At 44.7% G+C, this 72,089-nt stretch overlaps 1 protein-coding gene across 1 annotated transcript; it reads left to right on the forward strand.

The window, feature by feature from the left end:
* Positions 1-1,092: 1,092 nt before the first annotated feature.
* Positions 1,093-50,701, forward strand: ampd1 (adenosine monophosphate deaminase 1 (isoform M)). Its single transcript, XM_068007286.1, has 15 exons — positions 1,093-1,237; positions 5,153-5,327; positions 8,676-8,841; positions 20,253-20,418; positions 23,566-23,785; positions 25,545-25,674; positions 28,430-28,624; positions 29,978-30,109; positions 35,245-35,408; positions 36,374-36,500; positions 38,009-38,172; positions 40,582-40,702; positions 44,602-44,775; positions 46,906-47,016; positions 49,740-50,701. The coding sequence occupies exons 1-15, from the start codon at positions 1,216-1,218 to the stop codon at positions 49,896-49,898; spliced, it is 2,226 nt and encodes a 741-aa protein (XP_067863387.1). The 5' UTR covers positions 1,093-1,215; the 3' UTR covers positions 49,899-50,701.
* The last annotated feature ends 21,388 nt before the right edge of the window (positions 50,702-72,089 follow it).

Here is a 72,089-nt window from a genome sequence, read left to right on the forward strand (position 1 = left end):
TTGCAAATTTTTCCTTTTCAAGTATTTATCCAATTCCCTTTTGAAAGTTACCATTGAATCTGTGTCCACCACCCTTTCAGACAATGTATTCCAGAGCATAACAACTTAGGCTTGGAATCACTCCAAGCTTTCTGCTATTATTTATAATATTGATTGTGCTATGAGTGTGGGGTTTTCTTTCCCCCCACTATTCCACCCCTCCTCCCCCCCCCCCACTCTCTTGGCTCATGCTGGGTGGCAGCAACCATCTGGTACATCACCTAAGGAACCATTATTGACACACAAGGCTAGACAATGAGTGCCAGAAAGTTATTCAACTGTCAGGAGGCATCACAGCTGAGTTCTATTCTTACCTTGCTCGGTACCCCACACATACACTTTTCAATGGGATCAAGGGCCAGCAATAGGGATCCCGGTCTGATTATGGGGGAAAGGGTATTTCTTTTCTGTTGATAGTGAATGTCACTGTGAACCTTAATTGTCTGTACGCCTCCATCCTCCCATAAATGTATAAAGATGTCTACACAAGATAGAAAAAACATGTTCCAAAGTATTTCATATGTCCAATGAATTACTTTTGAAGTACAATCACTGTTGTTATGTAGGCAAACCAATTTGCACATGGCAAAATTCCACAAAGGCAAATAAGATGGATGATAAGTCAATCTGTTTTGGTGGTGTTGGTTGAAAGAGGAATGTTGGTCATGACATTGGGAGAGATCCCTGCACTTCTTTGTGAATCTTGTTATGGGATCTTTTTATGTCCAGATGAACAGGTAGATAGAGCTTCAGTTTAACTTCTCATCTGAAAGGCAGCACCTCCAACAACGCAGCACTTCCCGAGTATTACATTGTAGATGATGTGCTCAAGTCCTGATTGTGGTGGATTAGATGAAATTCTTTATCCAGTGCATCTTTATATAATGGATATATGCTACTCTAAGAAAATCCAATAAAAGTTTTGTTTTAGATTCAGGATGGTAACCCAGTAACTGCACAGCAATATCTATCACACAGCATTCACACACTAGAACACTCCTCCATAAATAGCAATGTATATAAATACTCCCAGCCTTTTATAGCAGAGGGCCAAGCAAGATAAAGCAGTGATTAAAGAGCAGACCAACCACAGTGCAAGAGCCTCAGATCGATACTCAAACACCCACTGCTGTGTGCCACCTCAGGCGGGGAAATCACTGGTAACTACAAGCCAAGATGTCTAAAGTCAAGATGCCAGGTACAAAACATTTCCTAGTACTGCAAACTAATCTACACAACAGTCTGGTGTGAGAAAATATTTGAGGTGGGGAAGAGTCGAGCTGAGTGGTTTTTAGCCGCATGGAGGGAACAGTTTATACCTTTAACGTGATGTGTTACATTAGGAATCCAGTTTGGCTGCTGCAATAGTTGTGTGCTCCAAGTCCTCTCTCTCTCATTGAATTGATCACAAGTGGGTGTTTGCAGAAAATTAAAACTGGTCCCTTCTTTTTAAAATCCTTCTGCTGGACAGATTTAATTGCCATTGTGAGATATGACCAACTCATTCACGTTATCTCTCAATAGCTGAGATCCCTGTCAGGAACAAGGAAGATATTATAGGTGTACTCTAAGGAATGTCCATTTTTTTCTAGCTATCTATATTGTATTGAAATGTAATTACAGTTTCCTGGGGATGTGTTATGAGGCAGTGATTCAATTTGGAACTTTAGAATATAGCAAAACAATGAGCGGATTACCGGAACAGGGCAGAGGGACTTTGACCATTGCATGATACTGGACAGTGCACCATTCATGTGCTTAAGTATGGGTTCTATAGCCCGAAAGTGAGAGTTGGTTTATTTTTGGACAAACTGACTTTCCAAAGTCTTGCACTTTATTGATTTCATGGATCCTGCGGATGGAAAGAAAACATGGTTCACATTAATTGAAGGGACTTCTGGTCTTAATGGAGTCCAGAGAGCAGAGGATCCCTGGGAGTAAAACTTGATGTTGGACAGAATGGTAGAATAGACTGGAGCAATAGGGGGAAATTCTGCAGCAAGATCATCTAGATTAGAGTTGGAAAATGAGTCAATAAAGGGCAACTTTCAGTAGGAGAGTTAACAACTGAGGATGGAAGAGGGTGGAAAGGAAGATTCACAGAAGCTATAAGAGAGAATTTTGGCAGGGGATTGGAAAGAATGGTTGCCGGAGGGACAGCAGTTAATGTTTCTTTTCAATAAAGTTATGTTTAGCTGCTCTAATGGTGGATTTATTAACGGGACACCACAGACTGATCAAGAACATTAGGGAGAAGTTTCAGGGGAACCAGCAGAATGACGGATGTAATTGAACCAAGATGGAGAAGCAGATCTGACAAAAGGGCAAGAGTGAGACGTGAAACTTTCCATGCCAGCTGGAGTAACATCATTACCTCACTGGCACTGCCAGAGACCAGAACAGTAAAGGAAGCAGCTAGACCAGGGAATATCAGCAAAGAACCCTAAAGACTGTCCAACTAGTTCAATTTACAGTGTCAAACGAGATGGGTCTTGTCTACGGATACTAACGTTTAGATATAGGGATTTTTTTTTAACAAGTAGCTTTGGAATTATTATTCCTTTCAGTGCCATCTCCGAAAGGAATGTCGCACAAGAAAAGCTACAGGTTGAAACTGGGGCCATCTGATCTGCCAACACATTGAAAAGTGGTTGTGTGTTCCCTTTGTCCTAGCGCAGACAATGTGAGGAACAGCCCTGTTCTTAATAAAACATTCCAACTTTAGTGCATTTTTTTTATTCGTTCATGGGATGTGGGCATCGCTGGCAAGGCCAGCGTTGATTGCCCATCCCTAATTGCCTTTGAGAAGGTGGTGGTGAGCCGCCTTCTTGAACCGCTGCAATCCGTGTGGTGAAGGTTCTCCCACTGTGCTGATAGGTAGGGAGTTCCAGGGTTTTGACCCAGAGACAATGAAGGAACGGCAATATATTTCCAAGGCCTCGAATTGTTAGGCTGTCAGTTTTCGGTCAGCTTTACAGTTTAAGCACAGTTATTTTAATACGGATCCATTACCTACTTGAATAAGAAGGAAGTTCATTGGCCCTGAAAGCATTTAAGAGTCTTGTCTTCAACTGTGGTTTTAATATAATTTTATGAATGATAGTCACTTGAACAAGTGTGGATTCAAAATGGAAAGCCAGCACGGATTTGTTAAAGGCAAATCGTGTTTAACTAACTTGATTGAGTTTTTTGATGAGGTAACAGAGAGGGTTGATGAGGGCAATATGGTTGATGTTGTGTATATGGACTTACAAAACGCGTTGATAAAGTGCCACATAATAGGCTTGTCAGCAAAATTGAAGCCCATGGAAAAAAGGGGGCAGTGGCAGCATGGATGGAAAACTGGCTAAGTGACCGGAAACAGAGAGTAGTGGTGAATGGTTGTTTTTCGGACTGGAGAAAGGTATATAGTGGTGTTCCCCAGGGGTCGGTACTAGGACCACTGCATTTTTTGATAATTATTAATGACTTGGACTTGAGTTTACAGGGCACAATTTCAAAATTTGCAGATGACACAAAGCTTGGAAGTGTAGTAAACAGCGAGGAGGATAGTAATAGATGTCAAGAGGACATAGACAGGCTGGTGGAATGGGCGGACACATGACAGATGAAATTTAACGCAGAGAAATGTGAAGTGATACATTTTGGCGGGAAGAATAAGGAGAGGCAATATAAACTAAATGGTACAATTCTAAAGAATGCCAGAACAGAGAGATATGTACATAAATCTTTGAAGATGGCAGGACAGGTTGAGAAAGCAGTTAAAAAAGTATACGAGATCCTGGGCTTTATAAATAGAGGCATAGAGTACAAAAGCAAGAAAGTTATGTTGAACCTTTATAAAACACTTGGCTTCAACTGGAGTATTGTGTCCAATTCTGGACACCATGCTTTAGGAAGGATGTGAAGGCCTTAGAGAGGGTACAGAAAAGATTTACTAGAATGGTTTCAGGGCTGGGGAGCTTCAGACTGGAGAAGCTGGGGTTGTTCTCCTTAAAGCAAAGAAAGTTGAGAGGAGATTTGATAGAGGTGTTCAAAATCATGAAGGGTTTAGATAAAGTAAATAAAGAGAAACTGTTCCCATTGGCAGAAGCGTCGAAAACCAGAGGACACAGATTTAAGGTGATTGGCAAAAAAAACCAAAGACTACATGAGGAAAAACTTTTTTACGCAGCAAGTAGTTATGATCTGGAATGTGCTGCCTGAAAGAGTGATGGAAGCAAATTCAATCGTGGCTTTCAAAAAGGAATTGGATAAAAACTTGAAAGGGAAAAAATTTGCAGGGCTACGGGGAAAGAGCGGGGAATGGGACTAACTGGATTGCTCTTACAAAGAGCCGGCACGGGCTCGATGGGCCGAATGGCCTCCTTCAGTGTAACCATTCTATGATTCTTTGATTCTATATTTCTTATCGAACAAGCCTGATGAGTTATTTGACAGATTGGCGTCATATAGTGGCTGGCATTTCTAACTGCATAGTGCAACACTTGCCAACCCAATGCTATCTCCACTGACACCTCAACTGCCACAGCACATTGATTTCAAAATGCTTGTCCTTGTTTACAAATCCCTTCTACTTCTGCAACCTCCTCCAGTCCTACATCCCGGTCTCTACCATCTTCACTTCTGAATCTGGACTAGTTTCCCCCCTCCCCAATGAATCATCGCTGGCGTAGCCTTTATCTACTATGGATCTACATTCTGGAATTCTCTCCTTAAAGTCCCCCCACCCCCCGCCTTGCTGTATCGGTCCCCAATTTCAAAAGCTTCCACAAGACCTATTGTTTTCACCACGCCTTTGGTCACCTCCCCTAATTCCTCTCCCTACTCCACCTCCCTGTTAAGTATCTTGAGATGTTTTGCTACATTAAAACTTCTATATTAATTGTTAAAATATACTTTAAAAGTGTTGCAGTTCTGTAAGAAAGTCTTGCCCTTTGTTTAAAAGTTGTCCCAGTCCAGTTGTAGTGGGTGTGGTCCCACAGCACAGAAATGCCCCTAATTTAACACTTGGACCGTATGGTCAAAATGTGGGTTTCTGCTGCTATTATTTTAATGTTGATTGACTAACCCTTCTCATTATTTTAAGTAACCACCTGACTGTCCTTTTTAGTATTAGATGAAAATGCACGGATCTTGGCTGAGAAAGTCTTCGCCCATGATGCTAAAGATGAAGACTCAAGAGACGAGATCTCGCCATTCGACATGGCAGAAGATTGTCCAATTGGGCAAATGGAGATGCAACACAATCTAATTGACAGAAAATCGAAGGAATCCAATGAGAAAAGGTACCGAAACACAAGAGTTGAATTAGGACAATTCTCTGCGGTTTGTGGAGTTGCTGCAATAGTACTAGGGGCGGGGAGCGTGCGGGGAATTCATGGGATATGAGGGGCTTTGCCCAACATCAGAGCTGCTAGACCAAAGTGGTACAGTGAAATATAAGTTGCCGAAGTGGGAGATAAAATTTGACGTCCAGTGGGAGAAAATTACCTGTATTCACATTTTTGATTATTCTGTTGATTTCATGTGATCGTTTTATGTGTTTGATTATTAATCATTTGTTAATTAATCATTTGTTTCTTCCACTCTCCCCAGCGAGAGATTAAATTAGAGTCAAAAAGTGCAATCAAGACAACTGAGATGAGAATCATTGAATTATAGAATGATTCAGAAGGAGGCCATTCAGCCCATCGTGATTGTGCCGGCTCTAATCCAATTAGTTGCATTTCCATGCCTTTTCCCCAAAGTCCTGCAAATTTTTCCTCTTCAAGTATTTATCCAATTCTTTTTGAAAGTTATTATTGAATCTGCTTCCACCACACTTTCAGGCAGGGAATTCCAGATCATAACAAATCGCAGCGTAAAAAAATTTCTCCTAATTTTGCCTCTGGTTCTTTTGCCAATTACCTTAAATCTGTGACCTTTGTTCACCGACCCTCCTGCCACTGAAAACAGTTTCTTCTTACTTACTCTATCAAAACTCTTCATGATTATGAACCTTTATTAAATCTCCCCTTAATCTTCTCTGCTCTAAGGAGAACCAGCCCAGCTTCTCCAGTCTCTCCACTTAACTGAAGTCCCACATCCCTGGTACGATTCTAGTAAATCTCCTCTGCACCCTCTCTTAGGCCATGACATCCTTCCTAAAATGTGGTGCCCAGAATTGAACACAATACTCCAGCTGGGGCTGAACAAGTGATTTATAAAGGCTTAGCATAACTTCCTTGCTTTTGTACTCTATGCATCTGTTTATAAAGCCAAGGGTCCCATATGCTTTTTTAACAGTCTTCTCAACTTGTCCTGCCACCTTCAAAGGTCTCTCTGTTCCTGCGCCCCCTTTAAAATTGTACCATTTAGATTCTAGCTATTTACCTTCCAACATGGCCCTTGAGCTGAATGCTAGTAGTCCATGAGGTAGTCCTTTGATTTTCCCTCCTTCTTTGTAGAATAGTGCTGCTCAGCCCCACTTTTTGATGATATGGTTGGGAGTCACAGGTCACTGGTGCCTTCCTACTGAGCAGCACAATGCATTAGAAGATGAAGAAGAAAGATCTTTCATTTATACAGTACCTTTCACATCCTCAGGGCACCCTAAAAAACTTTCAGAGCCAATGAATAACTTTTGAAATAGAGTCACTGCTGTTGTGTAGGGAAATGTGGCAACCAATTTGTGCACAGCAAGTACCCATGAGCAGCAAATGAGATAAACAACCAGTTTACCTGTTTTGGTGGTGTTAGTTGAGGGATAAGTTTGCAGGACAACAGGAGAGCTCCCCTGGTTTTCTTTGAATAATGCCACGTGATCTGTGACGAGCACCTGAACACCAAAGTGTCATTTCATTATGCACCTGAACACCAATGTGTCATGTCATTGTGCACCTGAACACCAATGTGTCATATCATTGTGCACCTGAACACCAATGTGTCATGTCATTGTGCACCTGAACACCAATGTGTCATATCATTGTGCACCTGAACACCAATGTGTCATATCATTGTGCACCTGAACACCAATGTGTCATTTCATTGTGCACCTGAACACCAATGTGTCATATCATTGTGCACTTGAACACCAATGTGTCATGTCATTGTGCACCTGAACACCAATGTATCATATCATTGTGTACCTGAACACCAATGTGTCATATCATTGTGTACCTGAACACCAATGTGTCATTTCATTGTGCACCTGAACACCAATGTGTCATATCATTGTGCACTTGAACACCAGTGTGTCATATCATTGTGCACTTGAACACCAATGTGTCATGTCATTGTGCACCTGAACACCAATGTGTCATATCATTGTGCACCTGAACACCAATGTGTCATGTCATTGTGCACCTGAACACCAATGTGTCATGTCATTGTGCACCTGAACACCAATGTATCATATCATTGTGTACCTGAACACCAATGTGTCATATCATTGTGTACCTGAACACCAATGTGTCATTTCATTGTGCACCTGAACACCAATGTGTCATATCATTGTGCACTTGAACACCAGTGTGTCATATCATTGTGCACTTGAACACCAATGTGTCATGTCATTGTGCACCTGAACACCAATGTATCATATCATTGTGTACCTGAACACCAATGTATCATATCATTGTGTACCTGAACACCAATGTGTCATATAATTGTGCACCTGAACACCAATGTGTCATATCATTGTGCACCTGAACACTAGTGTGTCATATCATTGTGCACTTGAACACCAATGTGTCATGCCATTGTGCACCTGAACACCAATGTATCATATCATTGTGTACCTGAACACCAATGCGTCATATCATTGTGCACCTGAACACCAATGTATCATATCATTGTGTACCTGAACACCAATGCGTCATATCATTGTGTACCTGAACACCAATGTGTCATGTCATTGTATACCTGAACACCAATGTGTCATGTCATTGTGTACCTGAACACCAATGTGTCATATCATTGTGTACCTGAACACCAATGTGTCATATCATTGTGTACCTGAACACCAATGTGTCATATCATTGTGTACCTGAACACCAATGTGTCATATCATTGCACTTCCCATCGACTGTTCAGAAATAACTAGGATCATAATTGTCTGGATTTCACTGTTTGGAGCTAACCTGAAGCAAGATTACCATCAGGTGCTTCCCTCCCCTCCCCAAACCAAAGTCACCATCTCACGCTGGGGTGAAGTTCCACAAGTGCCAGTAGCCCTATGGTAACTTGCTCAAGACACCATTCTTCATGTCTGAGCCTACCCAGACTATTCAATCATGAGAGCACCACTGCCAAGACCAACTCTGTCTTCACCTGAGGTCCGTCCCACACTTTCCAGCAGAGATGACCGGATGGCGTCTATGACCCACGGTGTAGGGCAAGTGAGCCCAATTGTAATGGCCCCACTGATACCTCAGCTCTGATCAGCAGCCTGAACAGATGACAGGGTTTGACGTTAAGCATCCCTGATCTCATGGCTCAGTACTATAGCAGGCAGTGCATGTACCAAATGAGCCATCAATGGCATGTTCTTGTGGCAAAGGAGTTGCTGATGGTGGCACCCTGTTTCAAAACCAAGTTTTAATTTTTGTTTTAATTAACATTGGTACGAATTCTGAACTGTGTTCTCATGTCAGGATGAAGATGTTAATGAGAGCAAAGTCCATCGCTTTATCAGTGCCGGCTATCGAGGAGCCTGAAGTGGTATGTCACACAGACTCCGCCAAACAGATGACGCAACCGTTGTACACAGATGTACCTGAGTTCCAGAGAGTGGCTATCACTGGAGACTATGCGTCAGGGGTAAGGTTAACGCTACTGCATTGAATGGAGATTTGGACCTAGTGCCATCCCTTCCCTACTATGGTCCTTAGCAGGGGAATCTCTACCATCTCAGTCATAGAATGGGCAGGACTGGGCAAGCTGAGACATTGACAGAGTGAGTGAGGGAATCACAGCAGTTTGGAGGGGCAGGAGAGGGGTTCTTGGAGGCATGGAGAGGACCAGAGTGAAATTTAAGAGGGAGACAAGAGCCAAACATGGGGTTTTGGAAAGATAAGGAAGGCAAAGTGAAGTTTCCCAGATGCTTGAATATATAAAATCAGTTTGTGGACAACACAATCCCTTTAAAATCACAAACTACACTGAGAGGAAGTCAAATCGAACTTCCAAACATACAAAAAGGTGAGAAAAGACCATAGGACCCGTCCCATCTACGCAACCGAGATTCTAACTGTTCATTTTCCAACATGGGCCTCGACCTGAATGCGAGAGAGGAAAGGAAGGTTGGAGATGGAGCGATAGTTTGCAAGGACAGAGCGGCTGAAGGTGGATTTTTTGTGGGGGGGCTGATGACTGTTTTGAAAGGGAGGGGGACAGTACCTGAGGAGAGGGAACTGTTTAGTGTCAGCCAGGAAGGGAAGATGGGTGGTCAGTACCTCAACAAAAACAACAACTTACATTTATATAGCACCTTTAAAGTAGAAAAATGTCACAAGGCGCTTCACAGGAGCGATTATCAAACAAAATTTGACACTGAGCCACAGAAGGAGATATTGGGATAGGTGAAGAAAGGTGGTCAAAGGTATAGGTTTTAGGGAGTGTCTTAAAGAAGGAGAGAGAAGTAGAGAGGCAGACAGATTTATGGAGGGAATTCCATAACCTTAGGCCTATGCAGCAGAAGGCATGGCTGCCAATGGTGGAGTGAAGAAAATTGGGGATCATAGTAGGTACAGCACAGGGGGAGGCCATTCAGTCCATCGTGCCTGTGCCGGATCTTTGAAAGAGCTATCCAATTATTCCCATTCCCCTGCTCTTCCCCGTAGCCTTGTAATTTTTTTTCCCTTCAAGTATTTATCCAATTTCCTTTTGAAAGTTACTATTGAATCTGCTTCCACCACCCTTTCAGGTAGTGCATTCCAGATCATTACAACTCGCTGCGTAAAAAAATGTTTCTTTATGTCGCCTCTGGCTCTTTTGCCGATCACCTTAAATCTGTGACCTCTGGTGACCGACCTTTCTGCCACTGGAAACAGTTTCTCCTGATTTACTCTGTCAAAACCATTCATGATTTTGATAAAATCTCCCCTTAACCTTCTCTGGTCTAAAGAGAACAACCCCAGCTTCTCCAGTCTGTCCACATAACTGAAGTCCCTCATCCCTGGCACCATTCTAGTAAATCCCTTCTGCACCCTCTCTAAGGCCCTGACATCCTTCCTAAAGTGCGGCATCCAGAATCGAACACAATACTCCAGCTGAGGCCTAACCAGTGTTTTATAAAGGTTTACCATAATTTCCTTGCTTTTGCACTCTATGCCTCTATTAATAAAACCCAGGATCCCATATACTTTTTTAAATGCCTTCTCAACTTATCCTGCCACTTTCAAAGATTTGTGTATACACCCCCAGATCTCTCTGTTCCTGCACCACCTTTAAAATTGTACCATTTAGTTTATATTGTCTCTCCTCATTCTTCCTACCAAAATGCATCACTTCACACTTCTCTGCGTTAAATTTCATCTGCTATGTATCTGCCCATTTCACCAGTCTGTCTATGTCCTCCTGAAGTCTGTTACTATCCTCCACATTGTTTACTACATTTCTGAGTTTCATGTCATCTGCAAACTTTGAAATTATACCCTCTATACACAAGTCCAGGTCATTAATATATATCATAAAGAGCAGTGGTCCTAATACCGACCCCTGGGGAACACCACTCACTGTATACTTCCCTCCAGTCTGAAAAACAACCGTTCACCACTACTCTCTGCCCCTGAGCCAATTTTGTATCCATGCTGCCACTGTCCCTTTAATCCCATGGGCTTTAATTTTGCTAACAAGTCTATTATGTGGTACTTTACCAAATGCCTTTTGAAAGTTCATATACTCAACATCAACTGCACTACCCTCATCAACCCTCTCCGTTACTTCATCAAAGAACTCAATCAAGTTAATCAAACATGATTTTCCTTTGACAAATCCGTGCTGACTTTCATTTGTTAGCCTATACTTTTCCAAGTGCCAATTAATTTTGTCCCAGATTATTGTCTCTAAAAGTTTCCTTTTCACCGACATGAGGCTAACTGGCCTGTAATTGCCGGGTTTATTCCTCTCCCCTTTTTTGAACAGGGATGTAATATTTGCAATCCTCCAGTCTTCCAGCACCATCCCCATATCTAAGAGGATTGGAAGATTGTGGCCAGTACCTCCGCAATTTCCACCTTACTTCTCTCAGCAACCTAGGATGCATCCCATCTGGACCGGGTGACTTTTCAACACTTTTTTTTATTTGTTCATGGGATGTGGGCATCGCTGGCAAGGCCAGCATTTATTGCCCATCCCTAATTGCCCTTGAGAAGGTGGTGGTGAGCCGCCTTCTTGAACCGCTGCAGTCCGTGTGGTGAAGGTTCTCCCACAGTGCTGTTAGGAAGGGAGTTCCAGGATTCTCACCCAGCGACGATGAAGGAACGGCGATATATTTCCAAGTCGGGATGGTGTGTGACTTGGAGGGGAACGTGCAGGTCGTGTTGTTCCCATGTGCCTGCTGCTCTTGTCCTTCTAGGTGGTAGAGGTTGTGGGTTTGGGGGGTGCTGTCGAAGAAGCCTTGGCGAGTTGCTGCTGTGCATCCTGTGGATGGTACACACTGCAGCCACAGTGCGGCGTTGATGAAGGGAATGAATGTTTAGGGTGGTGGATGGGGTGCCAATCAAGTGGGCTGCTTTGTCCTGGATGGTGTCGAGCTTCTTGAGTGTTGTCGGAGCTGCACTCATCCAGGCAAGTGGAGAGTATTCCATCACAATCCCTGACTTGTGTCTTGTAGATGGTGGAAAGGCTTTGGGGAGTCAGGAGGTGAGTCACTCGCCGCAGAATACCCAGCCTCTGACCTGCTCTTGTAGCCACAGTATTTATTTGGCTGGTCCAGTTAAGTTTCTGGTCAATGGTGACCCCCAGGATGTTGATGGTGAGGGATTCGGCGATGGTAATGCCGTTGAATGTCAAGGGGAGGTGGTTAGACTCTCTTTTGTTGGAGATGGTCATTGCCTGGCATTTGTTTGGCGCAAATGTTACTTGCCACTTATGAGCCCAAGCCTGGATGTTGTCCAGGTCTTGCTGCATGCGGGCTCGGACTGCTTCATTATCTGAGGGGTTGCGAATGGAACTGAACACTGCAGTCATCAGCGAACATCCCCATTTCTGACCTTATGATGGAGGGAAGGTCATTGATAAAGCAGCTTAAGATGGCTGGGCCTAAGACACTGCCCTGAGGAACTCCTGCAGCAATGTCCTGGGGCTGAGATGATTGGCCTCCAACAACCACTACCATCTTCCTTTGTGCTAGGTATGACTCCAGCCACTGGAGAGTTTTCCCCCTGATTCCCATTGACTTCAATTTTACTAGGGCTCCTTGGTGCCACACTCGGTCAAATGCTGCCTTGATGTCAAGGGCAGTCACTCTCACCTCACCTCTGGAATTCAGCTCTTTTGTCCACGTTTGGACCAAGGCTGTAATGAGGTCTGGAGCCGAGTGGCCCTGGCGGAACCCAAACTGAGCATCGGTGAGCAGGTTATTGGTGAGTAAGTGCTGCTTGATAGCACTGTCGACAACACCTTCCATCACTTTGCTGATGATTGAGAGTAGATTAATGGGGCGGTAATTGGCCGGATTGGATTTGTCCTGCTTTTTGTGGACAGGACATACCTGGGTAATTTTCCACATTGTCGGGTAAATGCCAGTGTTGTAGCTGTACTGGAACATCTTGGCTGGAGGCTGAGCTAGTTCTGGAGCACAAGGCTTCAGCACTATGGCCGGGATGTTGTCGGGGCCCATAGCCTTTGCTGTATCCAGTGCACTCAGCCGTTTCTTGATATCACGTGGCGTGAATCAAATTGGCTGAAGACTGGCTTCTGTGATGGTGGGGATATCGGGAGGAGGCTGAGATGGATCATCTACTCGGCACTTCTGGCTGAAGATGGTTGCAAACGCTTCAGCCTTGTCTTTTGCACTCACGTGCTGGACTCCACCATCATTGAGGATGGGGATGTTTCCAGAGCCTTCTCCTCCTGTTAGTTGTTTAATTGTCCACCACCATTCACGACTGGATGTGCCAGTACTGCAGAGCTTTGATCTGATCCGTTGGTTGTGGAATCACTTAGCTCTGTCTATAGCATGTTGCTTCCGCTGTTTAGCATGCATGTAGTCCTGTGTTGTAGCTTCACCAGGTTGGCACCTCATTTTTAAGTACGCCAGGTGCTGCTCCTGGCATGCTCTTCTACACTCCTCATTGAACCAGGGTTGATCCCCTGGCTTGTTGGTAACGGTAGAGTGAGGAATATGCCAGGCCATGAGGTTACAGGTTGTGCTAGAATACAATTCTGCTGCTGCTGATGGCCCACAGCGCCTCATGAGTACTCATACTTTGAGTACTACCAATCTTTCAAGTACCTCCTCTATTATTATCCTATCCAAAATCACTACTATCTCTTCCTTTTCTGCTACAATGGCAGCATCCTCTTCTCTAGTGAAGACAGATGTGAAGTATTCATTTAGTGCCTCAGCTATGCCCTCTGCCTCCACAAGAAGATCTCCTTTTTTGTCCCTTCCTTTGACCATCCTTTTATTATTTATATGTTTATAAAAGACTTTTGGGTTCCCTTTTATGTTAGCCGCTAATCTATTCTCAGACCCCCTCTTTGCCCCTCTTATTCCCTTTTTTAGATCTCCTCTCTACTTTCTGGATTCAGCCTGGTCTCTACTGTATTATGAACCTTACATTCGTCATAAGCCTCCTCTTTCTGTTTCATTTTAATTCATATATCTTTAGTCATCCAAGAAGCTCTAGCTTTGGATACCCTTCCTTTTCCCCCTCGTAGGAATGTGTCTACTCTGTACCTGACCCAACTCCTCCTTGACGGCCTCCCATTGTTCAATTAATGTTTTGCCTAACAATTTTTTATTCCAACTCCTGATCCCTTTTTAAGTCACTGAAATTTCCCTCCTCCAGTTAAACATTTACGCACATGCACTCCACGTCGAGTCTCCCACGGCACCGTGCATTTGCTCCTGACTGCACTCCCCCAAGGTGTCAACACCCTCACTGGTATTCAACACTGATTATTGGTTTGTGAGTGCCACACTCCCAAGAGGCCAGAATTGGAGGAGCGCAGAGATCTCGATGGGCTGTAGGGCTGGTGGAGATTACAGAGATAGGGAGGGGGCGAGGCCATGGAGGGATTTGAAAACAAGGATGAGAATTTTTAAATCGTGGCGTTGCCGGACCGAGAGCAAATGTAGGTCAGCGAGCACAGGGGTGATGGATGGACGGAGTTTGGTGCGAGTTAGGATACGGGCAGCAGAGTTTTGGATGAGTTCAAGTTTATGAAAGGTGCAAGGTGGGAGACCGGCCAGGAGAGCTTTGGAATAGTTGAGTCGTTCAATGTGAATGGGGCTGAGAGAGCAGGAGGTGGGCCTCATGGACATTAATTGTATAAGAAAAACATTTCTGCACTTTTTTTGAAACAATTCTCAAAATCTGCAGATCAATAAAATTTGTTTTAAAGTTGTAGTGTAGCGGTTATGTTACTGGAGTAGTAATCCAGAGCCTTGGACTAATAATCCAGAGAACCTGAGTTCAAATCCCACCATGGCAGTTTGAGAATTTGAATTCAATTTAAAAAAATCTGGAATAAAAAGGTGGTATCATTAAAAGTGACCATGAAGCTGTCAGATTGTCATAAAAACCCAACTGGTTCACCAATGTCCTTTAGGGAAGGAAACCTACCATTCTTACCCAGTCTGGCCTATATGTGACTCCAGACCCACGCCATTCTTAACTGCCCTCTGAAGTGGCCCAGCAAGCCACTCAGTTGTATCAAACCACCACAAAGAATAAGAAGAATAAAACCAGACGTACCACTCGGCTACGACCTAGGCATCGAATTCGAACATGCCTAAGGCATGCTCTGCTCAGATGACCCTGCAAAGCCCCCCTCACTAACATCTGGGGCCTGGTGCCAAAGTTGGGAGAGCTGTCCTACAGACTAGTCAAGCAACAGCCTGACATAGTCATACTCTCAGAATCATACCTAGCAGCCAATGTCCCAGACTCTTCCATCACCATCCCTGGGTATGTTCTGTCCCACCGGCAGGACAGACCCACCATAGGTGGGGGCAGAGTGGTACACAGGTGGGTGGGAGTGGCTCTGGGGGTTCTCAATATTGACTCATGACCCCCATGAAGTCTCATGGCTTCAGGTAAAAATTGGGCAAGGAAACCTCCTGCTGATTACCATGTAATGCCCTCCCTCAGCTCATGAATCAGCATTCCTCCATGTTGAACATCATGTGGGGAAGCACTGAGGGGAGCAAGACCACAGAATGCACTCTGGGTGGAGATCTCAATGTCCATCACCAATAGTGACTTGGTAGTACCATCACTGACTGAACTGGCTGAGTCCTGAGGGACATAGCTGCCAGACTGGGCCAACAACAGGTGGTGAGAGAACCAACACGAGGAAATAGCGTACTTGACCTCATCCTCTCCAATCTACCTTACGCTGATGTGTTTGTTCATGACAGTACTGGTTGCAGTGACCAGCGCACAGTCCTTGTGGAGACCAAGCCCCGTCTTCACACTGAGGACACCTTATATCGTGTTTTGTGGCACTACCACTGTGCTAAGTGGTAGAGTAAGAACAGATCTAGTAGCTCAAATCTGGGCATCCATGAGACACTGAGCCATCAGCAGCAGCAGAATCGTATTCCACCGTAATCTGTAACCTCATGGCCCAGCATTTCCCTCACTCCTCCATTACCATCAAGCCAGGTGCCAACCCTGGTTCAATGAGGATTGTAGAAAAGCATGTCAGCAGCAGCACCAGGCATACCTGAAAATGAGGTGCCAACCTGGTGAAGCTGTAACATAGGACTACATGCATGCTAAACAGCGGAACCAGCACGCTATAGACAGAGCTAAGCAATCCAACTATCAATGGATCAGGTGAAAGTACTGCAGTCATGCTACATCCAGTGGTGACAATTAAACAACTAAAAGGAGGAAGAACATTCCCATTTTCAATGATGGTGGAGCCCAACATGTGAATGCAAAAGACAAGGCTGAAAGGTTTGCAACCATCTTCAGCCAGAAGTGCCGAGTGGATGATCCTTCTCGGCCTCCTCCCGATATCCCCACCATCACAGATTCCAGTCTTCAGCCAATTCGATTCACTCCATGTGACATCAAGAAATGGCTGAGTGCACTTGACACAGCAAAGGCTATGGGCCCCGACAACATCCCGACTGTAGTGTTGAAGACCTTTACTCCAGAACTAGCTGCGCCTCTAGCCAAGCTGTTCCGGGTCAGCTACAACACTGGCATTTACCCGACAATGTGGAAAATTGCCCAGGTATGTCCTGTCCACAAAAAGCAGGACAAATCCAACCCAACCAATTACCGCCTCATCAGTCTACTCTCAATCATCAGTAAAGTGATGGAAGGAGTCATCGACAGAACTATCAAGAGGCACTTACTCACCAATAACCTGCTCACCAATGCTCAGTTTGGACCACTCAGCTCCAGACCTAATTACAGTCTTGGTCCAAACATGGTCACGGACTGAATTCCAGAGATGAGGTGAGAGTGACATCCCTCATCTCTGGGGTGCAGTAACAAGGAGCCCTAGTAAAACTGAAGTCAATGGGGATCAGGGGGGAATCTATCCAGTGCCTGGAATCATACCTGGCACAAAGGAAGATGTTTGTGGTTGTTGGAGGCCAATCATCTCAGCCTCAGGACATCGCTGCAAGAGTTCCTCAGGGCAGTGTCTTCGACCCAACCATCTTCAGCTGCTTCATCAATAACCATCCCACCATCATAAGGTCAGAAGTGGGGATGTTCACTGATTATTGCACAGTTTTCACACAAAGGGTGGTAGAAGTGTGGATACCTCTCCCACAAAAAACAATAGATGTTAGCTCAATTAATAATTTTAAATCTGAGATCAATAGATTTTTGCTAGCTAAGGGTATTAATATATATGGAGCCAAGGCGGGTAAATGGAATTAGGATACAGATTAGCCATGATCTCATTGAATGGCGGAACAGACTCGAGGGGCTGAATAGCCTACCCCTATGTTCCTAAGATGGGTTTTCAGGAGGCTTTTAAAGGTGGACAAAAAAGTAAAGAGGGAGCGGGGTTTAGGGAGGGAGTTCCAGAGAGTCTGGCCAAGACAGCTGAAGGGTCAGTTTACTAGAGATGGAGCAAAGGCAGAAGAGAAGAGGATTTAAGGTCATGGGAGAGGATGTTAGGGGCAGCAGGAGGGTGCAGAGGAAGGGTGGATTGAGGCCATGGAGGGATTTGTTAGATGAGGATGAAGATTTTAAATTTGATTCTTTGGAGGACAGGAAGCCAATGTAGGACAGGGGTGATGGCATGTGGAACCATGCAGGACAGGGTGGGACAGGGTGGGTCAGGATGGAACAGGGTGGGTCAGCATGTGGGTGGGAGCGGTTTGGACAAGTTGGGGTTGGAGAGTGGAGGTCAGGAGAGGGGTAAGGTAGGAATTAAGTCGAGACACGACGAAAGTTTGGATAAGGATTTCTACGGGAATAAGGGGAAGGTAGGGGCGGGGATTGGTGATGTTGTGAAAATACATGTAAATAATAGATAGGGTACAGGGTCAGTGGCAGTAACAAGCGGATAGGAGAGGAGAGTCAGTGACAAGGGAGCAGTATTTTCAGTGGGAGCCGAAAACATTGGCTTTTGTCTTCCTAATATTCAACTGGAGGAAATTCTGGCTCTTAATGTCAGCCGAGCAGTTTGTCAGCACAGAAATGATTTTGGGGTCGAGGGGAGTGATAGAGAGGTAAAGCTGAATTTCATTCACTGATACCTGGAAACTGACACAAGGATGTCACTGAGGGACAGAAGGTAGATAAGGAAGAGGAGGGGACTGAGAGTGTATCTTTGATTACTGAAATAACGCTACCAGGTTAGGCCGGCCATGGCATATAACGGTCAAATCCCGTTCGCACTAAAGCTCCCGCTGTAAGTGGTTGGGACTGTACCCCATTACAATTTCTCCAACCACCATGGGACATCTGTCACGGTCAGTCATAGTCACCCCCTGCTGTCATGTAATCTACATACACACCTTCAGCACCTATTCCTGATCATTCAACGTTGTTTCTTGCACTTAAAAAATTGAATTATGAAATAACCCGAATGAAACGACTTTGAATTAAAAGCATTCTACTCAGAAATTGTACTGTCTTCTAATATAGATTTACTTTAGGAAACAATGTATTAAATGGGGCCTTTTCTGCAAGGAAAGTATGCAAGAGCAGTCTGGTCTGACTCTCCCTCCCTGTGAGCAGCAGAGATGGAATGCAAATTCATTCTTTCTTCTTTGGGAACCAAAGACTCAGATCGTCAGGAATGCAACTTAATCACAGGGAATCTGGTAAAACCATTGAACGTGAAAATAGCATTAAAACGACAACAACTTGCATTTATATAGCGCCTTTAATGTAGTAAAACGCCCCAAGGCGCTTCACAGGAGCCTTATCAGACATAAATTGACACCGAGCCAGAGAAGGAGATATTAGAACAGGGGAACAAAAGTTTGATCAAAGAGGTAGGTTTTAAGGAGCATCTTAAAGTAGGAGAGAGAGGTAGAGAGGCAAAGAGACTTAGGGAGGGAATTCCAGAGCTTAGGGCTTAGACAGGTGAAGGCACAGCTGCCAGTGGTGGGGTAAAGGAAGTGGGGAATGCATAAGAGGGCAGAGTTGGAGGAACGCAGAGTTCGAGGAGTGTTGTAGGGCTGGAGGAGGTTACAGAGATAGGGAGAAGTGAGGCCATGGAGGGATTTGATAATTGAAGATGAGAATTTTAAAATTGAAGCATGAGCCAATGTAGGTCAGCGAGCAGAGGGGTGATGGGTGAATGGCCTAAACCGTACCATATGAAAGGTAGCCCCAATGCATTAACCTTTCAGATTGTTGATGATATGCTGTGTATTTCCAGGTTTTGTTGAAGAGGTACACTGTAACCCAACTGAACACCGCACAACGGCTCTGAAAGATTCAGAGCTTAACAGTTAATAGGAAACCGCTCTCTGAATAAAGACACCAGAGAGTAGGCCCAAAGGGATGGTCTCATTCTACAGAATTTCACAAGCGCTGCAGGTGACACTGCCAGTTCAAAACATTGTAAACCGCAGCACAATAGCTGGAATCTCTTGGGTCCCTTGAGTCAAGTCCAAAGGAAACAAAAATCAAAACTAATTAAATCTATTCACTCACTGATCAATGCAAGCTACAGGTACACTGAATGATACTGTAAGTTTATAAAAGAGACAGCTAGTGCCAAAACACAACATGATTAAAGTAACCTGAGTGGATGAATGCAACATCCATGTTCCTAAATACAAAGAACCCAACAACAAAAGTGAACCTGCGCACACGCATTGTGTGCTACCACTCCCAGTTGGCTGGTTAATCATAGAATCATAGAATAATACAGCACAGAAGGTTGCCATTCGACCCATTGTGCCTATGCTGGCTCTTTGAAAGAGCTACCCAATTAGTCCCGCTCCCCTGCTCTTTCCCCATAGCCCTGCAAATTTTTTCCTTTTCAAGTATTTATCCAATTCCCTTTTGAAAGTTATTATTGAATCTCCTTCCACCACCTTTTCAGGCAGTGAATTCCAGATCAGAACAACTCACTGCATAAAAAAATTCTCCTCATCTCCCCCCTGGTTCTTTTGCCATTTATCTTAAATCTGTATCCTCTGCTTACCCACCATCCTGCTAATGGAAGCCATTTATCCATATCTATTCTATCAAAACCCTACATAATTTTGACAACCTCTATTAAACCTCCCCTTAACCTTCTCTGCTCTAAGGAGAACAATCCCAGTTTCTCTAGTCTCTCCAAATAACTGAAGTCGCTCATCCATTCTAATAAATCTCCTCTGCACCCTCTCCAAGGGTTTTATAAAGGGCATGTGATTCACTCCATTAGATTACCGCCCAGGCAGTGAAGATGAAAATCTAGTCCCAGATTATTGTCCACTTTTCTGAGCATTGTATTCGCACAAAGCTTGGATTCAAATGGGGACCAGACTGGGTTGATTTGGGATGCAATTGGAGAAATTCAGGAACAGTAGGGGACTCTGAGCTCACGGTGAGTTTAATTGGTTTTCTGTTTATGAACAGGTAACCGTGGAAGATTTTGAACTCGCCTGCAAGGGCCTCTATAGAGCTTTGACCATTCGGGAGAAATACATGCGGCTGTCATTTCAGAGATACTTCAGAACCACTGCACATTTCCTGCGAAACTTGGGGGGTGAGCAATGGAAAGAGGAGGATGAGACGCACCCAGGTAAGGATATAGGAATGAGAAAAGGACACTCATGATACCTTGTTCACTCCACCAGTCAGGTCCAGTTTCAGATCCTGATCTAACCACTTTCATCTTATCTCTAAGCCAAACCCCAGCCTTGCACTGTCCAGAATAGGATCTAATTGCTTTCCTCTTGATCATCCGAGTCAGTATTTGCTGCATTCTTAAACAGTGAAACCTAGATGAAGGACCGCTCCGAGGTTGAAAAAAGTGGGAGGAAAGGTGAGATCGTCGAGTGATTGGGAGGGCACCACAAGCCTCCAGATAGCAGGGGGAAGGGATGACTGAGGAAGGTAAGATGTTCCACAGTTTCAAGACTCTGGGAAAGAAATGGCTAGTGTTAGAGAGCATTCTATTTGATAAATAGTCTAAGTATGGAGTAATGATTCCTTAAGTGTTCCTAGTAATTTGTTGCTATTTATCTAAATTAAGTATTACCAAATGTAATGCGGGGGCGGAGCCAATAACTGAGGAGTATGGAGAAGTTCAATCAACCAAAGATTTACTTCAGAGGAGCTGGTGAATCAGTGGCATTTAATGTATGTGATATCTAGAATTCTGCAAGAAGTCCTTGCATGTCATAGCTCCTTTGGCTAATAGCCCTACCCTCTTGTTTTGCCATGATGGTTTTGCCTAAAATATCTCTCTCCATGTACTGATTCCCTTCATTAGGTTACAAATTTGGATCATGCACTTCCCCAGATTCTTTTCCAATCAGAATAGATTTACTTTCCTCAACCTCTCTTCACCGCTCGTGATCTAATCCACTTTGTTGCCCTTATCTCAATTCTTTCCGTTGCCCCATTTGGGGACTACTGTGGCCGCAACTGGACAAATACTCCATGTGTGGTAAGGTACGCTGAGGATGCTGAAATGAATTGAGATTTATAACGGTCCTTAGCTCAATGGAAAAAGCAGCTCTTGTGTGACAGCGGGATTTTCAGGTATGAGTGAAATATTGCTGAATTTATTTCTTTTTTGTTCAGCTGAAAACTGTTTTGGATGCAGTGCTGTTTTCTGTTGGTAGGTGGCAATATCCCGATGCATTTCTCACTATAACAGGACAATCTGCTGTTGTGCAATTACTGTGCCTTGTATAATGGGGCCCAGCAATTCATTTCCTTTTCCTCGTTCCTAGTAATTTGATGCTATTTATCTAAATTTAATATTGCCAAATATAACAAGCATGGGTAGAGCCAACAACTGGGAAGTATGAAGGAGGCAATCAAGCAATGATTTACTCCAGAGGAGCTAGTGGATCAGTGGTATTTGATGTATGTGATATCTAGAATTCCGCAAGAAGTCCTTGCATATTGTGTTTTACCCACTGAATGTATGAGCAATTCTAATGGCAGTCTAGAAACTTTGACAGGCTGAAGAGCAAAGGGATGAGGGACTAGAGAAGCTGGGATTGTTCTCCTTAGAGTAAGGTTAAGGAGAGATTTAATAGAGGTGTTCAAAATTATGAGGGGTTTTGAAAGAGTAAATAAGGAGAAACTGTTTCCACCGGCAGGAGGGTCGGTAACCAGGGGACACAGATTTAAGATAATTGGCAAAAGAACCAGGGAGAATTTTTTTTTCCACAATGAGTTGTTATGATCCTGAAAGGGTGGTGGAAGCAGAATCAATAGTAACTTTCAAAAGGGAATTGGAAATTTATACTTGAAAAAGAAAAATTTGCAGGGGAAGGAGCAGGAGATTGGGATTAATTGGATACCTATTTGAAAGAGCCGGCACAGACACAATGGGTTGAATGGCCTCCTTCTGTGCTGTATGGTTCTACGCTTTTAAAAACTGTCCAGACTGCAAGTAACATTACATTATTTCTCCCTCCTCTGCTGACCCTTACCATTTCTATCCTGCTGACTCCGGTCCTTTATGTTCTGCTCTTCCTTCTGCAGGCATAGATACTGAAGACGGACTTCATTCCTGTTTAAGCCCCATTTCCCTTGGTTAAATTTCAAGTTGCACAACAGGATGATCAGCACCTGAAAGAGAAAGATAGGTTGATGATGAGGGGTCCTACCGTCACATTAACACATTAACTATCTTTCTCTTTTCAGAACATTTCCAAGATCTTCTGTTTTTATTTCAGGTTTCTAAATTTGCGGATTTTCTTTATGTCTCTATTTTTAAGCCATACATCCCTCCCTCAATACAAGGGTTACCTGATTCAAATGTGGAAAGTAATGGAGGGAATTCAAATATTTTCTGGTACATGTCTATATTGGATCTGGAGCACAGGGCAGGAGATCAAATCTAGGAAAACAAGAGCAAGGCCAGAATTAAGAGGCTTTCAGATCATCCCTTTCTGTCTAAAGCAGAGGGGAAGACCTAAAAAAATAGTGACTTGGTCAAAGTTGTCTCAGTACTATCTGTTTTGAAGATACTTGCTATGGGGAGGAGATAAGATAACACAAGGTTGCTCATCAGTTCGATGGTCTTTCCTCAGTTGGCCAGTATTATAGGTATGTTGTCTTTTTTTTTGAAGAACAGGTCAGTTTATTCAGGTCAGATATGCATTACAATGCTATTACTGTTTCCTTATATCTCAACAGATTGAAAAAAATTATCTTTTCACAGCAGAAAACTGACTACTTTTGTGTTTTAAAATGCCATCTATTTTACCAGTGGACTACTTATCATGGCCTTGGTCATAGAATCATACAGCACAGAAGGAGGCCATTCAGACTACCGTGCCTGTGCCCGCTCTTCGAAAGAGCTGTCCAATTAATCCTGTTCCCCTGCTCTTCCCCCATAGCCCTGCAAATATTTCTTTTGGTCGTAGGAATATAAGAGGGAGGTAAGGAGTTTCGAGGTTTTTGAAGTCCTGGGAAAGAATGAGTTAGAATAGCAAGTGGTGCAATGAGTCTTGATTTCAAAGCAGTAAGGATGCAGGGAGGATGTAGAGTGTGCATTTGTAGCCTAGGGAGGAATAATTGAGGAAATCTCAGAGGATCAATCACCATAGTAACATCAATAAAAGAGAAAGACAGAGGGAGGTTGGAGGTTGGAAGCCAGCGGTGAAGAAAGGATTGCCTGTCAGACAACCTTTTTTGTGTACCTTGTATCTGCTTTTGTTTATATATCGAATAAGCCAGTGATGGTTTCAATTTTTTATTTCAGTATTAATTCCACCTGTAAAGGATGGAGAGGACCCCTTTAGCCCAAAGGATCTACCTGAAAACCTTGGCTATGTGTGTAAGATGAAAGATGGTGTGATCTATATCTACGCCAATAACGAATCAGTCAAGAGAAATGAACCCAAAGATCTACCGTACCCCGACCTGGCCACCTTCATAGATGACATGAATTTTCTAATTGCATTGATCGCTCAGGGGCCTGTGTAAGTTACCACATTACTGGTGAAGGAAGAAACATTTTAGATTTAACCCATTAAACACTGGAATTTCATGCTATCATTAAAACAGTGGGAATTAGGCTTCCTTAATGGTCCAGTAAGTCAATGCGCCATTAAGCCGCACCAGACCAGGGAGGTCCCAGGTGTGATCCCTGGTATGTGCTGAGTCAGTTACTCTCCGCCAGGACAGCAGTAAGGGCACTACAATTGGCTCCGACACCCCTAGTCTTGGTAGGAGAAGAATTAACCAGTGACTTGCCCTGGATAGCCAATGTGTGACTATTGACTAAGGACAGGATTAGGCCCCACTGTAATCCTTTCCTTCTCCTCCACCATTAGACAGCCTGCCAACACTCACACTTAGGGCTTACACAGACATGTCCACATGGGTGAGGGCTGGTAAACCCTCAAAAATTACAGCCCAACATTCCTCAATGCCTTCGGGAGAAATAGAGAGGGAATTGGAGAAACAATAAGTGGTGAGACTCATGGATGGTTTTGCCTGAATCTGGATGGTTAAAGATGCTTTTACCCATTTACATAATCCTGCAGCATGATGAACTAAATCTTTGATTAATGGTGTTGACTGATTTCTTTCAAAATGTGTAGGGCCATGCACTGAAGTGAAGTGAGACATGCCCACTCCACTGAACGTCCCACCTCAGGAGAGGTGCTGGATTGGGGCCAATCATCCAACAGGGAGAGAGAGGGTAATTGCAATTTAGCCGAACTCCCATCCCGTACTAACAAGTAAATTGTATTCAGAATAGAAAGCTGTGGGGTGAGGTGTTGCTATAGTTACTTGCACCTGTTAATCCACTGAATAGTATGTACTATAGGGTTAATTGACTGCGTCCCTGCTCCCGGTGGAGAGCCATGATCGCAGGAAGCATAGTCGGTGGTAGGGCTATAACACTGTAGAGCTGATTCACAGGCCATGCTCCTTCTGTGCATGACTCTCCACAAAGAAGGAAAGAACAAACTCCCATTTATATGGCATCTTATTGCCTGTTTCTATGCTTAAAGTCTATGTAATTCTACGTAATGAATGTTAGCCAAGTCTTATTCAACTCTCTGCTATTCTTCAGATTGTGCCATGGGATCTTTTACAAGCAGATTGGCTCACTATCTCATCATAAAGATGGAGCTACTAACAATGCAACATTCCCTCAGTGCTGCACTGAAGTGTCAGCCTAAATTATGGGGGTAATTTTAACCTAACCTGCCCGGCAGGAAGCTGACAAGATTCAATTGTGCTGGGTGCAAAATGGGAACCCGATCCGATCCTGTCAGCTTCCAGCTTTAGAGGCATTGGGGGTGATTTTTAACCCCAAGAACGGGTGGGTTGGGGGTGGGTGGGAGTTGAAAATTGTTGGTTTTTTTGGGTCGCGACCGCAAAATTTTCGGACTTTGCGTTCCCAGTGAGAAGCCTGTACTTTTCCGCGCCGACGTTAAACCCGGAAATAAAGCCGGGTTACGGTCGTGACCCAAAAAACAACTATTTTCAACTCCCACCCGCCCCCAACCCACCCGTTCTTTGGGGTTTAAAATCACCTCCAACGTGTTTCCACTGAGCCAAATACGGAATTGTATCCTGTGGATATATAAGATGTATATATGCTGTGTGATCCTCCCCCGTTGTGTACAATAGCACAACCAGTTTTTGCAGATGATAATAGAATTCTATTTTATTTTAGAAAGGCCTTGGCTGAGATGAATTTCACTTCCTGTTTTCTTGGTTTAGAAAAACGTATGCCCATCGTCGCCTGAAATTTCTTAACTCTAAGTTCAACCTGCACGAGATGCTGAATGAGATGGAAGAGTTGAAAGAACTGAAGATAAACCCTCACAGAGATTTCTACAATGTCAGAAAGGTAAAGTGCCCGTCTCTTTATCTTGGTGTGTGTTAATAAAGCAGGAGACACACTGAATCTCACCCTACCACTGTCTCCGAAATACATTAACTGTGTCCTCCTGAACTTACGAACATACGAGCATACAAACAATGACCCTTTGGCCAACCAGCCTGTCCCACACAATTGTGATACATCACAGTATATACACTCCCCACCCCACCCCACGTGATCTCCTGGGAGAGGTGAAAAACCAGATTAAAACCCCGGCCAATTTGGGGGGAAAAAATCTGGGAAATTCCTCTCCGACCCCTTTGGCGATCGAAAATAGTCCATGAGATCACTCTGGCCCTGAATTTCTATGCATTACATTACTTGCCTTTTGTAAGAGGTGATCTCTGCCCCAGCCAGAAACAGGTCCAGCTCTCGCTTGAAGGAATTCAGCGTCCAGCGTGCGAGCCAGCAGCCGGTCCACTATTCTCTGGGAAAAGAACCACCCTCTGATATCTAACCTCGATCTGGCCCTATACAATGTAAAGTTGTGACCCCTGGTCCTCCCAGCCTATTGGAACAAACTGTCAACTGGAACACAATCTATTCCTTTCATCATCTTATAAACCTCGATCAGATCACCCCTAAGTCTACGCTTCTCTAAAGTGTAGAGTCCCAGCTCTTAGTCGGTCTTTATAACTAAGATGCTTTAAACTGGGAATTAGTCTAGTGGCCCTCCTCTGCACCCTTTCCAAAGCCTCAACATCATCCACCATGTGAGGAGACCAAAACTGGACACAGTATTCCAAATGAGGCCTGAACAAGGTCTTGTACAACCACAAAATAATATGCTTTCTCCTAGTTAATTGTCCTATAAATGCATCCCAACGCCCAATTTGCTCTAGCTATCGCTTCACGGCATTGCTCAGGAATGCACTAGAATGCCCAGATCTCTTTCTTTCTCAACCTGCTTTAATGCTTTTCCCTGAAGGGTGTAATTATGTTGAGCATTTGTCCTCCTAATATGTATAACACTGCACATTAAATTAAGCATCATTTGCCAGTCACAAGCCCAAACCCCCAACACATCAAGATCCGCCTGAAGCAGTCGAGCATCTGCAAATTTGCAGATCGTACCCCCAACACCTCCATCTAGATCATTAATAAAAGTTGTAAAGAGCAACGGTCCCAATACCGATCCCTATGGGACACCACTGGTGACTGTACTGATTTAATATTTTCGCCATGCCCAGTGAGTCCTTCATAACCTGTCCTTGAGCATCCTTCAATGGCCCAATACAGTCTTTGACAGTTCTCTGACTCTTCACTTAATTGTAAAAGTTTTTCCCATTACTTCCACAATTGTCTACAATCGTCTTTTCCATTATCCTTTTAGTTGATCTAATAGCAGCCTTCGTTTTCTTTAGCTGTCCTTTGTACTTAACTCTGTTTAGTTGAGTATTAGATGTCTTAAGATTGTAGAAACATTTTTGTTTACATCTTATTTGTCTGTGTACATGACCAGTCAGCCATCTTGGCTTTTTCTTACCACACTCCCTTCTTTTGACTTTATATGTATATGTTTGCCTCCCACATTTTTTTATCTTGTCCTTAAAAACTTTCCATTTGTATTCTACATCAGTCTCATCACCACCCAGTAGGGTTAGCCAATTAACCTGTTCCAAATTGTCTGCCATTTTAGCAAAGTTCACCCTTCTGAAACATGGTAAGAGTTGTAGATTTTCAGTACATTTGGTTCTACCAGCCAATCGAAACCATATAATGTTGTGGTCACTGTTGCCCAGGTGTTCCCCCAGCTTCTGAGGTCCCACTGATTGGTCCACCTAATACTTCCTGGCCCCACTGATTGGCCCATGCAATACTTCCTGGCCCCACTAATTGGTCCACCCAATTCTTCCTGGCCCCACTGATTGGTCCACCCAATTCTTCCTGGCCCCACTGATTGGTCCACCCAATTCTTCCTGGCCCCACTGATTGGTCCACCCAATTCTTCCTGGCCCCACTGATTGGTCCACCCAATATTTCCTGGCCCCACCGATTGGTCCACCCAATACCTCCTGGCCCCACTCAGTAAGAAAGGAGAAAAAACGCATAAGTGAAAATTAAATAGAAGACCAGTGAGAGAGAGAGAGCCCTGTGTTTAAATCGTTTCATGGCCTGTTCCCTCCCTATCTCCTCCACCCTACAAATCCTCTAGATCACTCCATTCCATTGCCTCACCATTGGCGGGCGTGCCTTCATTAAAGGCACTATTAATACAAATTGCTGTAGTAGTAGTAATAGTAGTTGCAGTAGTTATATTAATAGTAGGAATAGTAGTAGTAGTAGTAGTAAGTTACCGTAGTTCAAAGTTGAAAATGGCATGGGCAAGGATTCCAATAAACACAAAATAGACTGAGTGGCATTTAATCATGAGCCTGTCTAACTCAAAAGCAATTTAATGATGAATGGCTCACCCGCTGGCTGTGACACAGAGGCCAATCCCATTGCTCCAAAATATCATACAACCATTCACCTCCTCAATTCATGTTTCATCAAGACTTCAAAACTATATAATTCCTTGCCTCTGTTAGTCTTCCCTTCCTCCTACAATCTAAAGTTTTAAAAACCCAAGATTGGTGTCACCTAACTCCCTGATTGATCTTGTCCATTTTCTTACGCCTTTGAACCCTGCCGATGTCCCGCATCGTGAGCTTCAGCCTTTCACACAGGTTTCCGAGTGACAAGGTCTAAGAAAGGTCCATCTCCCTTTCTCTCCTCTCAGGTCGACACACACATCCACGCAGCGGCCTGCATGAATCAGAAGCATCTCCTGCGCTTTATAAAGAAGTCCTCTTGGCTGGATTCGGAGCGCGTTGTCTGGAAATCCGGAGACAAGAAGCTAACTCTGAAGGAGCTCTTCGCTAAGCTGAATCTGAATGCCTACGACCTGACCGTTGATTCCTTGGATGTGCACGCTGTAAGTGCGCTCAGTTGCATTTAAGGCACTCCCAGCAGAGAGCTGCATTTGAACCAAGTGCGGGTTGGAGATAAAGTTACAGCAATGCAGCCCTGATTCTTTGACCCACTCTCCCTTTGAGTGTGGATCATTGATGGGAGCATTGGAGTGCTGAATTTACCCTACATAGATACTATTGGGAGTGAGTAGTAAGGCAGGGGCAAAGAAGGGTAGGGTGTGCGGATGCCAACACAAGATGGCACCTGATTAAGCCGCTCGCTTTAACTCCCTGCTTTTTATAACAGGCACCAACCAATCTCCTGTGGCATTGCTCACAGGCAGTCTGAGTTCAGTTGTGATGTTTGACTGCTGAGATGGAATGGCGTTTAACCTGACCTGTCCCTTTAAGGCCACTGTTAAAGTACTTCCTTTGGAGAAGGTGTCTAACTAGGCAAATCTGTGGAATTGTGCCTATTTGTACAATTCCTGGGGTCACTCAGCAGTTAATTGTGCCTGTTTGTGAACTTCTGGCTGCAGGTCGGAAGAACTCAGCATTGGCTTTCCAGCAAACTGGCTTCCTTTCTGCTTTTGTGAAGCTTGATTTTGCATCTGTAACAAAGTGGGACACTTTGAAATGTGACATCTGGAGTGTGCCGAACATCGCAGTTTAGTCAGGATATTTGATATAACTCCCATGGCATTGCTCGCTGTGAGTGGAGGATATGCTGTGATATAATAACAGGGATGTTACAGTGTGTCATCAGGGCCACTGATTTACATGATAAGAATAAATCAAATCCTGATTTTATTATATGGCATTCCAGGATTTTTATCACCTACCTTCCTCCAACTCCGGTGTCTTGTGCATCCCCTACTTCCTTCGCCCCACCATTGGTGGCCGTGCCTTCAGCCATCCAGGCCCTCAGCTCTGGGATTCCCTCTCCAAACCTTTTCACCTCTCCACCTCTCTCCCAGGGGAGTAGATTTTGGTCTGGGCCTGTTTTCGGTCCCTGACTTGGCACGGCGCGACCAACGCACGCCCGAACCGCTGGAAATAAACAGCTGACATCAGTCAAAGTGACCATGAAGCTGTCGGATTGTCATAAAAACCCAGCTGGTTCACTAATGTCCTTTAGGGAAGGAGACCTGCCGTCCTTACCTGGTCTGGCCTATATGCGACTCCAGTCCCACACCAACATGGTTGACTCTTAATTGCCCTCTAAAGTGGCCTAGCGAGCCACTCCATCAGGACAACTAGGGATGGGCAATAAATGCTGGCCTTGCCAGCGATGCCCACATCCTGAGAATGAATAAAAAAACAAACATGCAATATGAAGTGCAGGAACTAACAAGTTTGAAACTGCATTTACTCAGGGTCGTCAGACTTTCCAGCGCTTTGACAAGTTTAATGCCAAGTACAATCCAGTGGGTGCCAGTGAACTCCGTGACCTTTATCTGAAGACAGAGAATGCCATAGATGGAGAATACTTTGCTCATATCATCAAGGTAATGCGATATGTTAACTTACTTGATTTATTGATCAAGTTAACTTACTTGATTTATTGCCATGCAGGTGTCTGCATCCTGTCCTGCACTAAGTCCTGCTCCACCTCAAGTCCTGGCTGGCCGACAGGAGCTCAGTCTCCCCCAACATATCAAATTTAAAGTCCTCGTCTTTGATTCCCTCCATAGCTATGCCCCCTGCTGTGTCTGCAACACTTCTTTGGTCCTTGAACTCTGGCCTTTTGTGAATACACCCTCCCTTTTTCCCACCATTGGTGGCAGACCCTTCAACAACCTTGGCTTCACTCTCTTCTTCCCTAATCCCTTCCTCTCTCCACTTCTCCTTTAAAAACCTTCTGAAAACCCATATTTTTGACCAAGCTTTCTAAGCTCTCGCCTCCTAATCTCTTCCTCCTTGGCTTGGCACCCGTTTCCCTGCCATATCCATTATGAAGCACCTTGAGGTGCTTTTACATGAAAGGCACTATATATTTGCATGTTGCTGTTATTCCGAGGACAGCATGGAATTGTCAAATATTGCTTCCTCAATCAATACCATCAGAAACAGGTTAACTGCTCAATCGTCTTAATGCTGCTTATGGAATGCTGCTTTGTGCCAAATGGCTGCCCACATTAACTTACATAATAGCAGTCAGTGAACTTCAAAGTATTTCATTGCACATGAAGCACTTTGAAACAGTTCTGAGAAACATAGTACGATACTAATCAAATGCAAATCTTTCCTTTATGTTTTCGGACAAAAACGTTTTACTCTGTGTTCATGGTCTCACCATATGGGGTGTTGTTTTTATTCGTTCATGGGAATCGCTGGGCGTCGCTGGCGAGGCCAGCATTTATTGCCCATCCCTAATTGCCCTCGAGAAGGTGGTGGTGAGCCGCCTTCTTGAACCGCTGCAGTCCGTGTGGTGAAGGTTCTCGCACAGTGCTGTTAGGAAGGGAGTTCCAGGATTTTGACCCAGCGATGATGAAGGAACGGCGATATATTTCCAAGTCGGGATGGTGTGTGACTTGGAGGGGAACGTGCAGGTGGTGTTGTTCCCATGTGCCTGCTGCTCTTGTCCTTCTAGGTGGTAGAGGTTGTGGGTTTGGGGGGTGCTGTCGAAGAAGCCTTGGCGAGTTGCTGCAGTGCATCCTGTGGATGGTACACACTGCAGCCGCTGTGCTCCGGTGGTGAAGGGAGTGAATGTTTAGGGTGGTGGATGGGGTGCCAATCAAGTGGGCTGCTTTATCTTGGATGGTGTCGAGCTTCTTGAGTGTTGTTGGAGCTGCACTCATCCAGGCAAGTGGAGAGTATTCCATCACACTCCTGACTTGTGTCTTGTAGATGGTGGAAAGGCTTTGGGGAGTCAGGAGGTGAGTGACTCGCCCCAGAATACCCAGCCTCTAACCTGCTCTTGTAGCCACAGTATTTATGTGGCTGGTCCAGTTAAGTTTCTGGTCAATGGTGACCCACAGGATGTTGATGGTGGGGGATTCGGTGATGGTAATGCTGTTGAATGTCAAGGGGAGGTGGTTAGACTCTCTCTTGTTGGAGATGGTCATTGCCTGGCACTTGTCTGGCGTGAATGTTACTTGCCACTTATCAGCCCAAACCTGGATGTTGTCCAGGTCTTGCTGCATGCGGGCTCGGACTGCTTCATTATTTGAGGGGTTGCGAATGGAACTGAACACTGTGCAATCATCAGCGAACATCCACATTTCTGACTTTATGATGGAGGGAAGGTCATTGATGAAGCAGCTGAAGATAGTTGGGCCTAGGACACTGCCCTGAGGAACTCCTGCAGCAACGTCCTGGGGTTCAGATGATTGGCCTCCAACAACCACTACCACCTTCCTTTGTGCTAGGTATGAGCCCAGCCAGTGGAGAGTTTTCCTCCTGATTCCCATTGACTTCAATTTGACTAGGGCTCCTTTGTGCCACACTCAGTCAAATGCTGTCAAGGGCAGTCACTCTCACCTCACCTCTGAAATTCAGCTCTTTTGTCCATGTTTGAACCAAGGGTGTAATGAGGTCTGGAGCCGGGTGGTCCTGGCGGAACCCAAACTGAGCATCGGTGAGCAGGTTATTGGTGAGTAAGTGCCGCTTGATAGCACTGTCGACGACACCTTCCATCACTTTGCTGATGATTGGATTTGTCCTGCTTTTTGTGGATAGGACATACCTGGGCAATTTTCCACATTGTCAGGTAGATGCCAGTGTTGTAGCTGTACTGGAACAGCTTGGCTAGAGGCGCAGCTAGTTCTGGAGCACAAGTCTTCAGCACTATAGCCAGGATGTTGTCGGGGCCCATAGCCTTTGCTGTATCCAGTGCACTCAGCCGTATCTTGATATCACGTGGAGTGAATCGAATTGGCTGAAGACTGGCTTCTGTGATGGTGGGGATATCAGGAGGAGGCCGAGATGGATCATCCACTTGGCACTTCTGGCTGAAGATTGTTGCAAACGCTTCAGCCTCGTCTTTTGCATTCACGTGCTGGACTCCGCCATCATTGAGGATGGGAATGTTTACAGAGCCTCCTCTTCCCGTTAGTTGTTTAATTGTCCACCGTCATTCATGACTGGATGTGGCAGGACTGCAGAGCTTTGATCTGATCCGTTGGTTGTGGAATCACTTAGCTCTGTCTGTAGCATGTTGCTTTCGCTGTTTAGCATGCATGTAGTCCTGAGTTGTAGCTTCACCAGGTTGGTACTCATTTTTAGGTACGCCTGGTGCTGCTCCTGGCATGCTCTTCTACACTCCTCATTGAACCAGGGTTGATCCCCTTGCTTGTTGGTAATGGTTGAATCTTTACAAACTGTGGTGTCTTTTGAAATAGAGTTCTAAGGGTCAAAAAAACCATGGGCCTTTAATCCCTGGTGTGAATGCCAGAATCTGCTTGCTGGTGATCTGCAGCACTGACCCCACCGAAGTTCATGGGGCCATAGGGAAGTCCCTTAAACAAACTAAGTGGGAGCCCATGCCCCTGGGGTACCTACCTGCTCCAGAAGGCCACAAAAAGTAGCGGGGTGTGACTGTTCCGAGGGCGGGTGCTGGGGCCTCCCAGAAAGATGCCAGCCTTGCCCCATTGGCCCCTTTAATAAGGTAGGTGGCCAGGTCTGGATCCTAAGGTGGGCCTTGGATCCACCGATGCTCTGCCAGGCCAAAAACGTTGGAATTCCTGGCCTGGGAGTCCTTGCCCACAGCCACATCCCCCATTATGATGGTGGCCTTGTTTGAGGTGGCCAAATCGGCATTAATGAGCCGGTAATGGCCTCAAAATGGGGCCGGTCGACTTACCGTCCGTTAAAACCAATGCTACGGTTGTCACCATCTTTAAAACGTCCTCCTGCTGGGCGGCCGAATCCCCCACCTGTTTCAGGCAGTAGAGCCTCTTAATGTGCAAATTGGGGTCCCGTGACGTACATAGGACCCCGATTGCCATTTTAGGACAGAACTGGACGTGCGTCGTGCATTGTGGATACTCTGACCAGTTTCACTGGCGGTACAGCCAAATAAGGCCAAAAAAGGGTGAACTATTCATTATTTTTGTGGTACCTGAGGAGCAGTCCTGCTTCACCTGGGCGCTGACGCCCCCGAATTCCCCCCATCCCCTCCTCCCCTCCCCCCAGGACTTAACCTTGCTGTCAGCTGGATTGCCTCCGGGATGCCTGATATTGCTCCAGTCTGATCCCGGTGCACTGCATCGGGACATCGGTGTGAGGACGAGCAGCTTGCTGGTTCGATTTCAATGACTCCGACCTCTCCGCTCCCGCCATGGGAGGATCATTGGCCCCCCTCCATCGATCGATTGGCTCCCCTCCATCGATCCATCGCCCCCCCTCCATCGATCCATCGCCTCCCCCCCATGTCAATCGATCGGCCCTCCTCCGTCAGTCAATCGGCCCCCCTCCGTCGGTCGATCGGCCCCCCTCCGTCGGTCGATCGGCCCCCCTCTGTCGATCCATCGGCCCCTCTGTCGATCGATCGGTCCCTCTGTCGGTCGATCGGCCCCCCCTCCATGATCAATCAGCCCCCCTCCGTCGATCGATCGGCCCCTCCGTCGGTCGATCGGCCCCTCTGTCGATCGATCGGTCCCTCTGTCGGTCGATCGGCCCCCCTCCATGATCCATCAGCCCCCCTCCGTCGATCGATCGGCCCCTCCGTCGGTCGATCGGCCCCCTCCGTCGATCGATCGGCCCTCCTCCGTCGATCCATTGGCCCCTCCGTCGATCGATCGGCCTCTCCGTTGGTCGATCGGCCCCCTCCGTCGATCGATCGGCCCCCCTCCGTCGGTCGATCGGGCCCCAAAGTTCATGTGAGGATAGGGCTGTAATGACCCCATGATCAAATAGCCCTTCGACATTCAATATCCAGGCTGACTTTAGAAGAATGGCCACTTGGGCAAGGTACAGGATAGCTGCTGTGGAACTGAGCCCAGTTTGAGCTAATGCCTTCAGGAGAGGAGGGGAGAAAATTAGGGGGAAAGACAATTGCTCCTTATTCCTCCAGCACCTCCTAATACCCCAATGCTATGGGAAAGCCCTTGAATTTTAAAGGTGCATTATCTTCATGAAAATTGGCAGGCAAACCTTTCTTCATTTATTTATAAACAATCAAAATGATGGTGCACACTGTCCAAAAACCTATTATTGCCCTGAAAAGGATGAGTTGATTTCCTCTCTCCCCGAACATAAAATGGTTTACCAAAGAATTCTCTGTGAAGGCAGCGCCTGTTTAAGTATTGAATTAATGAAATCTCTACTGTTTTTGAAACTCCCTCTTTCGGAGAACTTCCTCCGTTCATTGTTCTCCCTGACTGAGAAGGCAACTAGTGTCCAGACGGACACGAGTGATATTCTGAAACCAGGTTCTTGCAGCAGCCAGCCTGGGGTGATTCGTTGTCTCTCAATTTTGTTTCCTCCTTGTGGCGAAGTGGCTGTGATTTGAGACTTCGAGTGGGGGAAGCATTGGTACAAAAATCCAAATCCCAGCACTCTATATGGCAATGTATGTTACTGCTCCAATCCACAACCCACCCACACTGCGCTGGAGGACTCTCTATTTTTTAAGAGCGAACAGTTTGGGTATGTACCAGTGGCCGTCGGTGATACTAATGTTACCTCTATAATGTGGCAGGAAGTGGCGTCAGATTTGAAAGATGCCAAGTACCAATACGCAGAGCCACGTTTGTCCATTTACGGACGGGCACCAACCGAGTGGACTAAGCTGGCATCGTGGTTCATCAAGCAAAAAATCTTCTCTCCCAACATGAAATGGATGATCCAGATCCCCAGAATCTAGTAAGTCGGAAGCTGCACCAAGGAAAGAGATGCATGAGGGTTCAGGTGGGTTTGTTGGCCAAATCTTGTTACAGACAGGCTGCCGATATATGAAAGCCAAGCTGAAGGGTGGAACACAGGGCAACACAAAGGGTGAAAAAGTAGGAGAGAAGACGAAGTAAATTAAGAACTTTTGATTAGAGAGTTCGGTGCTTAATCCATCTCTGAATTTCTGTTTCCAATTCTAATTTCAATGGTGGGCTGTATTTACATGGCATGTTCTCAGCAGTGGGCTCTCTCTGTTCCATTCAGTCTGACACGTACAGGCGGGCATAGCTTGCCCTGCATCAGGCCATCGCCGCAGCTTGAATGCAAAGTACATCTCATTGGGGAGGGAAGAAAGAGGAAGCATGGGAGAGTAAGGACTTTTACAAAAAGTGCCGCACAAGAGGCAACCTCATCACCTGAGAATTATAAACATGGAATATTAGGGAGATCAGGGGCGGGATTCAGAGCTTGGAAAGATCATCATGGAACGGCTGCCGGACACAGGCATTGTTACCTGCAAGCTCGTACGGATACAGAACAAAAAACAAAGACCACGGGAAACACTGAGCAGATCTCTGTGGGGTGAACTGATGAGTTAGCCTCGCAGGGGTAGGCTCTTCATCAGGTCCACGCGAAGAGGTACTGGGGAGAACATCTGTGGGGCAAGAACAAGCAATTACACCTCCCTGGCTGACCTTAAAGAACAGGTTCTCTCACTAAGGTTTAGGGTAACAAAGTCTGAACCATCCCAACCAGCTCCAGTTCGGCTCAGTCCCAAAACAGAATGAGGTTGCAGGTGAGGAACACTCAGAAGGAGGCGCTGATTTTCTCTAATGCTCCTTAAAAGGTTGAGTTACTTCAATTAAAATGTACTTTGGTTTCTGATGCCAGATCTGTCTGCTTTGTTTCTGATTTTTTGTTTCAATCTTATTTTTAAGTGATATTTTCAGAGCCCAGAACTTTATCTCACACTTTGGAAAAATGCTCGAAAATATCTTCATGCCAATCTTTGAAGCAACGGTGAATCCTCAGGATAATGTCGAGCTCAGCGTTTTCCTCAAACATGTGAGTAAGGATGTCAGGAGACATACAAACTGGTGAGATCCATTAGCCCTTTACATGGGCTCTGTGACATCGCACATGATGGGGGTCATGCAACAAAGGTTCACTAGATTGATTCCTGGGATGAGAGGGTTGTCCTATGAGGAGAGATTGAGTAGAATGGGCCTATTCTCTCTGGAGCGTAGAAGAATGAGAGGTGATCTCATTGAAACAAAAAATATTCTTAGAGGGCTTGACAGGGTAAATGCTGAGAGGCTGTTTCCCGTGTCTGCAGAGTCTAGAATTAGGGGACATAATCTCAGGATAAGGGATCAGCCATTTAGGACCAAGAGAAGGAAAAATTTCTTCACTCAGAGGGTTGTGAATGTTTGGAATTCTCTACCCCAAAGGGCTGTAGATGCTCAGTCATTGAATATATTCAAAACTGAGATGGATAGATTTTTGGACACTAAAGGAATCAAGGGACATGGGGATCGGGCGGGAAAGTGGAATTGAGGCCGAAGACCAGCCATGACATTATTGAATGGCACAGCAGAGTTGAGGGGCCATATGGCCTACTCCTGCTCGTATTTCTTATGTTCTCATATTCTTATTTTGGCTTTCTGCGATAGTGTAAATCGGGCAATAACGATTTGGCATCTCATTTTACATCTCTCCTGATTTTTATTTCTATTGACTTCAAAATTAGTCCCGGAATCTTTGGAGCATGCCTCATTGACACTGAGACTATATTAGCATTTCCTGACTGATGAATTAACAAGTTGTTGTTCTCATCTCTGGGGCCTGGGTTCTAGATTACATACCATAGGCCGTTACTCCGGTACAGTACTGAGGGTATTGCTACAGTGCATTGTAGCAGTGCTGTCTCTTCTTCAAGCGCTGTAAAAGGTCCCATGGCAGCGTGAGAACAGCACGGAGTCTCCTAGTGTCTTAACCAACATTCATCCTTCAAACAAAATTGAGTAAATATTAACTGGTCATTCATCTCATTGCTGTGTGAGGGATTTGGCTATGTGCAAAATGCGTTTGTCTACACAATAACAGTCATTGTGCTACCACTCAGTCATCAGCTGTGGTGCAGTAGGTAACCCTCTTGCTTCTGAGTCAGAAGGTTGTAGGTTCAAGTCCCACTCCAGAGACTTTAGCACAAAATGCAGGCTAACACTCCAGTGCAGAACTGAGTGAGTGCTGCACTGTCTGAGGTGCTGTCTTTTTGATGAGACGATAAACCGAGGCCCCGTCTGCCCTCTCAGGTGGATCTGAAAGATCCCATGCCACTATTGCGAAGGTGAGCAGGGGGGTTCTCCCCGGTGTCCTGGCCAACGTTTATCCCTCAAAACATCACTAAAACAGATTATCTGCTCATTGCTGTTTGTGGGACCTCGCTGTGCGTGGAGATGAGGCGCTCTATAAATGTGAGTCTTTATTGTGATAGTGGCCGATTCCGTGTGATAGATAACAATTTTATTTTGGTTAATGAGCCTCATCGTCTCCTTTCTTCAATGACCCAGATCACTGCCTTTGACAGCGTGGATGATGAGTCCAAACACAGTGGCCATATGTTCTGCGTAAAGAGCCCGAAACCTGAGGAATGGAACATTCCAAAGAACCCCTCATACTCCTACTACCTCTATTATATGTATGCTAACATCATGGTCCTCAACAACCTCCGAAGGTAAAGACCTTTAATCTGCCGAGAGCCGCAGTGTGAGGTCGTGAAACTGGCTGCTGTATTTGTTAAGCTGTTTGCATGTGCAGAAAGTATTGATTGATTGCTCATAGTGACGTTAGCTTACTGCATTTCCACCTACTTCCACCTCCGTAACATTGCCCGTCTCCGCCCCTGCCTCAGCCCATCTGCTGCTGAGCCCCTCATCCATGCCTTTTTTACTTCCAGGCTCAACTATTCCAATGCTCTCCTGGCCGGCCTCCCACTTTCTACCCTCTGTAAACTTGAGCTCATCCAAAACCCTGCTGCCCATATCCTAACTCGCACCGAGTCCCAATCACCCATCACCCCTGTGCTCGTTGACCTACATTGGCTCCCAGTCTGGCAATGCCTCTTGTGCATCCCCAATTTTAATCGCTCCACCATTGGCAGCCGTGCCTTCAGCCCTAAGCTCTGGAATTCCCTCCCTAAACCTCTCCGCCTCTCTACCTCTCTCTCCTCCTTTAAGTCGCTCCTTAAAACCTACCTCTTTGACCAAGCTTTTGGTCACCTGTCCTAATATCTCCTTATGTGGCTTGGTGTGAAATGTTTTCTGATTTATGCTCCCGTGAAATGTCTTGCAACGTTTTACTACGTTAAAGTGATATATAAATACAAACTGCTGTTGTTGCATCTAAACATCTAAAAAGAGTTTGACTCTCATTACCTTGTCAAAACTCCTTAACCCTCATCTGTGACAAACACTGCAAACCAAGAAAAAAAATAATCACTGTAGATGCCAGCTTTGGAATTTAGGATTTCCTCAAATGTTTTTCACATAAACTATCAGGAAACAGGAAAAGATATTTTTCTTCATTCCTTTGCACTGTGACTTTATCTAGTTATGTAATTGAAGAAGTCCAGTGATTTTTCATTGTGGGAGGGGGTGGGGGTATTACGAGGGGATGATTGCCTTTGGGGTTGGAATGTGTTAGAAAATCGCCAGCTGCAATACACTTGAGGCTGACTTTCCACACCAGTGTTTCGTTGTATTCAGTCGCCGTGACGCAAGGCAAAGCTTTGTCTCCAGTAGACTTTCCAGATTGAGCGTATATTTTGTTGAAACTGATACTACTGCAGTGCAGTGATGAAGTGTGCTGGAGCTCTGAGAAACTGTACATTGAGGGCCAGGCCCCAGGTTCACTCTACTGATTCACCACATGATGAGTTCCCTCTCTGCACTGTAACGAGGAGATGTTCAAGTGCTGCATTGTCAGAGGTGTTTGTATTGTATATATAAAGTTTATTTTTTCAGTTGCTTCCAGGCCTTTATTCACAGAGATCCACATTACCCAACACTACATCCCAGATAAGCTCTCATATAAAGGGATACAAGAGAGTTCCCAATTGATATAAATAATACGGATACAGTTAACAAGAGGTGCCATCCTTTGCTCAGGTGGACGTTAACGATTGGATGGCACTATCTCTGTTATACTTTTGAGTTTTTGCGTAGATATGTTACTTGGGTTCAGTGTTAGTGACTCCTTCTGTAAATGGACCTTGCGTCCCCTATAAACCAGAGTGTGCCTTTAGCTGCCCAATATCTAGGTGAATGTAACAAGACCCTGGGATCAAACAGAGCAACCTTGCCCCTGTATTCCGACTTACTGGAATATAGCACATGCCACATCTTTTGTCGGTGGATGAATATACAATCAGACTGAGGCTGATAAACTAACTAGCAAATTTATTTAACATAGAACAGGTAAATGAACAGTACTCAGTGCAAAAAGTATATTTACAGTAATTAACAACTTTACTATTCTCTTCAAAATCGATAAATAACAAAGAGTTTTCATCTGTGCTATCCCTTAACATAGAATTGATCTTTGAAACAATGGTCACTCTCAGCCTGTCCGTCTGTACCTGATCAAAGTGTCGAGCTGACTGTTTTGAATAGATTGATACCTGGCGGAAACCAGGCCGGGGGAGGCAGTTAAAATGGAGCGAGCGATTTACCCATTCCTTTCTCGTCCCGATCTGACCGACTACCTTTTAAATTGCAGGCGGCAAGGGCACCCGCCCCAAGCTGGTGGGGTCCTCTTTAAATATGCAGACCGGGCTCCGATGACCTCATCAGGGCCCGATGTGCTATTTTAACCTGAGGCCTGAGCTGGGGAGCAGTGGTGGTTCCCTCACCAGGCTAAACATGCCGAGAACAGCGGTCAGGGCCAGAAGAGACCTGGAAAAGTAAGCTTTCTCATTTTTTTTTAGTTTCCATGTGGGCCAGGAGGAGCAGGAATAATTTTGAATTATCGGGACTGGGCTGTATGACCAAGAAGGCAGGGCAGATTACCAGTGAATGATGAAACTGCGACATCCTTGAATGGTTACTGTCAGACAAATGGTCTCAACACTGTCTCTTTCTTTCAGGGAGAGAGGGTTAAACACTTTCTTGTTCCGCCCTCACTGTGGTGAGGCAGGAGCTGTGACACACCTACTGACAGCGTATATGACAGCGGATAACATCGCCCACGGACTCAATCTGAAAAAGGTTGGTACACAGAGAGAGAGAGAGAGGGGAAACGGGGAAGGAGAGAGATCGTGAGCAGGTTTGAAGTGAATCCCATCAAATATATTTTTCTCCTTTTCCACCTGGAGCAGACACTCAAACAGCCGACATATTCTCCATTTGGAAAAGTAAAAAAAAAGACTTAACTGAACGGCAGCTCCTCATGCTGAAATAACATAGAAGTCTGGCAGAATGTCTTGGAAACGGCAAGTACCTGACCTCAGTTGGGTAGGGCTGCCAACCCTCCAGGCTTGCCCTGCGGTCTCCAGGAATTGAAGATTAATCTCTGCTGCGAGCAACACCCAGGAGAAAAATCATGGGGGCGTTAAAATAAATACGTTTTCTTTTTCATTATCTTTAAACGCTTTCATTTATTATTTACAAAAATATAGGAGTTGGGCGAGAAAAGGCTGTTTGACAGTCAAGAATCATCCAATTGAGTCATGGAGAGTCTGCAATTGGTGTGGGAAGACGGTGTGCCATGAGGATGGACTTGTTGGGTAGACCAATGGCGGCAGCATAGGAGCAGGGCAGTGGGAGTCGGGACGTCATGTAATGAAACCTCCAGGAATATATCCAACCAGAGTTGGCAACCCTACATTTGAGAAATCCTACTCTGCCTATTAAGGGGCAGTGCACAGCAATTACAAAGCCAGCCCTGTCAGGGTGGCAGAGCTGGGGGTGGGGACTGTCTACGCTGGGAATTGATGCTTTCCTGGCCTAGAAGGGGAAGACTGGAGGCCGAGGCAGATGAGGTGCACTTGGTGCAAATGGGCCCCAGCAAGGGGTTCCGGCCCGGACACCCAAAGAAGGGCAATTAAAGGCCAAAAAAAATTAATATTGGCGCCCTTACATAAGGAGCCAAAGGGGGCACCGAATGGGGTTTTTGGAGAGGCGGCGGGGGGGGGGGGGGGGGTGCATGTAACCTTCTGGATAACTGGTGGTTGGAAGACATAGGGCAGATGGTCACCGAGAGCTGCCCATAGTGGTGGGGGTGTCTGCCAGTCCCGATCAAATAAGATGCTCTGAACTGACGCTGCAAACTGTGGCGGATCAGAGCCGGAATCCTGGTGCAACGGAGAAACAGCCCTCTCTCTCTCATTGTTCTACCTCCTGGTGGCATCTGGTACTGCACCAGTAGTAGATTTTAATGCAGTTATTTTATAATTGCGATTCAAAGCTATATCGCAAAATGATATCACAAAGATCAACACTCTGATGGATAATTTTCTGTATAATAACCACCAGTGGAGCTTAGTGAGCGAGTAAATGTACCATTTGATGTGGTACTGAGTCCTACAGACCAGGAAGGCCCCAAATTGAATCTATGGTTTGTGCTGAGTTAATGGTTCTCCGGTGAGGTGGTGATAGGGGGCATGGAGTTCCCGAGATGGGAGGAGCAAGCCTGCTCCCGATTGCGATCCAGCAACCTCTGCTGGGCAGCACGGGGCCGTGAACATTGGGTAAAGACAGGATTAGGTTTGGTTGTGGTGTCCCCTGGCTAAATCAGTGGAGGAAGATTAGCAAGAGATAGGAACACAGGAACAGGAGAAGGCCCTTCGAGCCTGCTCCATCATTCAATTGGATCATGGTTGATCTTTACCTCAACTCCATTTACCTACCACACCTTCATATCCCTTGATACCCAATGAAATAAGAAGGACTTGCCTTGTATTTTCACCATGGGTTTGGGAGGGGTCTGGATTGTATTTCAGGGACTGTGGAGGTCAACATCTAAGAACCTATAGAGGATGCTTATAATGTTGCGAAAAATAGTAGTAAGCCTGAGGATTGGGGGAGTTTTAGAAACCAGCAAAGGACGACCAAAAAAGTGATAAAAAGGGAAAAAATAGAATACAAGAGTAAACTAGAAATATAAAAACAGATTGTAAGAGCTTCTACCACAAGTATGCAAAAAGGAAGAGAGTAGCAAAAGTAAACGTTGGTCCCTTAAAGACGGAAACAGGAGAAATTATAATGGGGAATAAGGAAATGGCAGAGACGTTAAACAAATATTTTGTATCTGTTTTCACAGTAGAAGACACAAAAAGCATACCAAAAATAGTAGGGAATCAAGGGACAAATGAGAGTGAGGAACTTAAAACAATTAATGTCAGTAGAAAAAAAGTATTGACAAACTAATGGGACTAAAAGCCGACAAATCCCCTGGACCTGATGGCCTACATCCTAGGGTTCTAAAAGAGGTGGCTGCAGAGATAGTGGATGCATTGGTTATGATCTTCCAAAATTCCCTAGATTCTAGAACGGTCCCAGCGGATTGGTAGGTAGCAAATGTAACCCTGCTATTCAAGAAAGGCGGGAGAGAGAAAACAAGGAACTACAGGCCAGTTAGCTTGACATCAGTCATCGGGAAAATGCTGGAATCCATCATTAAGGACGTTGTAACAGGGCACTTAGAAAATCATAATTTGATTAGGCAGAGTCAACATGGTTTTATGAAAGGGAAATCGTGTTTAACAAATTTCTTAGAGTTTTTTGAGGATGCAACTAGCAGGGTAGATAAAGGTGAACCAGTGGATGTAGTATATTTAGATTTCCAAAAGCCATTCGACAAGGTGCCGCATAAAAGTTTGCTATGCAAGATAAGGGCTCATGGGGTTGAGGGTAATATATTAGCATGGATAGAGGATTGGTTAATGGACAGAAAACAGAGAGTAGGGATAAACGGGTCATTCTCAGGTTGGCAGGCTGTAACTTGTGGGGTGCCGCAAGGATCAGTGCTTGGGCCTCAGCTATTTACAATCTATATTAATGACTTAGATGAAGGGACCGAGTGTAATGTATCCAAGTTTGCTGACGATATAAAGCTAGATGGAAAAGTAAGCTGTGAGGAGGACAAAAAGAGTCTGCAAAGGGATATAGACAGGTTAAATGAGTGGGCAAGAAGATGGCAGATGGAGTATAATGTGGGGAAATGTGAGGTTATTCACTTTGGTAGGAAGAATAGAAAAGCAGAATATATTTTAAATGGTGAGAAACTATTAAATGTTGGTGTTCAGAGAGATCTGGGTATCCTCGTACAAGAAACACAGAAAGTTAGCATGCAGGTACAGCAAGCAATTAAGAAGGCAAATGGCATGTTGGCCTTTATTGCAAGGGGGTTGGAGTACAAGAGTAAGGAAGTCTTGCTACAATTGTACAGGGCTTTGGTGAGACCACACCTGGACTACTGCATACAGTTTTGGTCTCCTTATCTGAGGAAGGATATATTTGCCTTGGAGGCGGTGCAATGAAGATTCACTAGATTGATTCTTGGGATGAGAGGGTTGTCCTATGAGGAGAGGTTGAGTAGAATGGGCCTATACTCTCTGGAGTTTAGAAGAATGAGAGGGGATCTCATTGTAACATATAAGATTCTGAGGGGGCTTGACAGGGTAGATACTGAGAGGTTGTTTCCCCTGGCTGGCAAGCCTAGAACTAGAGGGCATAGTCTCAGAATAAGGGGTCGGACATTTAGGACTGAGATGAGGAGGAATTTCTTCACTCAGAGGGTTGTGAATCTTTGGAATTCTATACCTCAGAGGGCTGTCGATACTGAGTCGTTAAGTATATTCAAGACTGAGATAGATAGATTTTCAGACTCAAGGGGAATCAAGGGATATGGGGATCGAGCTGGAAAGTGGAGTTGAGGCCAAAGATCAGCCATGATCTTATTGAATGGTGGAGCAGGCTTGAGGGGGCATTTGGCCTACTCCTGCTCCTATTTCTTATGTTCTTAATATTATTATTCACATCCTCAGTCTTATTAGTATTATTGTTACCCCATTGCTCCTGGACTGGTAAATAGCTCTGTTGAAATAGCTCCTTGAGTTTACCCATGGGGCTGAAGCTGACATTTATAGGTCCTGTTCTTCTTTCAGAGCCCGGTGCTGCAGTACTTGTACTTTCTGACCCAGATCCCCATCGCCTTGTCTCCTCTCAGCAACAACAGCCTCTTCCTGGAGTACGCCAAGAATCCACTTCCCGAGTACCAGAAGAAAGGCCTGAAGATCTCACTCTCCACTGATGACCCCATGCAGTTCCACTACACAAAGGTGAGAACATCCCAGATCATTCCTCCAGCAGGCTCAGGCACTGCCAGGTGTATTAGGGGCAGGGCAGTGAAATAAACATTTAAAAGCAATCCTGAAGGTTCACTGGGTAATTGCATAGTAGGGCGCTCGATCACATGGCATGGGCAGGTCCCTGACCTGTGCTGAGTTAGCTGCTCTGATCAGGGCACTGTTGGAGGTTCTACAATCAGCCAAAGCTTAGGGATCATTAAAATCAGCTAGGGTTCCCATTCCGATCACTATTCCCCTGCTAGAAGAAAGAAAAGAAGGAACTTGTATTTATATAGCACCTTTTACAACCTCCGGACATCCCAAAGTGCATCACAACCAATGAAGTACTTTTGAGGTGTTGTCACTGTTGCAATGTAGGAAATAGGGCAACTAATTTGCACGCAGCAAGGTCCCACAAACAGCAATGGGATAATGACCAGATAATCTGTTTTTTACTGAAGTTGGTTGAGGGATAAATATTGGCCAGAACACCAGGGAAAACTCCTCAGCTCTTCTTTGAATAGTGTCATGGGATTTTTTATATCCACCTGAAAGGGTAGGACCTCTCCTCCGAGTAATGGCACCTCCGACAGTGCAGCATTTCCTCGGTACTGCATCGAAATGCCAGCCTAGATTATGTGCTCGAGCCTCTGGAGTGGGACTTGAACCAACAACCTTCTGACTCCAGAGGTGCAAGTGCTACCACTGAGCTGAAGGTGTGTATGTGTGGGTGTTGAGTGAGGATTAGGCTTGGATCCACATCCCCCAAGATCAAACAGCCACCAACACTCACTGAAGATTAACAATTTGGTTAAGGTACTAGAGGGCTCCAGTACCTATCAGCCTGAACTACTGCCTTCAGAAGAGGAGGGATGAGAGGAGAGAAAGACACAGAACTACCCTGAACTAGTACTCTCACACTTCAAGGCACTGGCTATCCTCAGATACCTAACCCAAGTGACCGTTCTTCATACGTGAGGCTAGATAGTGGTCGACAGCCATCCCCATATTTTTCTCACTCGACGTTCACAGCAGGGTTACTGGAAGTGGCAACACAGGCTGATCTTTTCCCACACCCCATAGGGCCTAGAGGATCCAAGGCTAATTGTAATGCCTATCCCAAAGCCGTGGCTGAGATCAGATTGTGCCGGAGACCCTCCTAGTCAGTACGGCACAATTCCACACCCGGGCAGCACATTTATCAACTGAGCTACCAGAGCAGCTCACTTTACGGAGCTGTGAATTTCTCAAACTCAGCAGTGGTTGCCAGATGTTTGGACAGGTCATTACGTGGAGCCTCAAGGAGAGATTGCCTGTATTCTCCCGCTCCCTTGCCTTCTGTCAGGTACTGACAGGAGAATTGGATTGCCCACCTTCTCAAGGCTCTCTGGATGGACAGCTGGAGAATTGAAAGGCAACGAAAGAAAACGACGGACTGTTTGAAATTGGTGCGTTGTTCCAGTTTAGGCCATTGGGTTCACGTATAGTTCACCCAGAAACCACAACCACTGGGCCTAAGCAATGAGGCTGAGTGCAGTCCCCAGACAAAAAATCCATTTTCCTCATTGCTAATAAGCATCTAATTTAGGGAATTCTTACTGGTATGTTTTGTTTTTTTTATTCTTTCTCAGGATATGGGCGTCGCTGGCAAGGCCAGCATTTATTATCCACCTCTAGTTGCCCTTGAGGAGGTGGTGATGGGCCTTCTTCTAAACATTTGATATAACTGAGTGGCTTGCTAGGCCATTTCAGGGCGCAGTTAAGAGTCAACCACATTGGTGTGGGACTGGAGTCACATATAGGCCAGACCGGTAAGGTATCCTTCCCTAAAGGACCAGTTGGGACATTACGACAATCCAACAGCTTCGTGGTCACTTTTACTCACACCAGCTTTTTAATTCCAGATTTATTTTGTTTATTTGTAAAACTGGATTCAAATTCCTAAACTGCCAATGGTGGGATTTAAACTCATGTTCTAGTGGATTATTACTGCATTAACATAACCACCATGCTACCATGGCCACCAGGACCTGCTACCGTACCCCTGTCCTCTACTATTACCATGTATCGGTGTAAAATAGACGATTGACATGTTTTTAATTGTGTATCACATGTTGACAGGAACCACTGATGGAGGAATATGCCATTGCCGCTCAGGTCTTCAAGCTTAGTACCTGTGACATATGTGAGATAGCACGCAACAGCGTCCTGCAGAGTGGCTTCTCTGATGAGGTAACCGCTCACTACTTGGGGGTTTTCAAGCCTGTATCTGGGAGCGTTCGTACATCCATTCAAAACAAAACAATTCTTTTACACGTTAAAATATTCCAGCCTGATCACGCCATTACTTTTGATTTGATCATAAAGTGCCTTTCTTTCCTTTACAACAATAACTTGCACTTATAGTAGTAAAACACTCCAAGGCGCATCACAGGAGCGTTATCAAACAAAATTTGACACTGAGCCATATAGGAGATATTAGGACAGGTGACCAAAAGCTCGGTCAGAGGTAGGTTTTAAGGAGCATCTTAAAGGAGGAGAGAGAGGTAGAGAGACGGTGAGGTTCAGGGAGGGAATTCCAGAGCTTAGGGCCTAGGCAGCTGAAGGCATGGCCACCAATGGTAGAACAGTGAAAATCGGGGATGCACAAGAGGCCAGAATTGGAGGAACGCAGAGATCTCGAGGGTTGTAGGGCTGGAAGAGGTTACAGAGATAAGGAGGGGCGTGGTCACGGACAAATTTGAAAACAAGGATGAGAATTTTAAAACCGAGGCGTTGCTGGACTGGGAACCAACGTAGGACAGCGATGGATGAATGGGACTTGTTAATATAATGCACAGCTACACAGAAGAACTCAGCTAACATAATGATGGTTGATAGCAGTAAGGATGATGAATGAATAATATCAATTGTACATTTTATAAATAAAGGCACATATGTATATAAATAGAGGCATAGAGTACAAAAGCAAGGAAGTTATGCAAAACTTTTATAAATCACTGGTTAGGCCTCAGCTGGAGTATTGTCTCCAATTCTGGGCACCACACTTTAGGAAGGATGTCAAGGCCTTGGAGAAGGTGCAGAGAAGATTTACTAGAATGGTACCAGGGATGAGGGACTAGCGCATCTGGGATTGTTCTCCTCAGAGCAGAGAAGGTTAAACGGGAAATTTGCTAGAGGTGTTCAAAATTATGATGGCTTTTGATAGAGTAGATAAGGAGAAACTATTTCCATCGGCTGGAGGGTCAATAACCAGAGGACACAGATTTAAGATAATTAGCAGCAAGAAGCAGGTGGCAAACTGTCCGCACCACCCCTCACCCCTCCACAGCAGGATGCCCGGTAGTTCAGGAGATTTTAACTCCCAGGCCCCATTAGTATGCACTAAAACTGGCAGGAATGACATCAACATCAGCGGGTAGGAGACAAAATCCGTCTGGGGGGTGGGGGGAGTGAGGTCACCGCCAGGGACCCACAGAAATGGGCCTTCACAAAGTAAGGAAGGAATTGGGGGGATCGGAAAGTCTGCGATCGTGGGGTGTGGGACCCCAGGTCAGGGGAGGCCCAGGCTATCCTTATAGACCCAGGAGGCCCCACTTTATCCTCCTGGCCCGACAAGGAACCTATAAAAATAAAACTTCAATCTCACTTATCTGGGTCTCCTGTGGCCAGGATCTTGGCTGCCACCAGCTTTTGTTGGTGGATTCAAGGCTATGTGGGCCTCAGCTGGGATCGCGGTTAAAATGGTACGCATGTCTCAATGATGTCATCAGGACGTGACTTTGCCATTGAAATTAGGCCCCCACTCATTTGGGATGGGCGGTCTTCCGGTGCCTGAATTCAAGTAAGTTTAAATGGTTGGGGGAGGCGGGAACATATTGGGAATGCAGTGCAAACCCCACCCCCCTGCCATCATAACCACCCCCCCCCCCCCATTGCCCACACCACTCCTGCCGGGCGGGCTGGGTTAAAATCAATCTTTATATGATCAAAAGCATCGTGTCACACCTCAGAGTGTCACACCTCAGAGTGTCACAAGCCGAATATTCATGACTGGCTGAAATAATCACTGATCTGTTAAGCTGCCATTCAAATATCTCATTGACTAAATGAGAATGAATCAAAAGTAGCAAAAAAAAATACCAATGAGGAATAAATAACCAGCGGTAAACTCCTGATCATAAGGGACACGAGGTCTGCTTAACCTGAGTGCCTGGCGATGCTAAACCTGAAAGAATATTGAGTGCAGACTTGAAATATGTAATGGTATTATTAGCCCTAAGTTTGTCATATGCCCCTTCTTTAAATTTCATTTTAGGAACATAGGAACAGGAGTAGGCCATTCAGCCCCTCGAGCCAGTTCCGCCATTCATTTAGTTCATGGCTGATCCAAATCTTCACTCAATATATTCGCCATGGTTCTGTAACCCTTAATACCTTTGTCTAACAAAAATCTATCAATCTCAGTTTTGAAATTTTCAATTGACCCCCAGCCTCAACAGCTTTTTGAGGGAGAGACTTCCAGATTTCCACTGCCCTTTGTGTGAAGAAGTGCTTCCTGACATCACCCCTGAACAGCATAGCTCTAATTTTAAGGTTACGTCCCTTTGTTCTGGCGCCCCCACCCACCAGAGGAAATAGTTTCTCTCTATCTACCCTATCAAATCCTTTAATCGTCTTAAACACCTCAATTAAATCACCCCTTAATCTTCTATCATTTTAAGCTGAATTTCTCTACTCATCCAAGAAACTCCCTTTACTTCTTGTGCGAATATGTATAGTTTAGACCCTAATCCTATCTTATTTGAATCATTCTCGTTCATTGTTTACCGACTTATTTACCAGTTTTCTTTTTCCGCCTGCATACCAACATTCGCCGGAAAATTAATACACAGTGTTTTGAGATGCTTTGATGCGATATATGATGCAACCATTTATTTAATCTCATCCTGCAGGAGAAGGCAAATTTTCTGGGATCCAACTACCGCCAGGAAGGCCCATGGGGCAATTGCATTCAGAAGACGAACGTAGCTCAGATTCGAATGGCCTACCGTTACGAAACACTCTGCTACGAGCTTAACCTGATCAAGGAGGGATTGAAGGGTCTGGAATAAAGGCACTGATGCTGTGCATTCCGTCAGCGGGAATTTAGCGACGCGGATTGATCTGCCGTAAGCCGGGAAAGATACTCCTGTAGTTCCAGTTGCTCAGATCTCCAGAGAGACTGGGAGCACCTTAATTTTTCCAACGGCAGCAACTTGGGAAAATGCTTGCTGCGAAATGTCACCCAAACCCATGGCAGGACGCTGCCTAGCCTTTCAATACAAATAGAAACATTGTGGGGAAGTGGGCCTTCTGCTACAAGCATGGAATCTCAAGCTTGAGCTGCAGCTGTGGAAGGCCTCATAGATTCCAGTGATTTGAACCTTTCCGCCTTTCTCCATTGTGCAACCACTGGATCTGAAGTAAAGTAGCGAATTTAAGCTCTATTTATGTTTAGTTCAGTTTGATTAAGGATTGTTACAGTACAAACGCAGACTGTGCTTTGGAACTCTCCACTGTTTCACGAGTTGCCTCTAACAACCAGTAGCTGCCATCTTGAAAATCCTGGCGATGTGGTATTAAAGGGGCACCGTCTTCATCAGAATGTTTTCTGGTCTGTCTGCCCTCTTCCCTTCACTGAGCCCAGCCCCCTCTTTTTTCCTCTCCCTTGCTAGTTGCATGTTTAATAAAGTCAGGCCATTTGAGAATGTCATTGTGCAATACTGGAGGAATATAGTGTTGGAAATGACATTCGCCAATAATGCAATGGAACTGTAAGATTTTAGTCAATGTATTTGAGTCACCCCCTGCTCAGCTATTGTATGGTGTTGCTTTGCTGTAATAAATTCCTTTTTCTGGGGGGTTTTGGAAAAAAGAGCTAGCTTTCATTGTGACACCATGACTTCACGAACAAGTGACTCAACAACATTTTTCAAAAAGATTTAGGTTGCCACACTGTGTTACGCTGACAAATGCAGAGTCGCTTCCCCTGCTGGCCTAGTGGGTAAAAGTACTGCCTGGAACGGCACTGAAGAATACACAACTTCTGAGAGAGTTGGCTAATCTCAGTCATGTGGTGGGGGGGGCAATACGGGAACTACAATTGGCCTCAGTGCCCCAAGCAAGGGGAAAATCCCGATCAGTAACCAGTTACCTCTGATTTAATGTGGATGCGCATGCACGTCAGGTGAGGCTGGATCCGGCTCAGCTGTGATGCCCTCCCTGGTTGAATGTCTAGGCTCACACACGAATGGCCGCTTGGTTAAGGTAATGGAGGGCTTGGGATCACAACACAGCGTGGGTCATCGCCTTCGGGCGGGGAGGGCGCAGAAAATGTGTGAAAACAACAAATTAAAAATTAGCAGCCCTTTAAGTTGGAGTGGGATGCAGCTGGTTCATGAATCAGTCAAGCCTCAGGTTTGAATATTTAGCTCAACGCTGCCGTGCAAACAAGAAAAATGTAAATACGGTGTCAAACCTGCTGTTAGCTGCTGCGCACTACACCTGTATCCAGCTGGCAGTCAGTGTGGAGTACAGCTGAATACAGTCACTGCGGAGAGGGAGAAGTAGCTCCAATCACAGCGTTACCACATCTTATATCACACGCCCCTTTGAGTCGCGGCTTTCTCCTAGAAATCCACCTTTATATATATTTTAAAAAGAGCATCCGGCTTCACTGTGATGGATACACAAGCAAGTTCGTGTTTTATTTACATTTCAAGAAAGAAAAACCTTACGTGAGCACCGAGATAATTTTAATAAAAAGGATTTGTTCTTCGGACTACCTTAGGTTCAGTGTTCACCTGTAGGACATCGGGATACTAAAAAGAAAAAATGGGACAGAATTAAAAGTCACTTAGACGAGTGTGGATTGATTAGGGAAAGCCAGCACGGATTTGTTAAAGGCAAATCGTGTTTAACTAACCTGATAGAGTTTTTTGATGAAGTAACAGAGAGGGTAGATGAGGGCAATGCAGTTGATGTGGTGTATATGGACTTTCAAAAGGCGTTTGAAAAAGTGCCACATGGTAGGCTTATCATCAAAATTGTGGCCCATGGAATAAAGGGGGCAGTAGCAACATGGATACAGAATTGGCTAAAGGACAGGAAACAGAGAGTAGTGGTGAACGGTTGTCTTTCGGACTGGAGGGAGGTGTACAGTGGTGTTCCCCAGTGCTGGGACCTCTGCTTTTCTTGTTATATATTAATGACTTGGACTTGAGTGCACAGGGCACAATTTCAAAATTTGCAGATGACACAAAACTTGGAAGGGTAGTAAACAGAGAGGAGGATAGTGATAGACTTCAAGAGGATAGAGACAGGCTGGTAGCATGGGCAGACACGTGGCAGATGAAATTTAAAGCAGAAAAATGCGAAGCAATATATTTTGGTAGGAAGAACGAGCAGAGGCAATATAATTTAGAGGGCACAATTCTAAAAGGGGTACAGGAACAGAGGGATCTGGGGGTATATGTGCACAAATCGTTGAAGGTGGCAGGGCAGGTTGAGAAAGCGGTTAATAAAGCATACAGGATCCTGGGCTTTATAAATAGAGGCATAGAGTACAAAAGTAAGGAAGTCATGATGAACCTTTATAAAACACTGGTTCGGCCACAACTGGAGTATTGTGTCCAGTTCTGGACACTGCACTTCAGGAAAGATGTGAAAGCCTTAGAGAGGGTACAGAAGAGATTTACTAGAATGATTCCAGGGATGAGGGGGCTTTAGTTATGTGGATAGACTTGAGAAGCTGGGGTTGTTCTCCTTGAAACAGAGATGGTTGGGAGGAGATTTGATAGAGGTGTACAAAATCATGAAGGGTTTAGACAGAGTGGATAGAGAGAAACTGTTCCCATTGGTAGAAGGGTCAAGAACCAGAAGACATAGATTTAAGGTGATTGGCAAAAGAACCAAAGGTAACACGAGGAAAAACTTTTTTACACAGCGATTGGTTAGGATCTGGAATGCACTGCCTGAGGGGGTGAAGGAGGCAGATTCAATCATGGCCTTTAAAAGGGAACTGGATAAGTTCTTGAAAGGAAAAGATTTTGCAGGGCTACGGGAATAGGGCGGGGGAGTGGGACTAGATGGATTGCTCTTGCACAGAGCCGGCGCAGACTTGATGGGCCGAACGGCCTCCTTCCATGCTTTAACCTTTCTATGATTCTATGATTCTACATCAGAGTGTAATAACATCCATTTACCCAGCAGAACTGATCAGAATCCCCGTTATATAAAAAGAGGTCCTAGTGTTGACTAAACTAATATATAAGGCAACCGTCCGTCTCGAAAGACGATGGTGTAAGCGACAAAGCAGTCCAGCTACTCTGCCACACTGCCACATGGCGAGTGGCTGAAGAGTCCAATTCTCGAGTGACTGACCTTGCCACAGGTGGTGCGTAAATCGTAGGGTCAGATGATGAAACTAACGCAGTATTAACTCTTGAAGCCTGATGCGCTTTCTCCTTTGCTCTCTTCTCTTTGCTCTTTGTCTCCCTAATGTAGCACAGGCCTCCAGTGTGGTCTGTTGTTAGCCACATCGTCCCAGCTTGTTGTATCAACGATAAAAGTTTTCAAGTCCCCTCTTGCAAACCTCTTTAAACCTGAGCATAGGTCAGCCCGGCTGCCTTGAAGCATCTGCAAGCTCTCCATACAAGACAGCCTTTGGAATAGGCCCATCTTTGATCCGATATAGATGGCCAAGCCACAAAGGCATCAGTGTTTGAGGAAGATTAATAGACTTGGCAACTTAGCTTCATCAAGTACTTTGGAGTCAGTAACTTTGTCTTCCCACTTGATATATCGAATACGGCGGAGACAGTGGGTGTGGAAAGAGTTTAGCCTTCTCTCATGCTATAGGTGGTCCACGTCTCGCTGTAATTGGCTACAGGCAATTCCAGATCCATATCTTGGTGTTCAATGATTATTGCCTTTAACTCAACACAAACTTAATCAATTGGACGAATATGGTTGCTGCCTTTCAAATGTGAGAGTTTAGCTCATCATCTAGAGATAAGTTATCCAGCACAGTTGATCTTCGGTAGAAGAATTTGTGTACAACTCTTAGTGGTGTGTTAACTATTGAAACTTTAGTGCAGTCAACACACCCTGTGCAATGATCAGGGTCTTCTTCAAACTGATGGTTAGTCCAAATTCATCACAAGCTAGCGCAAAGCCATTGGAAAGTTGTTTAAATTCCTCTTCACTGTGTGAAACGAGCACTGCATCATCGGCAAAGGGAAATTCTCTCATCAACAGACGATTGTTTTTACTTTTTTGCCCAATTAGGGGCAGTTTATGGTATGAGCTCGAGTGAGATGACAGTCCAAACTCACCACACAGGACCCTCAGAGTCAACAGTCAGAGAAGAAATTGAGCCCAGTTCTCAGAGACGAAAGGCCAGTATTTAAATCATCATGGTGCATTGTAGATTGAAAATGAATCGCACCCTTTTGCCCATGACACAAAGGACTAAAACCCTTTTGTAATCACGGCACATTAAAGAACTGGTAGACACTGATTGCCATCGTCGTTATAAAAACGCATCAGGCAAACAGAATATGAAGGCCAGAAATTAATCATTAGATATTATAAATAGCACAGCAGCTCCCTGCCAGTGGGTTCAAAGGTGTAACCTTATCTCTACTTTCAGATAACAGTTTTAAACCAATTGAGCTTTGTCCTTACAGCTTTATCTGGACTTCCTCAATTCTGAAAATTGGATTACAGCCTTGTAATCAGTGGCAGAAATATATTATTCTATTTCTCTTTTTTTACCAATCTTCTCAGCCCTCCCTCCCCCTTCTAGACATGTGGTCTACTCACAGAGGTACATGTCCACAGGTGGCAGTCTCCCTCTGGTATCTCATGGGCAACCATTCTTCACAAGTGAGTGCCAAGAGCAGGGGAAGCCTCTTCTCCTGGTCTTTATAGATCTTACAAAGGTTTTTGACCTGGTCAGCGGAAAGGGCCTTTTCCAATTGCTGGAGAGAGTTGGCTGCCCCCCAACCCCAGTCCGCCTCAGTCTGATTCAGAGATTAGAGAGACTTGTAGCAAAAGCAGAGTTATTTTAATGGGAGATTTTAATTTTCATACAGATTGGGAAGAGCAGAGTAGTTCAAGTCAGAAAGGTAGTGAATTTTTTGACTTCATTCAAGATAGTTTTCTGGAGCAATGGCCCAGAAATTGCTTAGAAAAGAACAGTGAGTTCAACAGCGCTCACCATTGTTAGTGGTGAAATCGAGGAGCAAGTCCCGGCATTCGCACACGCGCAGTGAGCCAAAGAAATCCGGAACTTGCTCCTCCTGCTTCGCCGGCAATATGACAGCTTCGAGTTAAAGGGATATCGCCGGCTGGAATCAATGAAATCATTGAACCAGCGCCAACTTGCTCATCTGCCCTGCTGGAAAGTAACTAATATCGCCACAAAACACGTACACTTAAAAATACCAGGTCTAAACCAAGTTTTAACAGCATGGTTAGTCATAATGACTGCCAAACAACTAAAAATTCACTTTAAAAAATGTGGAGTCTCATATCACTCCTTATTGTGATAGATTTTGGTCATTAAAAACAATTAAATTCTAAAATTAAATTTTTTTTTTAGTTTTCCCTTCTATCTCTTTTAATTAATTTGATTATTTCTTACCCTCTCCCTTTTTTTTGCTGTCCATAACTGTTTTTACAATGATTTTAATGTTGTAACTTCCACTGCCTGGGTTTCACGTTCCAAGCCTGCAGAAAATGTTCACAGCGTGTCAAAAATGATTGGTCGAGAAGAGAGCGTGATGCTCTCACTTCTCCCATGTGTCCTAGCTTCACTGGAACTAACGCTGGGCTCTTCTCCGCTTCCTATTAGAGGAAGTGCCCGCAGTAAAGACCACGGCAAGTTACCGGGTTAGTATGAATCTATGGAGCGGCAAGCAGAGTTGGTTCACCGCCCGGAGCAATTTCTGGGCCATTTTGTTCTAGAACCAACAAGAGGGCAGGCTATACTAGATTTAGTAATGAGTAACGAGCCAGATTCAGTTAATAATCTAACAGTAAGGGAACATTTATCTAACAGTGATCATAATATGATCAAATTCAATGTTAGGTTTGAAAAGGAGAAACTTAACACAATTACTTAGATTCTAGATTTTGGTAAGGCTAAATTTAACGGGATGAGACAGAGACTGGTGACAGCAAACTGGTCAAAACTGTTATCGGGTAAAACTACAGATGAACAGTGGGAGGTATTCAAAAGAGAATTTAGCTTAATACATGACCCATATATACTCCGAAGGGGCAAGACCTCTACTTATCAAACAAAACAGCCATGATCAACAAAAGAGGTGAGAGATAACATAAAACTAAAGGAAAGAGCATATCAATACAAAGAATAGTGTAGAGCCAGGGGACTGCGAGAGATATAAAGAACAGCAAAGGGAGACAAAAAAGATAGTAAAAACTGCAAAAAAGGAATATGAAAAGAAACTTGCAAGGAATATCAGGATTAACACAATAAGTTTTTACAATTATATTAGAAGAAAAAGGGTAGCCAAGAGTAATGTGAGTCCTCTAAAAAACAGATGTGGGTAATATTGCAAATGAAAATAAGGAATTGTTGAATAATTACTTTGTGTCAGTCTTCACAGTAGAGAAAGAGATTCCAGGAAAACTAATAATGAATCAAGGACTGGAACTCACTAAAGTTAACGCAAGCAAGGAAACAATATTAGAAAAAGTAACAGTAGTAAAGACTGACAAATCTCCAAGATCAGATGGTTTCCACCCCAGGGCTTTAAAGGAAGGAGGTGAGGAAATTGCTGGTGTTTCAGCCATGTTCTTCCAAAGCTCTCTCAATTCAGGAATTGTCCCTTTAGATTGGAAAAATTGCAAATGTAACTCTATTATTTAAGAAAGGTGAGAGAGAAACTGGAAATTATAGACCTGTTAGTCTAATATCTGTTGTGGGGAAGTTATTGGAATCTATAATTAAGGACTGAGCACTTAGAGAAATTTGAGCTGATTAGAGAGAGCAAACATGGATTTGTAAAGGACAGGTCATGTCTAATGAACCTAATTGAATTTTTTGAGGAAGTAACTAAAGTAGTAGACAGGGGAATGTCTATGGATGTAGTTTATATGGACTTCCAGAAGGCATTCAAGAAGGTTCCACATAAGAGACTGTTAGCTAAAATTAAAGCTCATGGAATTGACCTGGTTAGGAGATTAGTTAGTCGGTAGAAGACAGAGAGTGGGGATAATGGGTATGAACTCGAATTGGAACAAAGTGACTACGGTGTCCCACAAGGATTTGTGCTGGGGCCTCAACTATTAACTATATTTATTAATGATTTAGATAACACAATAGAGAGCCATATATCCAAGTTTGCCGATGACACAAATATTGGTGACATAGTAAATAGTGTAGACGGGAGCATAAAATTACAAAGAGACATTGATCGATTAAGTGAGTGGGCAAAACTGTGGCAGATGGATTTCAACACAGGTAAATGCGAGGTCATCCATTTTGGACCAAAAAAAGGATAGATCCAAATATCTTTTAAATGGTGAAAAGCTAGGAACAGTGGAGGTCCAAAGAGATTTAAGGGTCCATGTACACAGATCGCTAAAATGTAGTAGTCAGGTACAAAAAATAATCAAAAAGGCTAATAGAATGTTAGCCTTTATAACTAGAGAGCTAGAATATAAAGGGGAAGAAGTTTTGCTACAGCTATATAAAGCCCTGGTTAGACCACATCTGGAGTACTGTGGACAGTTCTGGGCACCGCACCTTAGAAAGGATATATTGGCCTCGGAACGAGTGCAGCGCAGATTCACCAGAATGTTACCAGGGCTCCAAGGGTTAGATTATGAGGAGAGATTACATGAACTTGGTTTGTATTCACTGGAATATAAAAGGTTAAGGGGTGATTTGATTAAGATTTTTAGGATTTTGAAAGGAACTGGTTGGGTAGATAGAAAGAAACTTTTCCAGCTAGTGGGGGAGTCTGGACAAGGGAACATAACCTTAAAATCAGAGCCAGGCTGTTCAGGAGCAAAGTTGGAAACATTTCTTCATGCAAAGAGTGGTAGGAGTGTGGAACTCTCCCACGAAAAGCAGTAGATGCTAGCTCAATTAATAATTTTAAATCTGAGATCGATGGATTTTTGCTAACCAAGGGTATTAAGGGATATGGAGTCGAGGTGGGTGGATGGAGTTAGGATACAAACCAGCCATGATCTCACTGAATGGCGGAACAGGCTTGAGGGGCTGAATGGCCTACTCCTGTTCCTACGTTCCTATCATGGGGTGGCCCATTCCCAGCAAACTGAAACCTATCCTCAACAGTGGGATGATACTGTTCTCAAACATGTTAGTTTGTGTCAAATTTGTGTCAAATTCCTCTCCGTGCTATTTTATCACATCGAGATGCTAGCTCAATTAATAATTTTAAATCTGAGATAGATAGCTTTTTGCCAACCAAAGGTATTAAGGGATATGGGCCAAAGGCAGGTATATGGAATTAGATCACAGATCAGCCATGATCTTATCAAATGGCGGAGCGAGCTCGAGGGGCTGAATGGCCTACTCATTTTCCTATGTTACTATATTAACCTGTGGGCTAACGCATTTGTTAGCAGTTTCATCTCCGTCTCTATATTCCTCCAGTGAGGTTTCCTGGTAGCAGTGAGGAGTGAGTGCCAATTTTACAGTCCCAGGGGACACTAAGCTTCACAATTACCCATGCAAGATCAATCACATAACGGCACAGAGGAAGGTTCGAGCCTTAAGCCTGATATCAGTAGGAGCCTTGTTAGCATTTCGTGACTTCCCTTAAAGGATGATTTCTTTAAGTCTTGAACTAAAACCATTTATATGTTAATGTGATTGAGGCTACAGCACATCTTATCCCACATTTACTACACCAACTGTTGGCTGACTACACAACAGCCTTAACATCTACATTCCGGAGAAGTTAGTGACCCAGGGGTATAACTTGCTATGCTTCAGAATGGTCTGACACACACGTCCCTCGTCCTGTGATTCCCCCCATGTACCGAGTTCTCTATCTCAGATAATTTGGCTGGTGGAGGTGAAGAGGATGAGGGGATACCAGAGGCTGAGTTACCTTGTGTTGTTCTCATGCACCTCTTAGCAGCCACTTTCCGAATAGAGGCTGGGGACGAGATAAGCTGACTGCCCTCATGGTTGGGGAATGCGGCAGAGTTTAATGGGAAACCTAAGGAAATAACTGGAGGCTGGCAGTTGTAAGGGGGTGGGGGGGGGGGGAGGGGGCTTAATTGGAGCTCTGGAATTGTCTGTAGCCAATTACCTTTGTGTGAAGACAAGGCTGGAGTTTTTGAAGGAAAACAATGGGCCAGAAATCGCACAGAGCAATTTTAATCAACAAAATTACTTACTGCGGGCTGCATTTAATTAAAGTTAGCATTCTGGTTGTCACTGTAAATAAAAAAATATTTTTTATATATAAAAAGCCAAAGAAATAATTGAATTAAATTAAAGAGATGTAGATGAAAACATAAAGAGATGTAGATGAAAATATAAAATTACAAAGGGATATTGATAGATTAGGTGAATGGGCAAAACTGTGGCAAATGGAATTCAATGTAGGCAAATGTGAGGTCATCCACTTTGGATCAAAAAAGGATAGAACAGGATACTTTCTAAATGGTAAAAAGTTAAAAACAGTGAATGTCCAAAGGGACTTAGGGGTTCAGCTACATAGATCATTGAAGTGTCATGAACAGGTGCAGAAAATAATCAATAAGGCTAATGGAATGCTGGCCTTTATATCTAGAGGACTAGAGTACAAGGGGGCAGAGTTATGCTGCAGCTATACAAAACCCTGGTTAGACCGCATCTGGAGTACTGTGAGCAGTTCTGGGCACTGCACCTTCAGAAGGACATATTGGCCTTGGAGGGAGTGCAGCGTAGGTTTACTAGAATGATACTCGGACTTCAAGGGTTAAGTTATGAGGAGAGATTACACAAATTGTGGTTGTATTCTCTAGAGTTTAGAAGGTTAAGGGGTGACAGATGGGCTCATAAGTGGCAAGTAACATTCGCGCCAGATAAGTGCCAGGCAATGACCATCTCCAACAAGAGAGAGTCTAACCACCTCCCCTTGACATTCAACGATATTACCATCGCTGAATCCCCCACCATCAACATCCTGGGGGTCACCATTGACCAGAAACTTAACTGGACCAGCCATATAAATACTGTGGCTATGAGAGCAGGTCAGAGGCTGGGTATTCTGCGGCGAGTGACTCACCTCCTGACTCCCCAAAGCCTTTCCACCATCTATAAGGCACAAGTCAGGAGTGTGATGGAATACTCTCCACTTGCTTGGATGAGTGTAGCTCCAACAACACTCAAGAAGCTCGACACCATCCAAGATAAAGCAGCCCGCTTGATTGGCACCCCATCCACCACCCTAAACATTCACTCCCTTCACCACTGGCACACTGTGGCTGCAGTGTGTACCATCCACAGGATGCACTGCAGCAACTCGCCAAGGCTTCTTCGACAGCACCTCCCAAACCCACGACCTCTACCACCTAGAAGGACAAGAGCAGCAGGCACATGGGAACAACACCACCTGCACGTTCCCCTCCAAGTCACACACCATCCTGACTTGGAAATACATCGCCGTTCCTTCATCGTCGCTGGGTCAAAATCCTGGAACTCCCTTGCTAACAGCACTGTGGGAGAACCGTCACCACACGGACTGCAGCGGTTCAAGAAGGCGGCTCACCACCACCTTCTCAAGGGCAATTAGGGATGGGCAATAATTGCTGGCCTCGCCAGCGACGCCCACATCCCGTGAACGAATATAAAAAAAGATAGGGTGGATAGAGAGAAACTATTTCTGCTGGTTAGGGATTCTAGGAGTAGGGGGCACAGTCTAAAAATTAGAGCCAGACCTTTCAGGAGTGAGATTAGAAAACATTTCTACATACAAAGGGTGGTAGAAGTTTGGAACTCTCTTCCGCAAACGGCAATTAATACTAGCTCAATTGCTAAATTTAAATCTTTTTGGCAACCAAAGACATTAAGGGATATGGGCCAAAGGATATGGAGTTAGATCACAGATCAGCCATGATCTTATCAAATGGCGGAGCAGGCACGAGGGGCTGAATGGCCTACTCCTGTTCCTATGTTCCTATGAGATAGAAGGCAAAAGTAAAAAAAATTAAACTTTTAATTTTTTAATTTTTTTTTCTAATGACCAAAAACTATTAAAATAAGAAAAGTAATGAGACTCCACACTTTTAAAAGTTAATTTTTAGTTGTTTGGCAGTCATTAAGACTAACCATGCTGTTAAAACTTAGTTTAGATCTGGTATTTTTATGCGTACCTGTTTGGTGGCGTAATTAGTTACTTTCCAGCTTGGCAGGTGCGCAAGTTGGAGCTTTTTCAATGATTTCTCTGATTGCAGCTTGCGATGGCCCTTTAATTCGAAGCTGTCATATTGCCTGCGAACCACTAGCAGCAAGTTCACGATTTCCGCGTTTTACTGCTCATGAGCAAACGTGGGAGCTTGCTCCCTCAATTCACCACTATTTTGTGATTTCCCTTTTTGTGTTGATATTGTCTACTCTGTTCAGAAATGTAGAATTGTTCCTTGAAGGCATTGACAGAATTGGCCATTAAACATAAATAAGAAAAAAACAGTTTCCGATTATCCTTGGTTTTCTCGTCTTCATTCTTTCTTTCTTTAGTGTCTCTTGAGACTCTTGAGGAGATAAGAGAGTGTAGATATTTGGGTTGATGTGGTGCTGTGTGATGTTAGAAAGAAGAAAGACTTGCATTCATATAGCACCTTACGTGACCTCAAGATGTCCCAAAACTCTTTACAACCAATGAAGTACGTTTTGAAGTGTAGTCACTGTTGTAATGTAGGAAACGACTGCCAATTTGCACACAGCAAGATCCCACAAACAGCAATGTTGGCCAGGACATTGAGGAGAACTCCCCTGCTCTTCTTCGAAATAGTGCCTTGGGATCTTTTACGTCCACCTGAGAGGGCAGACGGGGCCTCGGTTTAATGTCTCATCTGAAAGTCGGCACCTCCGGCAGTGCAGCACTCCCTCAGTACTGCACCGAAGTATCAGCTTAGATTTTGTGCTCAAGTCTCTGGAGTAGGACTTCAACCCACAATCTTCTGATTCAGAGACAAGAGTGTTACCAACTGAGCCAAGGTTGTCACTTTAGCAATAAATGTGGGAAATTCCTTTGTTCGTAACTTTATTGATGGATTTCACTATTTATTTGAAAGGGGTTAACGCCCTCACTAACATGTGCGCCTGTAAATCTGTCGTCAGGTCAAGGCCGCTGGTTTCAATCCAGCGAATACACAGTCCCCAGCGTTTGTTAGACTGAGTAAATGACGCCTCCTGTGGAGAGCAAATTGCCCTTGCTCATATTTCGTCATAGCTACACGAATATTAGATACCGGCTGGTTTACAAACCGTTGGGGCAGATGAAAACGGAGATGTATGTTGAACGCCTGTACTTTGAACAGGAAGAGCTTTACCAGGCAGCCATCTGCATTACACAGTGGAGCCCAGAGACTGGCATCCCATGGGCAGGGACAGAGTGGTCCATATGGGGCAGCACCAATTTCACAGGTGTGTGTGTAAAAGTGCCTAAAGTCTAGGGGCCTGCACTTTTCTTCTTTTTGGCTGGTTGAATGTCCATAACAGCCGATTTGAACTCCCGGTGGGAAGCCAGGGGAGTGGACTGCATTCCTGCCCAGGTGTTTGAAATGGAGGCCCGGCAGATTTTAACTGTACCAGTGAGCGAGTTACCGGTATCTCAAATATGGCCACATAACTATACTTTTCCAACTTGGGGATTATCTTGGTAAATGTACACTGTATATGGTCCCCAACACTTATGCCGCCCACACTTATGACGAGCAACCATGTATGCAGGGCAATTAACCATTTTCCATCACCATAGGAGTCCGTCTCAAAGGCACTGCTTACAATGTATTAAACACGCCCACTATTTTGGGTGGGTTTAGCCATTCAATAAACTCTTCACACCTCTTTAAAGTGCAATCCCCTATCTTTACCATTTTAAGCGCTCTGCAGAGCAAACCTTTAGTTCTGCTGGGTCAGAATACGTACATACATCTTATACCCATGTTTAGCCATGGGCTTTCTGTAGGACATGTTGGAGAGTTAAGGGATCATAATCGAACTAACCTGTATAACTACAACTAGTCATGGAAGCAACAGACTTTTCCTAAGATAAAGCAGGGTTTCTGGGAGAAGGATGGATTATAGGATCTACTTCAAAGGTCTGATAACAATCTACAAGGGATGCCTGTGCAAAGAGATAGTGACTGAGACCACATCGACCACAAGTGATTAATGTATAACATTAGTGACTAGTGTAATAAACATAGGCAGAGAGATCAATTAACCACGGGATAGAGTGGATGTTAAGTATATGAGCTGTTGTTGAAAGAATCCGAGAACAGATAGATCAGGAAGTCTTGTTTACTTAATGAACCTTTGAAGTAAGCAACAAAGCCGTAAATAAGCTGTTCTCGAAAGAATCCAAGAATAGATAAATCTTGAGGCCTTACCTGTGAAATATACCTTTGAAGTAGGCAAACTGAGATATATAAGAATGGTGTTTTTTTTCCGGAGTTAGTTTGGAGAGCTCGAAAGAGAGAGGGACCCGAAGCTACTCCTGTTAATGGTATAGATTGATCACCTGTACTGTTTATAAATAAAGTCCGGCCCGTATACTCCATTATCATAAGAACATAAGAAACAGGAGCAGGAGTAGGCCATATGGCCCCTCGAGCCTGCTCCATCATTCAATAAGATCATGGCTGATCTTCTACCTCAACTTCACTTTCCCGCCTGATCCCCATATCCCTTGATTCCCTTAGAGTCCAAATATCCATCGATCTCAGTCATGAATATACTCAACAACTGAGCATCCACAGCCCCCTGGGGTAGAGAATTCCAAATATTCATGACCCTCTGAGTGAAGAAATTTCTCCTCATCTCAGTCCTAAATGGCCGACCCCTTCTCCTGAGACTATGTCCCCTATTTCTAGACTCTCCAACCAGGGGAAACAGCGTCTCAGCATCTACCCTGTCAAGCTCTCTTAGAATCTTATATGTTTCAATGCAATCATCTCTTATTCTTTTAAACTCTAGAGAGGAGAGGCTCATTCTACTCAATCTCTCCTCATAGGACAAACCTCTCATCCCAGGACTCAATCTGGTATAAAGTGTCTCGTTCTTACTCGAAGTGTGTCGCAATGAACCTTAGAAGGAAGGAGGTCAACACTTTCAAACTCCTTTGAAGGGGTATCGCAAACCTAAAAATAGATATTTAGCAGCTTGAACATAGAGCTCTTACAATAAGATCATTTCGGTGCCATTTCCTTCAAAACAATCTTTATCATTGCTTCGAGCCACTCATAAATACCTGTTAAGATTACTTCTGGAGTCTTTTTTTGCTGGCATATGTATCTCCTCCTTTATTTATTTAGTTCTTTATTTAAGTTTAGAAGTACCAGTTATATCGTCCACCGCTTGTAGCAGGCAAATCGCGTTAACACCAACATGGGGACTGTAGTCACTATGGCTCTAATATTGTTTCTATAATGGGGTGCCCAATACTGCACACAGCACTCTAATTGTGGCCTAACCAGTATTTTGTACAAATGTATCATTATCTCTTTGCAGTTGTGCGGACAACACAGTGTGAACTGCTGAGGGTTTGGTAAGTGTGGGAGTTTAAGGGTTAATCTCTTCAAAATCTAGTGTATATTGCTTTCAACTGTTTAAGTTCAATTTTAAAGTTTAAATTTTTAAGTTTCTGTCAGGCTTCAGCAGAGAGAGCTGCTGTAGCAAGTTAATTGGTTAGCTAGATTAAACTGGTACCTGAAGGTGGGGCAGGCCTGACTCATCTGAGTCACAAACTGTAGAAATACAGGGGCCTGTCAGTGCGACAGCACGGTGTGCGGACAACACAGTGTGAACTGCTGAGAGTTTGGTAAGTGTGGGAGTTCGGTGAAGTGGGGGAAGGAGGTGTCGCTTTGCCTCGCTTTTCCTAACTTTTTCCTCAGTGCAGCAGTGGACCTGAGTGTAGAAGACTGAGATTGGGGAATAAAAGCAGCAGCAGACTTGCAACAAGAGAAAACTACTGTGCGACGTCACAGGTGAGGGATGAGGTCCTGCAAGGTGAATTTAAGGAGTTAGGAGATAAATTAAAAAGCAGGACTTCAAAGGTAGTGATCTCAGGATTACTACCAGTGCCACGTGCTAGTGAGTATAGGAACAGGAGAATGGACTGGATGAATGCGTGGCTGCAGGGATGGTGTAGGAGGGAGGGATTTAGATTTCTGGGACATTGGGACCGGTTCTGGGGAAGGTGGAATCTGTACAAGCGGGACTGGTTACACCCGAGCAGGACCGGGACAAATGTCCTCGTGGGGGTGTTTGCTAGTGCTGTTGGGGAAGGTTTAAACTAGAGTGGCAGGTGGATGGGAACCTGAGCGGGGAGTCAGAAGGGAATAAAGTTGAGAGCAGCAAGAGAGGGGAAGACCCAGGGGAAATCTACAATACAAATAGTACAAACAGTTGTTCAAAAACAAGTGAAAGGGAAAAGTGTAGAGCAGCGGAAAGAAAGTGTACTTTAGGCACGACAGATAAAATAAAAACTAGAAGGCGTGAGGCGATTAACCCAGCATCAAAGCTGAAGGTCAGGCTAGGGTGTGTGGCCCAACTAAGAGTTCTATATACAAATGCACGGAGTATAAGGAATAAATTAAATGAACTATAGGTTCAAATTCAAATTGGAGGGTATGACATGATAGCTATTACTGAGACATGGCTGCAGGATGGTCAGGATTGGGAACTAATTATACCAGGTTATAAGGTCTACAGGAGAGATAGGGAAAATGGAAGAGGGGGAGGAGTAGCCTTAATGATTAGAGATGAAATCACTTCAATGATAAAGGGGGATATAACGAGAGATAAGCAGCCAACAGAGACCTTATGGGTTGAATTGAGAAATAGGAAAGGATCTAAGACTATAGTGGGAGTTGTATATAGGAGTCCTGGCAACAGCTCTGAAGTGCTAGATTGTATAAATGCAGAGATTAGACAAGCGTGTAAGAAAGGCATAGTGGTCTTAATGGGGGACTTTAACCTTCACATAGATTGGGAAAAGCAGACTAGCAATTGTCAGAAAGGTAGTGAATTTCTTGAGTGTGTCCAGGATAGTTTTCTGCAGCAGTATGTCCTAGAGGCAACAAGGGGGCAAGCCATACTAGATTTAGTAATGAGTAATGAACCAGATTTAGTTAACGGCTTAACTGTGCGTGAACATCTATCCAATAGTGATCATAACATGATCGAGTTCAATGTAGTGTTTGAAAGGGAAGAAAGTGAATCAGCTGCTATGATTCTAGACTTGGGCAAGGCCGACTTCAATGGGATGAGACAGAGACTGTCCACAGTAAACTGGGCAAATCTGTTAATGGGTAAAATGACTGATGATCAGTGGGAAATGTTTAAAGAAACATTTAACGTGATACAGAATCGGTTTATACCCCTGAGGGGCAAGAACTCTACTTGCCAAAAAAAACAGCCATGGACAACTAAAGAGGTAAGGGACAGTATAAGACATAAGGAAAGGGCATACAAAAAGGCAAAAAAATGGCACAGATCCTGGCGAATGGGAAAGATACAAAGATCAACAAAGGGTCACAAAACAGATAGTAAGGGCTCCAAAAAGAGAGTATGAAAAGAAACTCGCAAGGGATATCAAAACCAATACAAAGAACTTTTATAGTTATATTAGGAAAGAGAGGGTGGTCAGGAGCAGTGTTGGCCCCTTAAAAACTGAAAGTGGGGATATTGTCATTGACAATGGGGAAATGGCAGACATGTTGAACAATTACTTTGCGTCAGTATTTACAGTAGAAAAAGAGGATAGCATGCCGGAAATCCCAAGAAAACTTATATTGAATCGGAGACAGGGACTCGATAAAATTAACATAGGTAAAGCAACAGTAATGAAGAAAATAATAGCACTAAAGAGTGACAAATCCCCAGGACCAGATGGTTTCCATCCCAGGGTTTTAAAGGAAGTAGGTGAGCACATTGCGGATGCCCTAACTATAATCTTTCAAAGTTCTCTAGATTCAGGAACTGTCCCTCTAGATTGGAAAATTACACATGTCACTCCGCTTTTTATAAAGGAGAGAGAGGGAAACCGGGGAATTATAGACCAGTTAGCCTAACATCTGTTGTGGGGAAAATGCTGGAGTCTATAATTAAGGATAGGGTGACTGAACACCTCGAGAATTTTCAGTTAATTAGAGAGAGCCAGCATGGATTTGTGAAAGGTAGGTCGTGCCTGACAAACCTGATTGAATTTTTTGAAGAGGTGACTAAAGTAGTGGACAGGGGAATGTCAATGAATGTTATTTATATGGACTCCCAGAAGGCATTTGATAAGGTCCCACATAAGAGACTGTTAGCTAAGATAGAAGCCCATGGAATCGAGGGAAAAGTACGGACTTGGTTAGGAAGTTGGCTGAGCGAAAGGCGACAGAGAGTAGGGCTAATGGGAAGGTACTCATGTTGGCAGGATGTGACTAGTGGAGTCCTGTAGGGATCTGTCTTGGGGCCTCAATTATTCACAATATTTATTAACGACTTAGATGAAGGCATAGAAAGTCTCATATCTAAGTTTGCCGATGACACAAAGATTGGTGTCATTGTAAGCAATGTAGATGAAAACATAAAATTACAAAGCAATATTGATAGATTAAGTGAATGGGCAAAACTGTGGCAAATGGAATTCAATGTAGACAAATGTGAGGTCATCCACTTTGGATCAAAAAAGGATAGAACAGGGTACTTTCTAAATGGTAAAAAGTTAAAAACAGTGGATGTCCAAAGGGACTTAGGGGTTCAGGTACATAGATCATTGAAGTGTCATGAAGAGGTGCAGAAAATAATCAAGAAGGCTAATGGAATGTTGGCCTTTATATCTAGAGGACTAGAGTACAAGGGGGCAGAAGTTATGCTGCAGCTATACAAAACCCTGGTTAGACCGCACCTGGAGTACTGTGAGCAGTTCTGGGCACCGCACCTTCGGAAGGACATATTGGCCTTGGAGGGAGTGCAGCGTAGGTTTACTAGAATGATACCCGGACTTCAAGGATTAAGTTACGAGGAGAGATTACACAAATTGGGGTTGTATTCTCTGGAGTTTCGAAGGTTAAGGGGTGATCTGATCGAAGTTTATAAGATATTAAGGAGAACAGATAGGGTGGATAGAGACAAACTATTTCCGCTGGTTGGGGATTTTAGGGGTGGGGGCACAGTCTAAAAATTAGAGCCAGACCTTTCAGGAGTGAGATTAGAAAACATTTCCACATACAAAGGGTGGTAGAAGTTTGGAACTCTCTTCCGCAAACGGCAATTGATACTAGCTCAACTGCTAAATTTAAATCTGAGATAGATAGCTTTTTGGCAACCAAGGGTATTAAGGGATATGGGCCAAAGGCAGGTATATGGAGTTAGATCACAGATCAGCCATGATCTTATCAAATGGCGGAGCAGGCACGAGGGGCTGAATGGCCTACTCCTGTTCCTATGTTCCTATGTACTCTGTGCCTTTATTTATAAAACCCGGAGCGCTCTTAACCTTTTTAATGGCTTCATCTACCTGCAGAGATAGATGGACCTCAGCTGTGATGCCCGCCACAGTCAAATAGACTGCCAGCACCCAATCTCCAGACTCAGATATGAAGAATGGTCTCTTGGGCGTGGTGCTGAGACCCCATGGAGCTGCATCCCAGCAAGGAGAGGGGAAAAAGACGAAAAGGAAGCATTTCCTGCAGCTGGTCGATCCCGACTATATGAATAAACTAAGCAAAGTAGATGAAGGTTTTCTAATAAGTTCAAAGCATGTGTCAAGACTGAAGCCGAACTAGTGTAACATATCACGTAATTCAGGCTGACATTACAGTGTAGTACTGAGGGAGTGCTGCACTGTCAGAGGTGCCGCCTTTCGGATGAGACTTTAAACTGAGGCCCCGTCTGCCCTCTTAGAGGTAAAAGATCCCATGGCGCTTTTTCGAAGAAGAACAGGGGAGTTCTCCCCAGTGTCCTGGGTCAATATTTATCCTTCAACCAACATCACTAAAACAGATTATCACATTGATGTTTGTGGGATCTTGCTGTGCGAAAATTGTCTGCCGTGTCTTCTACATTACAACAGTGACTACAATTCAAAAGTACTTAATTGGCTGTAAAGTACTTTGGGACATCCTGAGGTCGTGAGAGATGCACGTTCTTTCTTTCTTCAATAAGAGAAACTGGAGACTGCAGTTTGACAATTAAGTAAAAGCACATTTACATCATCTAAGCTGAGTGGTTTGGCCAGTTTATTCCCTTTTTTCATTTGAATGCTTCAGCTTGCTGTGCAGATGGATAGATCAATGTTCAATCCCCCCTACTCCCCCACCCCACGTCAGTCTCAGAGTTAGGAGACAGCCCAGAACGAGGACTAGCCTATCTGAAGCTAACAAGCCTGAGTGACAGGTGGCTTTGAGATTCAAGTTCACCCGACCAAGCCAAGCGAGCGTGAGTGACAGGCAGCCCCGGGGGCTGGCCCTGACCCGACCAAGACAAGTGAGCGTGAGTGACAGGCAGCCCCGGGGGCTGGCCCTGACCCGACCAAGACAAGTGAGCGTGAGTGACAGGCAGCCCCGGGGGCTGGCCCTGACCCGATCAAGACAAGTGAGCGTGAATGACAGGCAGCCCCGGGGGCTGGCCCTGACCCGACCAAGACAAGAGAGCCCGAGCGACAGGCAGCCCCGGGGGCTGGCCCTGACCCGACCGAGGCAAGAGAGCCCGAGCGACAGGCAGCCCCAGGGGCTGGCCCTGACCCGACCGAGGCAAGAGAGCCCGAGCGACAGGCAGCCCCGGGGGCTGGCCCTGACCCGACCGAGGCAAGAGAGCCCGAGCGACAGGCAGCCCCAGGGGCTGGCCCTGACCCGACCGAGGCAAGAGAGCCCGAGCGACAGGCAGCCCCAGAGGCTGGCCCTGACCCGACCGAGGCAAGAGAGCCCGAGCGACAGGCAGCTCTGGGACACTTATTAACCCGGCTGAGGCAAGCGAGCTGCGTGACGAGCAGCCTTAGCGACTTTGACTCCACCGACCTGCTCGTTAGAAGTGCAACACTTACCCTTTAATACGGCCCGTCCTGCTGAGCTTTCAAACTACTGTCTCTTTCGTACTTGTGACAATCGGGACCTAGCCATTAAAAGGTCAAGTTCGCTTTTTTTATGACCTTTGATATTTCTTCGAGTTGCTGTGAGGGCTCACGTCCCCACCACAGGCTGCTTAGGCCCGTTCTGGTTTCCGCGGCAACCGCTGCCTAAACAGTGTCCACAGCATCTGTCACTGCTGAAATTGCAGCTGCTGCCAACAGCATGACATCAGCAACTGTATTGATTTTGTCCCAATTCATTGCACCATAACCGTCACATCCCTGCAGAGAGATAGCAGTCTTCACATTAGAATAACAGGACTATAACGTGCCTGTGGAATTGGGACTGTTACTATCAGACCCAATTCGCTGGCTAGATTGATGATATTAGCCAAGTAATGCCCTGTGAACATATATACGAACATACGAATTAAGAGCAGGAGTAGGTAATTCGGCCCCTCGAGCCTGCTCTGCCATTTGATAAGATCAAGGCTGATCTGATTGTGACCTCAACCCTACTTTCCCATCTACCTACTATAACCTTTGACTCCCTTGTTAATCAGGAATCTATCTAACGCGGCCTTAAAAATATTCAATGACCCTGCCTCCACCGCTCTCTGGGGAAGGGAGTTCCACAGACTCACGACCCTCTGAGAGAAAAAATTTCTCCTCATCTCCGCCTTAAATGGGAGACCCCTTATTTTTAAACTGTGGCCTCTAGTTCTAGTCTCTCCCACAGGGGGAAACACCCTCTCAGCATCTACCCCTTCTAGTCCCCTCGGGATCTTATATGTTTCAATAAGATCACCTCTCATTCATCTAAACTCCAGTGTATACAGGCCCAACTTGTCCAACCTTTCCTCATAAGATAACCCCTATCCCAGGAATCAGTCGAGTGAACCTTCTCTGAACTGCTTCCAAAGCAATTATGTCCTTTCTTAAATAAGGAGACCAAAACTGCACACAGTATTCTAGATGTGGTCTCACCAATGCCCTGTACAACTGAAGCAAAAAAGCTCTAATTTTATATTCCATTCCCCTTGCAATAAATGAAGAAGTATTAGAGTTCAGGAAAAGACATTGAGACACTGGTCTGGAGTTTCCTCCTTGGGCACACTCCAGGAGTTAGACCCGAAAATGCACCCAGCCTTGCCATCATTTTGCCGATGTCAAGTTACACTCAAATATCCTCACAATCTCAATGGAATACACCAGAACTTAAAATGGGCATCAATCATAAACAATGAGGGCCCTAAGGATACGCCATACTCATATCTGTATATTTCTTCTTTGAGTTTATTCACCATCGTTCATGCACATTCAGCACCTGCAAGAAGCTGCAATCGAGAAAGCTTTTCAATTTTTAATGCGACTTACGCTACGCCATAAAATTACATTAAAAGAAACAGAAAACACAGAGCAGGTCTCATTGAGGATAAATTACTTTAAAAACGCCCAAAAAATTGCAATTAAAAGACCAGAAAAAAATGACTTTGTTTCTTGCTGCAGCTGAAAACCTGGTCGTGACTGGAGGAGAGTCGCATTTGAGAGCTTTGTGGACTGAGATTCGTTTGGGCGCAGGGTTTGATGGACGGACTTAAAAGATCGAGGAGACTTGGGCGTATCGTAGTCACCCGGGGAACTTGCCTGAAATTCTGCCATCTTTTAAGCTACGTAATTAGTTCGTGGCCAGATTGTACGGGTGTATCTGAGCGCAAATGCAGGGGAACTGCAATACTGGCGGACAAACGCTTAATGCATTTATTTTAAGCCAGTTAACACCTCTGCTTCCGGGAGCCAGATTAAGAAAACTCGGGGGCCTTGGCACCAAGAACATTCGGGGGAGCCCCTCCACACAAACACCACCCCCCACCCGATCCATTAAACCACAAATGTGCGGTAAAATGCATAAAGAAATAGGCCAGTGGAATGTTTACACATTGCATTAATAATAAAGCAAATCATATCACAATATAGTCCGTT

The sequence above is a fragment of the Heptranchias perlo genome, chromosome 27 (assembly GCF_035084215.1).
Source record: "Heptranchias perlo isolate sHepPer1 chromosome 27, sHepPer1.hap1, whole genome shotgun sequence".
Lineage (NCBI taxonomy): Eukaryota > Metazoa > Chordata > Chondrichthyes > Hexanchiformes > Hexanchidae > Heptranchias > Heptranchias perlo.

Coding starts and splice junctions, on each gene's coding strand:
- ampd1 (XM_068007286.1), top strand. CDS start 1,216: ATGTCTAAAGTCAAGATGCCAG. Junction 8,842..20,252: donor CTGGAGACTATGCGTCAGGG/GTAAGGTTAACG, acceptor GTTTATGAACAG/GTAACCGTGGAAGATTTTGA. Junction 23,786..25,544: donor TTGATCGCTCAGGGGCCTGT/GTAAGTTACCAC, acceptor TTCTTGGTTTAG/AAAAACGTATGCCCATCGTC.